At 43.6% G+C, this 71260-nt stretch overlaps 3 protein-coding genes and 1 non-coding gene across 7 annotated transcripts in view; 1 reads left to right on the top strand and 3 right to left on the bottom strand.

Annotated features, from left to right (window-relative positions):
• Positions 1-21839: 21839 nt before the first annotated feature.
• Positions 21840-47361, bottom strand: LOC124010243. The gene is made up of 11 exons (XM_046322696.1): positions 47233-47361; positions 34423-34500; positions 32291-32373; positions 32037-32206; positions 31853-31934; positions 31676-31781; positions 31106-31472; positions 30869-31007; positions 30535-30646; positions 22271-22346; positions 21840-22159 (listed from the first exon to the last, which is right to left on the bottom strand). The coding sequence occupies exons 3-11, from the start codon at positions 32364-32366 to the stop codon at positions 22070-22072; spliced, it is 1218 nt and encodes a 405-aa protein (XP_046178652.1). The 5' UTR covers positions 32367-32373; positions 34423-34500; positions 47233-47361; the 3' UTR covers positions 21840-22069.
• Positions 39334-39405, bottom strand: trnae-cuc. The gene has a single exon. It is a non-coding gene; the product is annotated as a tRNA-Glu (tRNA).
• Positions 47362-48025: 664 nt separating the features above from the next.
• On the bottom strand, positions 48026-52570 carry LOC124009944 (ciliogenesis associated TTC17 interacting protein). 2 transcript variants are annotated; one of them, XM_046322199.1, is made up of 10 exons: positions 52451-52570; positions 52163-52261; positions 51858-52043; positions 51664-51719; positions 51323-51409; positions 51015-51182; positions 50708-50832; positions 50325-50401; positions 48878-48966; positions 48026-48557 (listed from the first exon to the last, which is right to left on the bottom strand). In XM_046322199.1, exons 2-10 carry the CDS (start codon positions 52239-52241, stop codon positions 48369-48371), a joined length of 1056 nt encoding a protein of 351 aa, XP_046178155.1. In that variant the 5' UTR covers positions 52242-52261; positions 52451-52570; the 3' UTR covers positions 48026-48368. The 2 variants fall into 2 exon arrangements, with proteins under 2 accessions (XP_046178155.1, XP_046178156.1); XM_046322200.1 differs by having other exon boundaries at positions 50708-50829.
• A 9180-nt stretch (positions 52571-61750) lies between these two features.
• The window catches only part of LOC124009609 (protein lifeguard 3-like), an 11919-nt gene continuing 2409 nt past the window's right edge, over positions 61751-71260 (top strand). Inside the window, exons 1-11 of one of the 3 annotated variants that reach the window (XM_046321557.1) lie at positions 61751-61991; positions 66320-66600; positions 66791-66858; positions 66943-67007; positions 67096-67149; positions 67281-67331; positions 67442-67481; positions 68869-68906; positions 68992-69079; positions 69288-69383; positions 71069-71122. In XM_046321557.1, coding sequence (XP_046177513.1) covers positions 66543-66600; positions 66791-66858; positions 66943-67007; positions 67096-67149; positions 67281-67331; positions 67442-67481; positions 68869-68906; positions 68992-69079; positions 69288-69383; positions 71069-71122 — 612 coding nt within the window. In that variant the 5' untranslated portion in view covers positions 61751-61991; positions 66320-66542. Of the gene's footprint in view, positions 61992-66251; positions 66601-66790; positions 66859-66942; positions 67008-67095; positions 67150-67280; positions 67332-67441; positions 67482-68868; positions 68907-68991; positions 69080-69287; positions 69384-71068; positions 71123-71260 lie in introns of all 3 variants that reach the window. The other 2 variants (XM_046321556.1, XM_046321555.1) reach the window with 2 other exon arrangements.

The following is a 71260-nucleotide window of genomic DNA, read 5'->3' as shown; positions in this document are numbered from 1 at the left end:
AGTGGGGTCCATGTCCCGAGCCGGAGCCGCCACCGTGGACAGACGCCCACCCGGACCCTCCCCTATGGGTTTAGGTGTGCGGCCGGGAGTCCGCACCTTGGGGGGGAGGGGTTCTGTCACGCCTTGGTCTTAGTATTTTGTGTTTTCTTTATTTATTTGGTCAGGCCAGGGTGTGACATGGGTTTATTTTGTGGTGTGTTTTTGTATTGGGGTTTTAGTAGGTTTTGGGATTGTGGCTGAGTAGGGTTGTCTAGGAAAGTCTATGGTTGCCTGAGGCGGTTCTTAATCAGAGGCAGGTGATTTCGTTGTCTCTGATTGGGAACCATATTTAGGCAGCCATATTCTTTGAGTGTTTCATGGGTGATTGTTCCTGTCTTTGTGTTTGTTGTCACAAGATAGGCTGTATAGGTTTTCACGTTCCGTTTGTTGTTTTGTATATTAGGTTATTTCATGTATAGTTCATTTTTTCATTAAAGAATATGAGTAACCACCACGCTGCATTTTGGTCCGATCCTTGCTACACCTCTTCGTCAGAGAGGTAGATAGAAGAAAGCCGTTACAGACGTGCACGCACTACGCCTGCTAGCTGGCTCCTGTGTAACACTGGAGCAAGCCAGCAGGCGTACAATAGCCAACTCCAAAGCTGATTGGTTGACACTAAATTTTAATTTACATTCACTTTAAGCTACAAGCGCCCACACTTGATTCTGAAGGCCTGAGGGCAGATTTTAGACCCCTGGCAACACATGATGGCTGAATATGATTGGATAAAAGATCTAACATAAAGACCAGCCCTCCAAATCTCAACCTGGGGCTGGAAGCAATGCAACCAAGAGGAACGCTATGAAATGAAGATTGTAACTCTTACTCTGGGGAATAATTTAATACATATTTGTGGGAAAAATATTTTAAAAATATATATATTCTGATGTTTAGGCCAGCAGAGAAAGCCTTGCTGGCCCTGACGGCCCACCACTGTGTATTTGGCACACGTGACAAATAAACTTTGATTTGATTTTGATTCGATTTGATTACTATTTGCACCATCGGAGCACTGTAAAACGTTAGGTGTCAAGCTGCTGGAAACAACTTCCTTCCCCATCTTCACATTTCCTCTCCCAGAGTTTGATCTTCTTCATAAATGTCACGCCCTGGTCGAAGTATTTTGTGTTTATCTTTATGTATTGGGTCAGGCCAGGGTGTGGCATGGGTTTTTGTATGTGGGTGTGTATATATTGGGATTGTAGCTAGTGGGGTGATCTAGCAAAGTCTATGGCTGTCTGGAGTGGTTCTCAATCAGAGGCAGGTGTTTATCGTTGTCTCTGATTGGGAACCATATTTAGGCAGCCATATTCTTTGAGTTTGGTGGGTGATTGTCCTTGTCTCTGTGTTAGTTTACACTAGTATAGGCTGTTTCGGTTTTCGTTACGTTCTTTGTTTTGTAGTGTTTGTATTTTAGATTCATGTTACGGTTTGTTCATTAAACATGGATCGCAATCTACACGCTGCGTTTTGGTCCGACTCTCCTTCACCACATGAACACCGTTACAATAAATCCACACACTTTGTCGTACATGTTTAGAATGTGAGTGTCTTTACCTTGCAGAGTTCGATTCAGGTTGTTCAGTTTGCTGCACACATCAGCACGATAGGCAAGGCGTGCTCCTCAGTCTGTCCTCGAATACAACCACAAGGGGGTGTGAGTGCTCAGACAAAATCCCTTTCTTCATTTACTTTCTCTCTGGATAGCAAACGGATGTCGGTGTTAAGCAGCAGCTGCTGGTGCTCAGTACCACTGTCTACCCACAGCCTTTCAAACAGTCGGTGATTCAAAGGCCTGGACATGATTAAGCTAATAATTTTCACTGCATCATTCAAAACATCATGTAACTCAGGACTCATTATCTTGCTGGCCAAGGCCTCTCTGTGAATGATAAAGTGGGATTTCTCTTCTTTATGTGGGTAAGTAATCATTTCACTCTCCCAGGCATTGATGCAACACAATCCATGCACACATGAACACAGGATTAGTTCTCCCCCGTTAGCTTCTTGCAGAACAAAATGTGCTCATTCATTCCGAAATGTCTCTGTATCGAACAAACACAATCAACTGGGCTTCCCTACTGACATCAGTTGGTTTGTCCAATTATTATAATTCTTTCACCAATTGATTAACAATATCCATGCCCATGTCATAGATCCTACGGCCCACCATGGTATTTGACAATGGTACAGTCTTCAGTGCATCAGCTACTGTCTTATCATTCATAGTTTCTGTGAGGAAAACAGCAGCAGGCACTGTAGTTCGCGAAGCAATGGAAAACTTGCACTTGGCGCAAGCAGAGGATCAAACATTGAGCCGACGTGCGGGTGGGCAGAGGCTAGTAAAGTCAAAAAGTAGGCCTATAAATATAAAATAACTACATAATTCACACGAGTGACCTCAGTAAATGTTTCCTGCCAATTAAAATGTTATTAAATATAATTAAAAATAGATATATTTTCCCCAATATTTTTGTTATGCATTTTTGTACCCCTAGGGGTACGCTTACCCCCCGGTTGGGAAACTGCTTTAACTTCATGCTGTGTGTGATTTCGGTCTTTCCATCTGCCCTATGCAGTGGTGTAGTGGTGCTTGGAGAAGTGGGTATACTTTTTTAATTTTGCCAAAAAAAATCTAAATGGCCAGCCCCTCAAAGGAAAGGCAACCTGTGTGAAAAATCCTGTTTTCCTGTTTTTTTCTCTCAAAATCACTTGTTTTATAAATAGAAAAAATACAAAAATGTGATGGTATAAGTCCACAACAGTGCTTAAACCACATCAATCTGATTGAGTGGGCCTGTCAGGACCTGGCTCCCCAATGGGTGGGCCTCTGTACACCCGGGCCAGTCCTTGCGCATCACAAATAGCCTACTAACCAACACTCGGACTAAACTTTTGAAATACCTGGTTTGCATACCTATTGTTGCCTTAGTTAGCATTTACCGTTAGATATCATACGTTGAATCGTCTTTCCTACCCTACCGGCTACCGATGTCATTCTTTTGTGAGCTGCTCCATGCTAAAACCATTTGAGAGCTGCACACTCTTGCTGCCTGCAGATTATATTCAGCTGAAACTAGGCTGTGTGCGGAGCGCACATTAATATATTTCATGTGCTTTCTACATAATTGATAAGTCGTATAAACAAACAAAAAAATATTGTTGCATGTCAGCAAAGCCACTACACAACACCAAACAATACATTAATTGCACTATAACAGTGTTAAACAGAGCCCATAAACTGTCATGGCCTACATAAAGCTGTCCCAACACCTTACCATTATGTTAAAACTGCCAGCTTCAAGTCAGCTGATTCTAGCCTCCCGTTCTGGTTAGATCTAGTCTGGCAGTTTAATCTCCCATTCAGAGGACCCCAACTTTTGTTAGTGTCTTATTAGTCAAGGTCACACCAAATACTTATTACCACATCAACTTCAGCCTGTCAGTGGCCTTGATTCCTGGAACTTCAGTTTCAGTTAGTCTATGGCCCCAGCACGCTGTGTGGTCAAAAACCTGCTTTCCCCACCCTGATGAGCACTGCTACAGTTTTCCCCTCCTGCTGAACTTTTCCTCCAGTGGACTGAATCCCTGTATGTCTGATGTTTAATTATGCGGGCATCTGAACCTAAGTGCCTTGATATCTGTGTCATATTATTTGGATCTAAGTTTTGTTGGGTATTATGTATAATTACCGTGTGTTGAGCTTGTTAGCTAGCCTGCCCTCCCGCCAGCGTTAGCACTACAGCATTAGCATTGGAATGCATAAGCCATTTAGCATGACTGTTAGCGATTAGCCATTTATTAGCATCGCTCATTTATGGTGATAGGCTATTTTCTATTTTACATATATCACGTATGCTCATTATAATTATATTATGTATACATTTCCGCATTACGTTGATGTTAATTTGACCACATTTTCCTGAGTTTGATGTGTCGAAGTCCAAAAGGCTGTTTAGTCTATTTCCCAGTGGTGGAAAAAATACCCAATGGTCATATTTGAGTAAAAGTAAAGACCCCTTAAAGAACATGACTCAAGTAAAAGTGAAAGTCACCCAGAAAAACATACTTGAATAAAAGTCTAAAAGTATTTGGTTTTAAATATACTTAAGTATCAAAAATACATGTAATTGCTAAAATATACCTATCAAAAGTAAAAGTATAAATCATTTCAAATGTCTTATATTAAGAAAACCAGACGGCACCATTTTCTTGTTTTTAAGATGTACGGATAACCAGGGGCACACTCCAACAAACAAAGCATTTGCTTTAGTGAGTCTGCCAGATCAGAGCCAGTAGGGATGACCAGGGATGTTCTCTTGATAAGTGCAGGAATTGGACCTTGTTCCTGCCCTGCTAAGCATAAAAAAATTGAACGAGTACTTTTGGATGTCAGGGAAAATGTATGGAGTAAAAAGTACATTATTTTCTTTAGGAAATCAGTGGAGTAAAAGTTGTGAAAAAAGTTGTGAAAAATATAAATAGTAAAGTATGGGGGTAAAAGTACCCCCAAAAATGACATTAGCAGTATTTTAAAGTAAGTATTGAGCACCACTGCTATATGTGACTAGGCCTTATGTCTGCTGTAGTGTATAGCCCTTGCTGTTATATACTTACCTGTGCTAGCTTATACAGCAATGTCATTCATATTATAGCAGTGCTATTGTCATGTTTTGTCTTAGATTGTCTTGTCATTTTGCTTTTCCCTCTTCGTTTTCCCCCTGCTGGTCTTTTTAGGTTCGTTCTCCTCTTTTTCTCTCTCCCTTCCTCTCTCTCTTCTCTCTATCGTTCCGTTCCTGCTCCCAGCTGTTCCTATTCCCCTAATCAATCATTTAGTCTTCTCACACCTGTTCCTTATCTTTTCCCCTGATTAGAGTCCCTATTTCTTCCCTTGTTTTCCGTTCCTGTCCTGTCGGATCCTTGTCTATTGTTCACCGTGCTGTGTCTGTGTTTCGCCCTGTCGTGTCGTGTTTCCCTCAGATGCTGCGTGGAGAGCAGGTGTCTGAGTCTGCTAGGTTCAAGTGCCTTCCTGAGGCAACCTGCAGTTCTTGATCGAGTCTCCAGTCTGTTCTCGTCATTACGAGTGGAATTATGTCTTATGTTTGTAGAATTACTTTACTGGATTAAAGACTCTGTTTTCGCCAAGTCGCTTTTGGGTCCTCATTCACCTGCATGACAGAAGGATCCGACCAAAGAATGGACCCAGCGACTACAGACGTTCGTAACACTGCCGTCGAGATCCAAGGAGCCATGCTCGGCAGACACGAGCAGGAATTGTCTGCTGCTCGCCATGCCGTGGAGAACCTGGCCGCTCAGGTTTCCGACCTCTCTGGACAGTTCCAGAGTCTTCGTCTCGTGCCACCTGTTACTTCCTGGCCTGCCGAGCCTCCGGAACCTAGGGTTAATAACCCACCTTGCTACTCCGGGCAGCCCACGGAGTGCCGCTCCTTTCTCACCCAGTGTGATATTGTGTTCTCTCTCCAACCCAACACATACTCTAGCGAGAGAGCTCGGGTTGCTTACGTCATTTCACTCCTTACTGGCCGGGCTCGAGAGTGGGGCACAGCTATCTGGGAGGCAAGGGCTGATTGTTCAAACAATTACCAGAACTTTAAAGAGGAGATGATTCGGGTTTTTGACCGTTCAGTTTTTGGTAGGGAGGCTTCTAGGGCCCTGGCTTCCCTATGCCAAGGTGATCGATCCATAACGGATTACTCTATAGAGTTTCGCACTCTTGCTGCCTCTAGTGACTGGAACGAGCCGGCGCTGCTCGCTCGTTTTCTGGAGGGACTCCACGCAGTGGTCAAAGATGAGATTCTCTCTCAGGAGGTTCCTTCCAGTGTGGACTCTTTGATTGCTCTCGCCATCCGCATAGAACGACGGGTAGATCTTCGTCACCAAGCTCGTGGAAGAGAGCTCGCGTCAACGGTGTTTCCCTGCTCCGCATCGCAACCATCTCCCTCCTCTGGCTCAGAGACTGAGCCCATGCAGCTGGGAGGTATTCGCATCTCGACTAAGGAGAGGGAACGGAGGATCACCAACCGCCTGTGCCTCTATTGCGGATTTGATGGACATTTTGTCAATTCATGTCCAGTAAAGGCCAGAGCTCATCAGTAAGCGGAGGGCTACTGGTGAGCGCTACTACTCAGGTCTCTTCATCTAGATCCTGTACTACTATGTCGGTCCATCTACGCTGGACCGGTTCGGGTGCTACATGCAGTGCCTTGATTGACTCGGGGCTGAGGGTTGTTTCATGGACGAAGCATGGGCTCGGAAACATGACATTCCTTTCAGACAGTTAGACAAGCCTACGCCCATGTTTGCCTTAGATGGTAGTCATCTTCCCAGTATCAGATTTGAGACACTACCTTTAACTCTCACAGTATCTGGTAACCACAGTGAGACTATTTCTTTTTTGATTTTTCGTTCACCTTTTACACCTGTTGTTTTGGGTCATCCCTGGCTAGTATGTCATAATCCTTCTATTAATTGGTCTAGTAATTCTATCCTATCCTGGAACGTTTCTTGTCATGTGAAGTGTTTAATGTCTGCCATCCCTCCCATTTCTTCTGTCCCCACTACTCAGGAGGAACCTGGCGATTTGACAGGAGTGCCGGAGGAATATCATGATCTGCGCACGGTCTTCAGTCGGTCCCGAGCCAACTCCCTTCCTCCTCACCGGTCGTATGATTGTAGTATTGATCTCCTTCCGGGGACCACTCCTCCTCGGGGTAGACTATACTCTCTGTCGGCTCCCGAACGTAAGGCTCTCGAGGATTATTTATCTGTGTCTCTTGACGCCGGTACCATAGTGCCTTCTTCCTCTCCGGCCGGGGCGGGGTTCTTTTGTTAAGAAAAAGGACGGTACTCTGCGCCCCTGCGTGGATTATCGAGGGCTGAATGACATAACGGTTAAGAATCGTTATCCGCTTCCCCTTATGTCATCAGCCTTCGAGATTCTGCAGGGAGCCAGGTGCTTTACTAAGTTGGACCTTCGTAACGCTTACCATCTCGTGCGCATCAGAGAGGGGGACGAGTGGAAAACGGCGTTTAACACTCCGTTAGGGCATTTTGAGTACCGGGTTCTGCCGTTTGGTCTCGCCAATGCGCCAGCTGTTTTTCAGGCATTAGTTAATGATGTTCTGAGAGACATGCTGAACATCTTTGTTTTTGTCTATCTTGACGATATCCTGATTTTTTCACCGTCACTCGAGATTCATGTTCAGCACGTTCGACGTGTTCTACAGCGCCTTTTAGAGAATTGTCTCTACGTGAAGGCTGAGAAGTGCTCTTTTCATGTCTCCTCCGTTACTTTTCTCGGTTCCGTTATTTCCGCTGAAGGCATTCAGATGGATTCCGCTAAGGTCCAAGCTGTCAGTGATTGGCCCGTTCCAAGGTCACGTGTCGAGTTGCAGCGCTTTTTAGGTTTCGCTAATTTCTATCGGCGTTTCATTCGTAATTTCGGTCAAGTTGCTGCCCCTCTCACAGCTCTTACTTCTGTCAAGACGTGTTTTAAGTGGTCCGGTTCCGCCCAGGGAGCTTTTGATCTTCTAAAAGAACGTTTTACGTCCGCTCCTATCCTCGTTACTCCTGACGTCACTAGACAATTCATTGTCGAGGTTGACGCTTCGGAGGTAGGCGTGGGAGCCATTCTATCCCAGCGCTTCCAGTCTGACGATAAGGTTCATCCTTGCGCTTATTTTTCTCATCGCCTGTCGCCATCTGAACGCAACTATGATGTGGGTAACCGCGAACTGCTCGCCATCCGCTTAGCCCTAGGCGAATGGCGACAGTGGTTGGAGGGGGCGACCGTTCCTTTTGTCGTTTGGACAGACCATAAGAACCTTGAGTACATCCGTTCTGCCAAACGACTTAATGCCCGTCAAGCTCGTTGGGCGTTGTTTTTCGCTCGTTTCGAGTTTGTGATTTCTTACCGTCCGGGTAGCAAAAACACCAAGCCTGATGCCTTATCCCGTCTGTTTAGTTCTTCTGTGGCTTCTACTGATCCCGAGGGGATTCTTCCTTATGGGCGTGTTGTCGGGTTGACAGTCTGGGGAATTGAAAGACAGGTTAAGCAAGCACTCACGCACACTGCGTCGCCGCGCGCTTGTCCTAGTAACCTCCTTTTCGTTCCTGTTTCCACTCGTCTGGCTGTTCTTCAGTGGGCTCACTCTGCCAAGTTAGCTGGTCATCCCGGTGTTCGAGGCACTCTTGCGTCTATTCGCCAGCGCTTTTGGTGGCCGACTCAGGAGCGTGACACGCGCCGTTTCGTGGCCGCTTGTTCGGACTGCGCGCAGACTAAGTCGGGTAACTCTCCTCCTGCCGGTCGTCTCAGACCGCTCCCCATTCCTTCTCGACCATGGTCTCACATCGCCCTAGACTTCATTACCGGTCTGCCTTTGTCTGCGGGGAAGACTGTGATTCTTACGGTTGTCGATAGGTTCTCTAAGGCGGCACATTTCATTCCCCTCGCTAAACTTCCTTCTGCTAAGGAGACGGCACAAATCATCATCGAGAATGTGTTCAGAATTCATGGCCTCCCGTTAGACGCCGTTTCAGACAGAGGCCCGCAATTCACGTCACAGTTTTGGAGGAGGGAGTTCTGTCGTTTGATTGGTGCATCCGTCAGTCTCTCTTCCGGGTTTCATCCCCAGTCTAACGGTCAAGCAGAGAGGGCCAATCAGACGATTGGTCGCATACTACGCAGCCTTTCTTTCAGAAACCCTGCGTCTTGGGCAGAACAGCTCCCCTGGGCAGAATACGCTCACAACTCGCTTCCTTCGTCTGCTACCGGGTTATCTCCGTTTCAGAGTAGTCTGGGTTACCAGCCTCCTCTGTTCTCTTCTCAGCTTGCCGAGTCCAGCGTTCCCTCCGCTCAAGCGTTTGTCCAACGTTGTGAGCGCACCTGGAGGAGGGTGAGGTCTGCACTTTGCCGTTACAGGGCACAGACTGTGAGAGCCGCCAATAAACGCAGGATTAAGAGTCCAAGGTATTGTTGCGGCCAGAGAGTGTGGCTTTCCACTCGCAACCTTCCTCTTACGACAGCTTCTCGTAAGTTGACTCCGCGGTTCATTGGTCCGTTCCGTGTCTCCCAGGTCATCAATCCTGTCGCTGTGCGACTGCTTCTTCCGCGACATCTTCGTCGCGTCCATCCTGTCTTCCATGTCTCCTGTGTCAAGCCCTTTCTTCGCACCCCCGTTCGTCTTCCCTCCCCCTCCCGTCCTTGTCGAGAGCGCACCTATTTACAAGGTACGTAGGATCATGGACATGCGTTCTCGGGGACGGGGTCACCAATACTTAGTGGATTGGGAGGGTTACGGTCCTGAGGAGAGGAGTTGGGTTCCGTCTCGGGACGTGCTGGACCGTTCACTCATTGATGATTTCCTCCGTTGCCGCCAGGATTCCTCCTCGAGTGCGCCAGGAGGCGCTCGGTGAGTGGGGGGGTACTGTCATGTTTTGTCTTAGATTGTCTTGTCATTTTGCTTTTCCCTCTTCGTTTTCCCCTGCTGGTCTTTTAGGTTCGTTCTCCTCTTTTTCTCTCTCCCTTCCTCTCTCTCTTCTCTCTATCGTTCCGTTCCTGCTCCCAGCTGTTCCTATTCCCCTAATCAATCATTTAGTCTTCCCACACCTGTTCCTTATCTTTTCCCCTGATTAGAGTCCCTATTTCTTCCCTTGTTTTCCGTTCCTGTCCTGTCGGATCCTTGTCTATTGTTCACCGTGCTGTGTCTGTGTTTCGCCCTGTCGTGTCGTGTTTCCCTCAGATGCTGCGTGGAGAGCAGGTGTCTGAGTCTGCTAGGTTCAAGTGCCTTCCCGAGGCAACCTGCAGTTCTTGATCGAGTCTCCAGTCTGTTCTCGTCATTACGAGTAGAATTACTTTACTGGATTAAAGACTCTGTTTTCGCCAAGTCGCTTTTGGGTCCTCATTCACCTGCATGACAGCTATAGCCTAACTTTTCTTTCTCCTCTTTCCTTTCAGAACCATAGTTAATGTCAGCTCTCACTGGTGTCGTGACTTGACTTTAATCTGAAAACGGTTATTTATTTAATTACCTAAATATGTTTAATTGTTACCTGATTAAATTAATCATGTAACAATTACCTAATTATGATCTGGGGCACCACGGGAATGGTCCTTTAAAGAGTTACCATCTCCCGAATTAAACTCTGAAGGTCTTTACCTTCTTTACCTATCACATCTATAAACAGTCAACTTATTCATCATAACCTCGTATCATATCATCATTCTGAACAGCTGTAACCTCCTTGCTTCTGCAAAGACCTGAGCCTTACTTATGATTCAGTGCTACACAAATTGGTTTAATTATTTATTTTCTAGCTAATTAAATGGTAACATTGGATAAACATAGTTTCACGTCTACTCCCGCTCCCCCTCTCCTGCACTCGACGTCGCCGGATTACTGATCACTGGCTCTGACAACCATCATTACGCACACCTGGCTCCATCGTTACGCACACCTGTGCCTCATTATGAGACTTACCTGGACTCCATCACTTCACTGATTACCTCCCCTATATCTGTCACTCCCTTTGGTTCATTCCCCAGGCAGTATTAGTTAGGTGTTTCATGTCCAGACGCTACTCTCGTTTTGTATCATTCTATGTTTATTGTATTATTAAACTCACCCCCTGCCCTTGCTTCTTGACTCCCAACATTTCCGTTATGCATACACACTTAATGCGTTTAAAACAGGTCCCTAGCGGACTGACAACAATATTGCTGCTTGTTACAAAATACATGGAGAGGGCGAGAGAGGGACAGAGACATTAACATTGGTACATTTAGAAAATACTCTCAATTACAGTAATCCTATACTTTGCAAACGAACTGCCGCCCGCTTGTCGTGTATCGCTCTTGAAACCAGGCCGCCTTGGAGAGGGGGTTGGGCTTTTTCATGGCATGCTTGTAAGGCTCTGATTGTCCAAAAATGGTTCCAACAAGTCTTCTACTGTTATTCTCTGCAGTTGTCTGGTATCCAGTGACTTGTCATGTAGTCCCGAACAGAACTACAGAACTTATTCTCCTTCCATTCGCTCTGGAAGATGCTTCTTTGAAGATAGGCTAGCCAGCCGTGTCGATGGTTCCCAGTGGGGTGTTGAGAGTAGCGTAATACAATGGTTTGAATAGAATAGTAGAATGGTCCCACTTAAATTCACTTTCAAAGATACTTTACTTAGGACAGCTAATCAGCCGTACCAGTGATTTTCCGGGAGGTGAGTTTATCGAGTCTCTACCTCGTGTTGAGATTTTAAACGTAAAGCTGCAGCTCTACAGCTCTCTGGTCTAATATGTTAGTTCTTAACCCATCATTTTATATATATATAGTTTGTTCAAAAGGATGGTTCTGTGAGGCTGACACGCACTCGGACCTCACTCAGGGGCGTAGCTTGTCACTGTGCAACGTTTATAAACAATTATCTCGTATGGTTCCTAAAATCATGTCCCTCACAAAAGCATGTTAATAATTGTTCATATTTCATTTCAACATTTTTAATGACATCACAAAATAACAAACTAAATGACATTAGTGTTCTATAGATTGCCTCTGAGCATTCCCCATGTTCTATGTTAGAAATATTGTTCCAGAATTCACTTTAGAGCGTGTTAGAGTTTCAGCTGGAAGAGGTCTGTTGAAACAAAATACATTCCTCTGGTGAACATTGGAGAGGGAGAGCTGAATATTCTGTCCTTGTTTTACAACAGGACATGAGTTGTTAACCTCCACCAGTTCCCTTCCTCCTCACCCTCTGTGGATGAGAGGGGGTCTGGTTGAAGTCATTAATTGCAAACCTTATCTATTTGGAGCCTCACAGGACAGTCATGACACTGGACCTAATTCTCAGTTATCTGAACCATGAGTGGTCAGATGTGTGTGCGATGTGTGTGTGAATATGGTGTGTCTTCTTCCATTAAACTCCTCTTAACCTGGACATCCACCTTATTCTTGTTCTAACCTGACATCACTACAGGCCTTAAGCCAGCACCTAATGTTTCTTATTATATTCATGGTCCTTTGATTCTCTACAACCCTTCCCCTACATTTCACACTGCTACACCTGGCTATCAGCGGAGCTTTGTCTGGAAGCGAAACAGTTCATTCAGCCTCATTTACTGCCTTTAAAAAACATACCTGATATGCTGACTTGCTTAATTTAAACAAATGTGGTTTCTACTGACAATTGAGATGTACAAACTATGGCATAAAGGGACAACGAACAAATAAGAGGCAATTCACCACCAGGTCAGAAGAGTATGCTAACTTATGAGGGGAAAGTATGAGGCACATGGGCTGCAAACAGCTAACTACATAACATACACTTAATGTATGTTTATTAACTACACTTAATTTATTTATTAACTACACTTAATATTTATTTATTAACTACAATATACTTATCTCCCTGGCATAATACATCATTTATGCAGCAGCGTACAATACATTTTTGGACTCACCTTGTTGTGCTTTGCTCACTTGAACAAAAGTGGTGCGGCGGTCCTTCGTGGGGCAAATTTTGGCATCAAACTTTGTCATCAAAGTCTGTCATTCTCTGGATTTATGATGCTTTCAAGACAGCTAGGAACTCAGAGAAAAAACAAGGTTGAATCATGACGTCAGTGATCTTCAGGTCGGAGCTCTAGAAAGAGGCCAGAGTGCCTGACTTGGAATTACAAGTTGGATGACCGTTCAAATTGTATTTTTTCTGAGTTCCCAGTTGTCTTGAAGTCACTGAAGTCTGAGATTTCCTAATTCTGAGATTACAGTTGATTTGAAAGCGGCAGAAGTCATGCTTGATTGACAGGATGGCCAATGTTGAATGTTTATCCTTTTAAGCCTTAAGCCAGCACCTAATTGCAAAGATGGGGAGAGGTCTAGCCGTAATAAAGAGATGCTCTGCTTTTTTGACAGCACACTCCAAAAAGCAAGTTCTGCAGGCTCTAGTTTTGTCTAATCTTGATTATTGTCCAGTAGTGTGGTCCAGTGCTGCAAGGAAAGACCTAGTTATAATGCAGCTGGCCCAGAACAGAGCGGCACGTTCTGCTCTTAATTGTAATCAGAGGGCTGATATAAATGCTATGCATGCCAGTCTCTCTTGACTAAGAGTTGGGGAGAGACTGACTGCATCACTTCTTCTTTTTATAAGAAACATTCATGTATTGAAATCCCAAATTGTTTGCATAGTCAACTTATACCTCCGACACACACACTTATCCCACCAGACATGCCAACAGGGGTCTTTTCATAGTCTCCAAATCCAGAACAAATTCAAGAAAACTTACAGCATTATATAGAGCCCTTATTGCATGGAACTTCCTTCCATCTAATATGGCTCAAACAGCAAACTTGGTTTCCAAAAACAGATAGAGCGACACCTCGCGGCACAACGCCTCTCCCCTATTTGACCTAGATAGTGTGTGTATGCATTGATATGTAGGGTGCGTGTGTCTTTTTAAAAATGTAGTTCTGTTCTTGAGCTGTTCTTGTCTAATGCTGTTCAGTCTTACTGTATATCATTCTGTTTTATGTTTCATGTTTAGTGTGGACCCCAGGAAGAGTAGCTGCTGCTTTTGCAACAGCTAATGGGGATCCTAATAAAATACCAAATACCAAATAAGCTTGGAAAAGCGACCCTTAAACCCACTCCACTGAATAGCAGGGTAGTGATTGCTTTGCAATGCTTGCAGTTAGCCACTGATTCCTTTCAAACCACTCATCGTTGAATTTACAATTTCCAACTTCTTGTGTAATGTTTATGTCCAATGACTGATGAGCACTTTGACCGATGAGCACTATATACGTTTTATCTATCATTTCTCTTCACAATTTCTCTTCCCATGACAAGGATTGAAAAGGATTTGCCTGTAGATTGCTAACTAGATTCATGATCATGACTGCTAGCTTACTAGCTAAGATTTAGAAAGTATGATGTTGACATGATCCATCCAATCAAAGCTATGGTAGATATAACATGATTTGACATCATTTTTTCTGTGGCCAATGACCTTGAGCCTTATTGGATGGGCACTTCTAATGTAACTCTATGGCAGCACCCAAGGGGCTTGAATTTTGCCGTGACGTAGTGTCCCCATGAGTAACAAGAGAACTTTACCAACTCCTACACAGTATTTTCCGCTGGCTGCCCCACCACAGAAAGCACTGAACTAAGTGGAAACATCTGCATTTTGGAGCTGCCTCACTCAAGAAAGAAAATAAATACCATGTTTGTATGAAGCTTTATTAACTCATTCATTTTTTTCAAACTGATATGTGACACATATTAATGACAAAATAACATGCAAAACAGGCACACCCCCTGCTAAACAGGTGGGACTGAAGAACTGCCCTTAATGACGGGTCGCCACTGCCTCCACTACACCACTTTGATACGCATCAATAGGATTAAGTGAGTATAGGCAAATACCCACTGAAAAAATACCTGCATATACTCCACTACACCACCTATAGGTCTTCTAGGTCCTATAGGTTCACCACTGTACTAACCTGTCACACACTGAAGACCTATAGGTTCACCACTGTATTAACCTGTTACACACTGAAAGCCTATAGGTTCACCACTGTATTAACCTGTTACACACTGAAAGTATAGGTTCACCACTGTACCAACCTGTCACACACTGAAGGCCTATAGGTTCACCACTGAAGACCTATAGGTTCACCACTGTACTAACCTGTTACACACTGAAGGCCTATAGGTTCACCACTGTATTAACCTGTCACACACTGAAGACCTATAGGTTCACCACTTTATTAACCTGTTACACACTGAAGACCTATAGGTTCACCACTTTATTAACCTGTTACACACTGAAGACCTATAGGTTCACCACTTTATTAACCTGTTACACACTGAAGACCTATAGGTTCACCACTGTACTAACCTGTCACACTGAAGACCTATAGGTTCACCACTGTACTAACCTGTCACACTGAAGACCTATAGGTTCACCACTGTATTAACCTGTTACATACTGAAGACCTATAGGTTCACCACTGTATTAACCTGTCACACTGAAGACCTATAGGTTCACCACTGTATTAACCTGTCACACACTGAAGACCTATAGGTTCACCACTGTATTAACCTGTTACATACTGAAGACCTATAGGTTCACCACTGTATTAACCTGTCACACTGAAGACCTATAGGTTCACCACTGTATTAACCTGACTAGGTTCACCACTGTATTAAAGGCCTATAGGTTCACCACTGTATTAACCTGACACACTGAAGGCCTATAGGTTCACCACTGTATTAACCTGTCACACACTGAAGGCCTATAGGTTCACCACTGTATTAACCTGTCACACACTGAAGGCCTATAGGTTCACCACTGCGTAAACATGTCTATAATAGATAAAGGTTGTTAAGATAATGTTTCAAGAAAGGAGTGTATATGTTTGAGTGTTTTTACTCCGCTGGTCTAGGGAAGAAATGATGAGTCTTCACTGTCTGAGACCGAGTCACGACCAAGTACGAATGTAGCTGACACCAAGACAAGACCAATATGTGGTCTCAAGACTGGACTGGTCTCGGTCTTGAGAACTACAACACTGGTAGAAGCTTAGCACATTACAACAATTAATTGAGTAGACACTAATAAGCATGTAAGAACAATGCATGTCAATAAGTAGCATCCACTCTTGAAAGGATTGGATAGATATTAACAAATGGTAATGGGGGAACAAAATGGCGCCATAGAGAGAACACGGTGTTTCAGCGAGCTCTCGTGGCATTCGTAAATTTATATTCTTACATTAATCTCCTAGCTTGAAAAAGTGGTAGAATTGGCTAAATAAGTTACCATATAATGAGTCTTGACGACTATTTCGCAAAAATCTCCGACAACATGCCCAATAGAACTACTAAGAAGTCGACCAAAACCACCACCCCTGTGGATGTGCACGTGGAGCTAGCTAACGTTAGCGAAGCTAACACCATTGCGGACCCAGGCACAATGGACCTGATAATTCAAAAGATGACTGATAACATTACTAAAGTGATCGATGCTAAGATAAGAACGGTCTTGGAAGTAATAGCAAGCCATTCAGCTGAAATACAGAGCGTTGTGAAACATGTTGTTGAGGTGGAAGGAAGAATTGCTGCAGTGGAAACTTCAACTACATCTATGGACGCTAAGATAAAAGCACTTGAGAAGCAGGTGCGCGAAATGGCGGAGCACATTGACGACTTGGATAATCGAGGACGCAGATGCAATATTCGTGTTGTGGGACTCCCGGAAAATTCTGAAGGGACACGTTCAGTAAAATTATTCGAGGAATGGATCCCTGGCTACCTACAAATGGACACTATGTCACGCCCTGGTCATTGTATCTTGTGTTTTTGTTATATGTTTGGGTAGGCCAGGGTGTGACATGGGTTTATATGTTGTATTTCGTATTAGGGTTTGTATTAATTGGGAGTGTGTATTATTAGGGGTGTGTCTAGTTAGGCTTGGCTGCCTGAGGCGATTCCTAATTGGAGTCAGCTGATTCTAGTTGTCTCGGATTGGGAACCGTATTTAGGTAGCCTGAGTGCGCGTTGTATTTCGTGGGTGATTGTACCTGTCTTTGTGTTAGTCACCAGATAGGCTACGAACGACATTACACACTAAGGCTGGTCGTGTGAAGCTGGACAGAGCCCATCGCTCTCAAGCACCGATACCGGGCCCCAATCAGCGCCCACGGCCGGTGGTTATAAAGTTCCACAACTTCACCGACAAGCAGCGCGTCATGGATGCGGCTAGAAACATCGGTTCTGTTGGTAGTCAACATAAAGGTCCAAAGGTCTCATTCTTCAATGATTACTCCACAGCGGTTGTACGAAGACGCAAAGCGTTTGATGAGGCGAAGGCTCGACTCAGGAGAATGAAGATGGACTACGCACTGTTGTACCCGGCCACATTGAAGATTATGGTCAACGGGTCACCTAAAAAGCTCTACACACCTGAAGAGGCTGCTGCGTTTATTGACTCTCTCGGGTAAATAACTCTAAGCTGCGCCTCCACAGCATTGAATAACTTTGCTTATTTTTTTTTAATCTGATCATGAAACAGTGGTGTGAGTCCTCACGTACCCCGGCTCAGAAATATTCGTATCTTTATTATTTTTCTTGCTAAAGTAATAGCCGCTATAGCTCAGGCTGAGATATGTGTGAATCCATATTGGTGCCCAGGCTTGGTTTTAGGTGGAAGAGCCTCAATCTTCTTCTATTGATTTTATTTTCCATATATATAAAGGATGAGGCTATTGAGCGGCAATGCGGACTTAAAAGTCTACATTGGAGAGTTGAAATCCCTGTATGTTAGCTAGTGGGAAAACCCCTTTTGGATTTTTACATGTTTAATTTTTGGGTTCAGTATAGTTCGAGTTCAGGGTTCATATTTTTTGTTTATGCTCAGTGAGATGGAGGAGAGTTCAACACATGGAAAAAGGTACCACCCCACTTTTACAGTAGGATCCAGTCTGAATATTGAATGGTCAAGATGCAATGGCAGATAACAGACTGCGTGTATGCACGTGGAACATTAGAGGGAGCCATAACCCCATTAAGAGGAAGAAAGTATTGTCTTTTTTGAAAAAAGAAAATATTGATATTGCCCTGTTACAAGAACCCCATTTGGATGATAAGGAGCACCTGAAATTACAACAAGGAGGGTTTGGTCAAGTGTTTTTCTCATCATTTACATCCAGAAGTAGAGGTGTAGCAATTCTGGTGAAAAAAAACTTACCACTTAAGGTCTTGAATTGTGTGAAAGATAAATTTGGTCGCTTTGTTATAATTAATGGTACTTTACAAGGGCAGAACATTTCCATAATGAATATTTACTTCCCCCCTGCTCACCCCCCTGATTTCCTCACTAAAGCATTTCTAGACTTTTCAGAATTAAACTCAGTCACTGCAGTGGTTGGAGAACTTTAACTGCTTGTTGAACCCCCTTATTGATAAGTCTCCCAGTGGTATAGCTTCACTCTCTCCTCAAGCTAAGTCACTTAAAGTTATTTGTGATGATCTGGGGTATGCGGATGTCTGGAGAGCTTTCCATCCCTCCAACAGAGAGTTCACTTTTTTCTCTGCACCTCATGGATGTCAGACTAGAATAGACTATTTTTTATGCCCAGGACGTCTTTGCAGTCTGTTTTATCTGCTAGGATAGGAAGCATAGTCATATCTGATCATGGAGGTGATCCTGGACATAAAACTCAACGGGGCATTCAATCGGTCAAGACATTGGAGGTTGAACACAACCATTCTTAAAGACCATACATTCACATCATATTTTATAACAGAGTTTAAAGCATTTTTCTCTATTAACTCTCAATCAACAGATAACCCCTCGCTCCTTTGGGAGACCTGTAAAGCGTATGCCAGGGGTCTGATTATGTCATACACAGCTACTAAGAGACGGAAAAAGTGGGAAAAGCAAAAAATGTTAGAGGATGAATTAGGAACTAAAGAGAAGGACTACATTAAAACGCCCACTCCTGCCCTATTAAAGGAAATATCAGTCATTAGATCAACGTTAGACTCTCTCCTAACACAGGACGCTGAAAAGAAAATTAGATTTGTCAGGCAAAAGCTATATGAACATGGCGATAAGCCAGGAAAGTACTTGGCATACCTAGCTAAAAAGAGGGCTGACTCTCAGTCAATTGCTACTATTAATGATTCTGATGGTAATCATTTATATGAAAATAAATTGATAAGTGACTCATTTAAGAAATTTTATACAAACCTTTATGCCTCAGAACTGCCAAAGGATGCACCCAAATTAATGGAGAACTTCTTTGGTAAGATTGAGCTCCCTACTATCTCCGAAGAACAGAGGTCCCTCCTCATTGCCCCTATTACCAAGGAAGAGATAATGTTCGCAATTAAGAATCTGCAAAATGGTAAGGCCCCAGGACCAGATGGGTTTTGTAGTGACTTCTATAAAGAGTTCCATGGCCTGATCCTTGAGCCATTGCGTGATATGTTTAACCACTCATTTTCAAATGACCAACTCCCTCAAACGCTGAGAGAAGCCAACATTTCACTTATTCTCAAAAAGGGAAAATGTCCAGAGTCTTGTTCCTCGTTCAGACCAATTTGGTGGTCCTTCTGTAGCTCAGTTGGTAGAGCATGGCGCTTGTAACGCCAGGGTAGTGGGTTCGATTCCCGGGATCACCCATACATAGAATGTATGCACACATGACTGTAAGTCGCTTTGGATAAAAGCGTCTGCTAAATGGCATATATTATTGTATTATAATTTTCCTTCTGAATGTGGATAGAAAATTGCTTTCTAAAATTCTAGCCACAAGATTAGAGGACTCATTGCCACTAATTGTGAAAGGAGACCAAACTGGCTTCATTAGGGGCCGTAAGTCATGCAACAACGTCAGGCGGCTTCTTAATGTAATTCAAGCCTACCAACAAAGTGCTGTGGATGGTCTTGTGCTCTCCCTAGATGCTGAGAAAGCATTTGATCGTGTGGAGTGGTCTTACCTATTATTTGCTCTAAATAAATTTGGTCTGGGGGACAACTTTATAAAATGGGTGAAAGTTTTATATGATGATCCTCAGGCTGCTGTCCTTACTAATGGGCTACGGTCAAATAGCTTCCCTATACACAGAGGTACCAGACAGGGCTGTCCTTTATCCCCCCTCCTCTTTGCACTCGTTATGGAACCACTGGCCGAGGCCATCAGGGTAACGCCTGCTATACAGGGGCTGCTCATTGGTGATGTTCACCATAAAATAAGCTTGTATGCTGATGATGTCCTGATATTCATCTCTAGTCCCGAGACTTCAATTACACCTCTTATTAATATTATTGAATTATTCAGCGGATTCTCAGGCTACAAGATTAACCTTACTAAGTCAGAGGCTATGCCACTTGGTAGCCTGCATTCTGTACCTAATACTTCTCCCCCCTTCCCTTTTAAATGGTCTCCCTCAGGTTTCATGTATCTGGGTATATTTGTAACTCCTAAATTCCAGCTAATGTACAAAGCCAATTTTGTTCCTTTGTTTGATACAATAAGACAGGATCTGGAGCACTGGAACTCTCTCCCCATTTTTTGGTTGGGTAGAATATCCCTCTTGAAAATGAACATTTTACCTAGACTACTTTACCCAATCCAAATGATCCCAGTATTACTCTCCAATAAGGTAATAAAGGATGTAAATGGATGGCTAAGTTCCTTTATATGGAGTAAGCGCAAGCCAAGACTTAAGATGGCAATATTGCAGCTGCCAAGTTCTATGGGCGGCTTGGACCTGCCCAATATCAAGTTCTATCAATGGTGTTCCCACCTTTGTTATATTTCTGACTGGATCACAAATGATGACTCCTCTATTTGGTTAGACATTGAGACTTCTCTTTCAAAATACCCCTTACAGGATCTTTTATTTTTCAGAAGTTTCAAGTCTGTAGAAGAACACTGCAATAATCCAGTTACACTTAACACACTCAAAGTATGGAGGTCAGTTCAACGCTTCCTGGGAAGGTCCAAACTAACCTCTGCTCTTACCCCAATTCTTAACAACCCAGATTTCAGCCCAGGATTGCTGGATGCTGGCTTTAACTTATTGTTTAATAAGGGCATACGCAGGCTAAACGACTTATTTGCTGATAAGATTTTGTTGTCATTTGAGCAGATGGTCGAGAAATATCGACTCCCAAAGCAGGACTTTTTCCGCTTCCTACAAGTAAGACATTATATTCTGGAGAGCACCACCTTAATTGGTAACCCTGATGTGTCTGTCATTGAAAGAATGCTTTTTTTCCCACAAAGGAAGATGTCTGTTTTATGATACTTTAAGGTCCTTTTCTGCTGTCAACACACAGAGGGTGAAACAAGTGTGGGAGAAGGAATTGTCTGTTACTATTGACGAAGAGATGTGGGAGGACATTTGGAGATATGCAAAAACAATATCTATATGTAATCGTACTAGAGCAATCCAATTAAGAATAATACACAGATTGCATATATCCCCAAATCGCAGACATGCTTTTAGCCCCACTTCCTCTTCCCCTCAGTGTCTTAAATGCAAAACTGATACAGGCACCCTAACACATTGTTTATGGTCATGTACCAAAATACAAAGATACTGGTCTGGTGTCCTGCAAGAAATTGAAAAGATCCTAGGAGTTGATCTAGAATTGGACCCAGTTTCTTTACTGTTAGGTCTCCCTAGTAGGCATGTTACTTCTGTCTGTAAAAGGAGGCTTTACAACATCCTTACCTTTGCAGCGAGGAAAAACATCCTTTTACAGTGGATTAGTATATAAGGATCCTTCTATTAAAGACTGGCATAAGATACTATTTGAATGGGTGCCTCTGGAATATCTGACATGTACATTGCATTCTAAAACAGACCAGTTCTACAAAGTATGGGAACCTTATCTAAATTATCTAGAACCTGAGGTATCAACTATTATGCTGCAAGGATTCTCTTAGAATGGCGGGGATCTATGTATTTCAGAACTACACTGTACGTTCCATGTGTGGAACCTAACCTCTTGGTTTAAACTGAGCTTTTTTGTTTACTTTCTGTTTGTAAGTTTGTTTAAAATGTATGTATTGAGAGACGCAATGATGGTGATGGGGTGAGAGAGGCACAGAGCGGGAAGAGGAAAATGGTGTACGTATGTATGGGTGTGTATAGGTGGGTGCGTGCGTGTATGTATGCATAGGTGTGTGTATATGCATGGGTATATGTATATGTGTGTATGTATGTGTATGTATGTATGTATGTATGTATGTATGTATGTGTATATATATGCACGTAGATATGGGTAAGTGGGGGCTGTTTTTCTTTTTGTTCTGTGTGCTTTGTCTCTGTTGTATCTCTTAATATGGGTGAAAATTGTGAAATTTCAATAAAAATACTGTTACAAAAACAAATGGTAATGACTGCATCTGCTCAGGGGATCCTCCTCACAGATCGGCCCTTACACAGTCTAGGGGATTAGGATGATTGGGCTTTAAACAGGCCATCTTGTTTAACTGGCCAAATTCACAGGTGTTTCCTTAGCTTCCTCCACCACTGTGATCTCCTCAACAAATTTGGGCTGCAGGCCCTGAGGGACAAACTGTACAAACCGAAGGGAGAAAAGTTTTGTTTTAGCTCCACGAGAGGGGTTATGATATGATAGTAAACATAACAAATGTTTCGTCGCTGTGTGTGTGTTTGTTTTTTTCACCTGAAACTGGTCGTCTCTCTCCAAGAGGTGTTTAATCTTCAGTGGGGGACCAGGGATGTGGGGAAACAGACGTTCCCTGAAAACACAGACACGGTCGCACACACACACACACCACAGTCAGTCAGCAGCCAGGGAATAACACCACTAATACCATAGCCACAGCCGGCCCACTCATTAGACAGGATTAGGTTGCCGCCTATGGCAGCAGGGTGACGAGTGCAGCATTTTTGGAGCTAAACTGACAAAGACACACCTAAAACCACAACAACAACACTTAAAACCTCACATAAGTCTGCCCGAAAATGACAATTTCTCTCAACCAGTGGCATATGGGCTTTTTAAGTGAGCGCTGATGCCGCCCTGTGATAAGCGGTGCCCACTTTGTCAAAGGCAGGGACGCAAAATGTTTAGATTGTCCATTCCCCGCGTGCCTCTCCAGGGTGCTGTTGGAGACACAAATCGGTGCGGGTCTTTACCAACGTCAAAACAATTATCTAACGTAAATAATTTCGCAGATATGGGATATGGTAGAAAGAGTATGTGGCCTTTTCTGTAGCCTACAGGCTGGAGATAAAATGTATGACAATGTAATGCGACGGACACTTTTTACATCATGCAGGTTTCTCAGATTAAAATAACCTAACCTAAATGGCACTCAATCAAAGAAAATAACGTGCTGTCATGTTAACAAACAACAGATCCTTAAAATAGGACAGGTCAAAGTACAATGGACTGCATGGAATGGACAATCACAACTGTTGTCCAGGTGTTTCACCCCAGTGTCATGATCAGTGGTTTCAAGTGTGTATCCGTAACTTTTTGACAAGCTGATCATAGCGAAAAAATACAATACTTATGCATTTCCCACTGTGTAAATACATTGCAAATAGGCTCACGATAACTCTGATAAAGTTGGGTAGCTGATATTCAGAGCACAAATAGCCAAATTGATTAGTCACAGGAATCAGGACTAATAAAGCCAATGCAACAGCCTGTTTTACAAACTGGGCCTACCACGTTTATGGGCATTCATAAAATTCCATTTGGGCTGATATGGTAGGCTACACCCCAGTAAGAACGAGCCAAATTCTTTTGGATGTCTTATTTTGGTCCTGTCCAGATGTCTTTTTTACAAATAGTAGGCTTACCACAGATGGGCATTCATAAAATAATATTTCAGGCAACACTGTAGGTGTCACGCCCTGGTCGAAGTATTTTGTGTTTTTCTTCATGTATTTGGTCAGGCCAGGGTGTGACATGGGTTTTTGTATGTGGGGTGTGTAGCTTAGTGGGGTGTGTAGCTTAGTGGGGTGTGTAGCTTAGTGGGGTGTGTAGCTTAGTGGGGTGTTCTAAGTCTATGGCTGTCTGAAGTGGTTCTCAATCAGAGGCAGGTGTTTATCGTTGTCTCTGATTGGGAACCATATTTAGGCAGCCATATTCTTTGGTTGTATTGTGGGTGATTGTCCTGAGTGTCTTGATGTCCTTGTTCGATGTTAGTTGACACATGTATAGGCTGTTTTCGGTTTTCGTTTCGTTTATTGTTTTGTAGTGTTCGTGTTTAGTCGTGTTTACGTTTGTTTAAATAAACATGGATCGCAATCGACACGCTGCAGTTTGGTCCGACTCTCCTTCACCATATGAAAACCGTGACAGAATCACCCACCACAAATGGACCAAGCAGCGTGTCAACAGGCAGGAGCCACAGGAGAGGCAACAGAGGCAGCAGCAACAGGAGCAGCAGCAGCTGCAGTGGGAGAGGCTGCACTACCTGGAGAAATGGACTTGGGAGGAGATTCTAGACGGGATAGGACCCTGGGAACAGCCTGGAGATTATTGTCGCCCCAAAGCCGAGCTGGAGGCAGCAAAAGCAGAGAGGCGGCATTATGAGGAGCTAGCACGGCAGAGCGGATGGAAGCCCGAGAGTCAGACCCAAACATTTCTTGGGGGGGGCTCACAGGGAGTAGGGCTACGCCAGGTAGGAGACCTGAGCCAACTTCCTGTGGGTACCGGGGGGCTAGAGAGACCAGGCAGGCACCGTGTTATGCAGTGGTGCGCACGGTGTCCCCAGTGCGGGTGCATAGCCCGGTGCGGTATATTCCTACTCCTCGTATCGGCCGGACTAGAGTGGGCATCGAGCCAGGTAAGGTTGGGCAGGCTCGGTGCTCAAGAGCTCCAGTGCGCCTGCACGGCCCGGTCTATCCAGTACCACCTCCACACCCCAGCCCTCCGGTAGCAGCTCCCCGCACCAGGCTTCCTGTGCGTGTCCTCGCTCCAGTACCACCAGTGCCAGCACCACGCATCCGGCCTACAGTGCGCCTCGCCTCTCCTGCGCTGCCGGAGCCTCCCGCCTGTTCAGCGCTATCAGAGCCTTTCTCCTCTCCTGCGCTGCCGGAGTCTCCCGCCTGTCCGGCGCTGCTGCCGGAGTCTCCTGCGCTGTCGGAGCCTTTCTCCTCTCCTGCGCTACCGGAGTCTCCTGTCTGTTCGGAGCAGTCAGAGCTGTCAGCCTGCATGGAGCAGTCAGAGCTGTCAGTCTGCAAGGAGCTGCCAGTCTGCATGAAGCAGCCAGAGCTGTCAGTCTGCATGAAGCAGTCAGAGCTGCCAGCCTGCATGGAGCAGTCAGAGCTGTCAGTCTGCATGAAGCAGCCAAAGCTGTCAGTCTGCAAGGAGCTGCCAGTCTGCAAGGAGCTGCCAGTCTGCAAGGAGCTGTCAGTCTGCAAGGAGCTGCCAGTCTGCAAGGAGCTGCCAGTCTGCAAGGAGCTGCCAGTCTGCAAGGAGCTGTCAGTCTGCATGAAGCAGCCAGAGCTATCAGTCTGCAAGGAGCTGTCAGTCTGCAAGGAGCTGTCAGTCTGCAAGGAGCTGTCAGTCTGCAAGGAGCTGCCAGTCTGCAAGGAGCTGTCAGTCTGCAAGGAGCTGTCAGTCTGCAAGGAGCTGCCAGTCTGCAAGGAGCTGTCAATCTGCAAGGAGCTGTCAATCTGCAAGGAGCTGTCAGTCTGTAAGGAGCTGTCAGCCTGCATAGAGCAGCCAGAGCTGCCAGTCAGCGTGGAGCAGCCAGAGCCGCCAGTCAGCGTGGAGCAGCCAGAGCCGACAGTCAGCAAGGAGCAGCCAGCGCCACCAGTCTGCCCAGCGCCACCAGTCTGCCCAGCGCCGCCAGTATGCCCAGCGCCGCCAGTATGCCCAGCGCCGCCAGTCTGCCCAGTGCCACCAGTGCCGCCAGTCTGCCCAGCGCCGCCCGTGCCACCAGTCTGCCCAGTGCCGCCAGAACTGCCAGTCGGCCAGGATCCGCCAGTCTGCCAGGATCCGCCAGTCTGCCAGGATCCGCCAGGATCCGCCAGTCTGCCAGGATCCGCCAGTCTGCCAGGATCCGCCAGTCTGCCAGGATCCGCCAGATCCGCCAGTCGGCCAGGATCCGCCAGTCTGCCAGGATCCGCCAGTCAGCCAGGATCCGCCAGTCAGCCAGGATCCGCCAGTCAGCCAGGATCCGCCGGAACTGCAAGTCGGCCAGGATCTGCCAGTCTGCCAGAATTCGCCAGTCTGCCAGGATCCGCCAGAACTGCCAGTCAGCCAGGATCCGCCAGTCAGCCAGGATCCGCCAGTCAGCCAGGATCCGCCAGTCAGCCAGGATCCGCCAGTCAGCCAGGATCTGCCAGTCAGCCAGGATCCGCCAGATCCGCCAGTCAGCCAGGATCCGCCAGTCAGCCAGGATCCGCCAGTCAGCCAGGATCTGCCGGAACCACCAGCCAGCCAGGATCTGGTAGATCCATCAACCTGCCTGAGCTTCCTCTCACTCCTGAGCTTCCTCTCACTCCTGAGCTGTCAGTCTGCAAGGAGCTGCCAGTCTGTAAGGAGCTGCCAGTCTGCAAGGAGCTGCCAGTCTGCAAGGAGCTGTCAGTCTGTAAGGAGCTGTCAGCCTGCATAGAGCAGCCAGAGCCGCCAGTCAGCGTGGAGCAGCCAGAGCCGCCAGTCAGCGTGGAGCAGCCAGAGCCGACAGTCAGCATGGAGCAGCCAGATCTTTCAGTCTGCCCAGCGCCGCCAGTATGCCCAGCGCCGCCAGTCTGCCCAGCGCCACCAGTGCCGCCAGTCTGCCCAGTGCCGCCAGAACTGCCAGTCGGCCAGAACTGCCAGTCGGCCAGGATCCGCCAGTCTGCCAGGATCCGCCAGTCTGCCAGGATCCGCCAGTCTGCCAGGATCCGCCAGTCGGCCAGGATCCGCCAGTCGGCCAGGATCCGCCAGTCGGCCAGGATCCGCCAGTCGGCCAGGATCCGCCAGTCTGCCAGGATCCGCCGGAACTGCCAGGATCCGCCAGTCAGCCAGGATCCGCCGGAACTGCCAGTCGGCCAGGATCCGCCAGTCGGCCAGGATCTGCCAGTCTGCCAGAATTCGCCAGTCTGCCAGGATCCGCCAGAACTGCCAGTCAGCCAGGATCCGCCAGTCAGCCAGGATCCGCCAGTCAGCCAGGATCCGCCAGTCAGACAGGATCCGCCAGTCAGCCAGGATCTGCCAGTCAGCCAGGATCTGCCAGTCAGCCAGGATCTGCCAGATCCGCCAGTCAGCCAGGATCCGCCAGTCAGCCAGGATCCGCCAGTCAGCCAGGATCTGCCGGAACCACCAGCCAGCCAGGATCTGGTAGATCCATCAACCTGCCTGAGCTTCCTCTCACTCCTGAGCTTCCTCTCACTCCTGAGCTGTCAGTCTGCAAGGAGCTGCCAGTCTGTAAGGAGCTGCCAGTCTGCAAGGAGCTGCCAGTCTGCAAGGAGCTGCCAGTCTGCAAGGAGCTGTCAATCTGCAAGGAGCTGTCAGTCTGTAAGGAGCTGTCAGCCTGCATAGAGCAGCCAGAGCCGCCAGTCAGCGTGGAGCAGCCAGAGCCGCCAGTCAGCGTGGAGCAGCCAGAGCCGACAGTCAGCATGGAGCAGCCAGATCTTTCAGTCTGCCCAGCGCCACCAGTCTGCCCAGCGCCGCCAGTCTGCCCAGCGCCACCAGTGCCGCCAGTCTGCCCAGTGCAGTCGCCAGAACTGCCAGTCCGCCAGTCTGCCAGGATCCGCCAGATCCGCCAGTCTGCCAGGATCCGCCAGTCTGCCAGGATCCGCCAGATCCGCCAGTCTGCCAGGATCCGCCAGTCTGCCAGGATCCGCCAGTCGGCCAGGATCCTGCCAGGATCCGCCAGTCTGCCAGGATCCGCCAGATCCGCGGAACAGTCAGGATCCGCCAGGCCAGGATCCAGTCCAGTCGCCGGCCAGGATCAGAACGCCAGTCGGCCAGGATCCGCCAGTCTGCCAGGATCCGCCAGTCAGCCAGGATCCGCCAGTCAGCCAGGATCTGCCAGTCAGCCAGGATCCGCCAGTCAGCCAGGATCTGCCGGAACCACCAGACAGCCAGGATCTGGTAGATCCATCAACCTGCCTGAGCTTCCTCTCACTCCTGAGCTTCCTCTCACTCCTGAGCTTCCTCTCACTCCTGAGCTTCCTCTCACTCCCGAGCTTTCCCTCAGTCCCGAGCTGCCTCTGTCCCGAGCTGCCCTTCAGTCCCGATCTGCTCCTCAGTCCAGTGGGGTTCTGGGTGAGGACTACTAGGCCATGGTCGGCGGCGAGGGTGGACAATCCAGGGACGCGAGGAGAAGGGACTGAGACATTGACTGAGTGGGGTCCACGTCCCGCGCCGGACCCTCCCTATTGTTTTGAGGTGCGTTCGGGAGTCCGCACCTTAGGGGGGGTTCTGTCACGCCCTGGTCGAAGTATTTTGTGTTTTTCTTCATGTATTTGGTCAGGCCAGGGTGTGACATGGGTTTTTGTATGTGGTGTGTAGCTTAGTGGGGTTGTAGCTTAGTGGGTTTGGTCCGACTCTCCTTCACCATATGAAAACCGTGACAGTAGGCTACACCTCAATAAGCACAGACCAATGCCAACGGTTCAGATTGGTTCAGATTTGGTGTGCTCCAGACAGGCCTTGATTACAACGTCCACGGACATTGAAATCAATCAGATTTAGTCTGTTCTGGACTAGTCTTGATTTTGCCTAAACATAGACGTCTATAAATGACATATTTTCAACTTTCATTCAGAACCAAAAATGCACCTGATTTCAACATCCGGAAGATACATATTTTGAAAGTCTGGAAAATATATATATTTTCAATATCTGGAAAGTAAGCATTTTCAACGTTAATTCAGAACCAAAAATTAACCTGATTTCAATGTCCGGAAAATATGTATTTTCAACATGTCATTTTTTTGTGGTGGAGGTACTGTGCCAGTTACTGTGCATTCACTGAATCATTTATGTTTTTCCCCTTTCTCTCTTTTTTCTAAGAATAAAAGGTGTTTTCCGCCTTTCGTTTGAAGGAAGTACAGTTTCAGAGTGAAAATGTGTGTGGTCTGTGGTCAGAGACTAAAACTAAACACATCAGTACTTATTCTATAAATACTTATTCTATTAATCTTTTCTCTTTGTTTCTCTTTCTCTGTCTGTCTGTTTCTCTCTGTCTGTCTGTCTGTCTGTCTGTTTTCTCTGTCTCTCTGTCTGTCTGTCTGTCTGTCTGTCTGTCTGTCTGTCTGTCTGTCTGTCTGTCTGTCTGTCTGTCTGTCTGTCTGTCTGTCTGTCTGTCTGTCTGTCTGTCTGTCTGTCTGTCTGTCTGTCTGTCTGTCTGTTTTTCTCTCTCTCGGTCTGTCTATCTGTCTGTTTCTCTCTCTGTCTGTCTGTCTGTCTGTCTGTCTGTCTGTCTGTCTGTCTGTCTGTCTGTCTGTCTGTCTGTCTGTCTGTCTGTCTGTCTGTCTGTCTGTCTGTCTGTCTGTCTGTTTCTCTCTCTCTCTCTCGGTCTGTCTGTCTGTCTGTCTGTCTGTCTGTCTGTCTGTCTGTCTGTCTGTCTGTCTGTCTGTCTGTCTGTCTGTCTGTCTGTCTCTGTCTCTCGGTCTGTCTGTCTGTCTGTCTGTCTGTCTGTCTGTCTGTTTCTCTCTCTCTCGGTCTGTCTGTCTGTCTGTCTGTCTGTTTCTCTCTCTCTCGGTCTGTCTGTCTGTCTGTCCGTGTCTGTCTGTCTGTCTGTCTGTCTGTCTGTCTGTCTGTCTGTCTGTCTGTCTGTCTGTCTGTCTGTTTCTCTCTCTCTCGGTCTGTCTGTCTGTCTGTTTCTCTCTCTCTCGGTCTGTCTGTCTGTCTGTCTGTTTCTCACTCTCTCGGTCTGTCTGTCTGTCTGTTTCTCTCTCTCTCTCTCGGTCTGTCTGTCTGTCTGTTTCTCTCTCTCTCGGTCTGTCTGTCTGTCTGTCTGTCTGTCTGTCTGTCTGTCTGTCTGTCTGTCTGTCTGTCTGCCTGTCTGTTTCTCTCTCTCTCGGTCTGTCTGTCTGTCTGTTTCTCACTCTCTCGGTCTGTCTGTCTGTCTGTTTCTCTCTCTCTCTGTCGGTCTGTCTGTCTGTCTGTCTGTCTGTCTGTCTGTCTGTCTGTCTGTCTGTCTGTCTGTCTGTCTGTCTGTCTGTCTGTCTGTCTGTCTGTCTGTCTGTTTCTCTCTCTCTCGGTCTGTCTGTCTGTCTGTTTCTCTCTCTCTCGGTCTGTCTGTCTGTCTGTCTGTCTGTCTGTCTGTCTGTCTGTCTGTCTGTCTGTCTGTCTGTCTGTCTGTCCGTCCGTCTGTCTGTTTCTCTCTCTCTCTCGGTCTGTCTGTCTGTCCATCTGTCTGTTTCTCTCTCTCTCTCGGTCTGTCTGTCTGTCCATCTGTCTGTTTCTGTTTCTCTCTCTGTCTGTCTGTTTCTCTCTCTCTCGGTCTGTCTGTCTGTCTGTCTGTCTGTCTGTCTGTCTGTCTGTGTTTCTCTCTCTGTCTGTCTGTTTCTCTCTCTCTCGGTCTGTCTGTCTGTCTGTCTGTCTGTCTGTCTGTCTGTCTGTCTGTCTGTCTGTCTGTCTGTCTGTCTGTCTGTCTGTCTGTCTGTCTGTCTGTCTGTCTGTCTGTCTGTCTGTCTGTCTGTCTGTCTGTCTGTCTGTCTGTCTGTCTCTGTTTCTCTCTCTGTCTGTCTGTTTCTCTTTTTTCTCTCTCTCTGTCTGTCTGTTTCTCTTTTCTCTCTTTTGTAAATGTATCTGTGTTTCTCTGTTCTCTCCCCTCAATTTCCTTCTCTCTCCATCTCTCACTTCCTCTCTCAATTTCTGTATCTTTCTCACTCCTTCTGTCAATTTCTCAGTGTTTCACCTTCGGTCTCTCCCTTTCTCTCTCTCTCTCCAGTTCCTGCTCTCTTCATCTCTCCATTTCTCTCTCTCTCCCTCCGTCTGAATAAAATTCCATGAATCCAACAGAATACCTCTGGAGTCGAATCAGCAGCAGCAGAGACAGGAGGATCATGGGTATTCCCAGAGCGATGCCAACGACCACCAGAGAGTTCAGCTGATTGGGAAATTCAAACGGGGCCACCTCTGACACACACACACACACACACACACACACAATGGTGTAAACATAACAAGCAGATGGAAAAGGACAGTGAAATGTGTTTTTTAGCACTGTAAAGCATTCAGTGGTTCTCACATATTTTATTATTTTGATATTTTCTATGTTACTGGCATTGTTTTTGCTTCAGTTAGCAATTTGAGTTTGACATGCAGATATGATTACAATATTGATGACTGCAGACTCACTGGTGGTGTTGCTCCAGCTGCTCCAGTGTTGAGATCCTCTGCAGGTTTTACTCTTCCTCACCCTCATCTTCACATCGTGTGAATGTGTGGGGTCTAAGTTGGTCTCATTGTATGTCAGTCCATCCTTAAAGTCCCTCACCTTAAAATACACATATACACACAGCCTCTTAACAAATAGGTCCACTGCTAAACACACACACACACAACTGTCTCTCTCTCTTTCTCTGGTAGAATTACCTCGTCATTGATCTGTAGCTGGTAGTGGAAGCAGCTGGCTCTGTTGCGTGACCGGCTGGATGGGAGACCCCACTGCACCAGCAGAACCCCCTCTCTGACCCAGGCTGGGTTGATGTCGGGGGGCGGGCGCAGCACATCAATATCTTTGATCTGGTATTTATGGGTGTAGATGCCCCACACGTCAGAGCATGACACGTTGAAAGTCAGGATCACCGAGGTGGCGCTGTTGTCCACACTGCCTTGGCACCCAGCAGACACATTTCCAACCACACGGTCAGCCTTTCCAGTCCCTCCCTGGGCTCCTTGGCCTCCTATGGCCTCAGTGACACAGTCCACACTGGAGATTCTCTCAGTTTTCTTACACACACTGATATTCAAACATACACATACACACACCCACACACAGCAGCGCTTAAAGCAAACACCTTGATTGAGGGTTGGTGTCATGTACTAAAATGAGATTATACAGTAAAATGGTAATTACACAGTAATAACCTGTGAATTGACAAGATTGTACTATTATTATTGTTAATACTTTTTATTTTCTTGGATATTGTTGGAAGGGCTTACAAGACAGAGGTGTAGAATTGGCTGTCGTTAGGGAGACCATGGAAATTCCAGGAGCAGTTGAGTTGATTGGTAGGGTAGATAAGACAGTGGGCCTGTTCACCTAGAGCTACAGACAGGATTCAGTGTGTGTGTATGCGTGTGCACCTGTGTGAGTGTGTCTTTGTGCATGTGTCTTACTGTCTGATAGGTTGCAAGTGTTTTTGTAGTCCTCTCCCTGAACCAGCTGCATAACACCATGAGAATCCCTCTGGTACACCCTCTGAGAGAGAGAAAGAGCGAAAGAGAGAAAGAGAAGAAGAGGAGAGAATCTGTAAATCTGAACTGTGTTAAGACAGGCCTCAGATTATCGTAAGGCTCTCACCTTATCCAACTCGTCATCCTGACAGGGGTCTAAGGGAAGTGGTTCTTGTTCTTCTTCTATGCTCTGATGTGTGTGTGTATCAGGGCTTTGGGTCTCAACTGGTCCTAAAGTAACTGTCTCAGCCGTCGGGTCTGTGCTCCTAGAGAACCTTGGCTCAGTCGTTTGAGATACTGTCATACACAGACACAGAACTCAGTTAGGCAGGGTAAACACATTGAAGATTGATATTGATCAAACACACTTTCATCACTCACCTCTCTCTGTACTCCCAAGGGAAAGCGGTGCCACAGCACAGACCCAGAGCAGTGTGAACACCAGACATTGCACCATTGCAAGCCTGGGAGAGAAACACACAGATACTGTATAACACCATGGTAGAAACATGACCACTTCAGCAGTTTCACTTAGACCTGATGAACTTATATGGTCATAGAGTTCGTTTTTTTTATTGGTTTGGTTCTATTTTCACAAGTGTGAGGTGAATTTTCACAACTTATTGTGCAAAACCCCAAACTGGTAACACTTGTAACGCAGCAAGTCTCATATTCCATTTTTTTTCCTGTGAATTCATTTGTTTTGTAGACCTCTTTCATCACACAACCATTGATCCAAAATATAAGTTTACTGTGAAATACCATTGAAAACGTTGATTTAATCACCAAAACACAACATAATGATATCTTCTCAATGTACTTGTTTTAACAGCCAATTAATCCAATAGCAAAAAAAGTCACGATACATGTTTCAAAATATCCCTTTGAATGCAATATGCTACAGTGCATTAAATGACAATACATTACACTGTTTTCACATTAGGCAATATACTTGCACTTCCCATTACAATTGACTGAACATAACATTTCCATCCTTGCAAAGGTGTGATTATTGAAGACATTTTTCACAATCATTGATGCAAAAAAATAAATGTATTGTTCAGATATAATTCCATCATATGTTTATTTAATTTGATTACAGTACACCTAATGTTTAGCAGGCAGTAGTTTCCATTAAGCCTATCTTGAGCTTTTGGCCATAGGTTCTCATCGACATTGCATTAAATGTCCTCATTATTCACACACCTGGTGGAAAACTTTTGGAGGAGGGTGGTATGCTAATGAGGATGGAAATCATACATCTTGTAACCATGTATTGTTTTTGAAAGTATTTTATTGTAATCTTGTATTGTATTTTACAGTATTCTATTGTACTTATGCATTGTAGTGGTCTTGTATGTGGCTCAGTTCATAAGAGCATGGCACTAGCAACACCAGAGTTGTAAACTTGATTCCCACTTGGGTCACATATGAAAATGTGTGTCACTTTGTATAAAAGCGTCTGCTATGTGAATGGGACATACTACGTTATTACAGTACTGTATCAATAAGACTCCCAGCAACTTCCTTTTGGATGCAGGTTTACTGTATAGGGGATACATTTGTTACATACAGTATATTATTTTCAATATCAGATTATTATTTTTATATATTTTTACTGTGAAGTAAAGTCATAATCATAATAATACATTACAGTATATATCATACTTAATATGCTTCTACTTTAGACATACATTTTCATTATGTAGTTATCAAAATCTTTAGTAGGAAAACCAGTTTAAAATCTATAGTTTTAACAAATCGTTAAGTGATTATCAATTAAGAGCAGTGAGATTAAGTAACAGTGAAATGTACGTAGCAAATGAGACAAGAATCATATTAAAATGAATGTGAGCGTTGCAATGTGAAACATATTTCTAGATAAAACACTGATTCATTTTGGAGAAAAGGTGAATGTATGATTTTGTGTGTTGTACTTAGTCAATTAAAAATGTGCTTAGAGTTTTGAATTTTGTACCAAGAGTTGTGAAAATGTATCACATTATTGTGAAAATTGCACCAAAGCAATTGAATTTTTTTTTAACTGTCCTTATACATCACGGATAGGCAACAACTCAAGACACATTAGGACTTCAAAATTCAACAGAGGGCCAGATATTTAGTATTTTTTGTTCTACATACTTTCCATCAGGTTTTAGACATTCTAATGTAGCCTGGAGTAGTTTTTTGAATCATGTCATTCCCTGGGCGTTATAGCTGCTGTAGAGGTTTTCTGAGGTATACATCTTGGACCAGCTTAACAACATCAAATCCTCACAATATCCATTAGGTGGGTACCTACCAGACTGATCTTGGATCAGTGTCTAGGGGTAACTGTATTATATACTCATGGGTTTAAGATAGTTGAGAAACACAAATACTAAATTGGCCCCTTCACATTGGACACGTCAAAACTTCAAAGCACAAAAAAAAAATTGTCTTAAATTTTAATAAAGCGGTAGGAAAGAGGTTAAACATTTTGGTCTCATTATATCAGGATAAAAGTAACATACCTCTTGAGTTTCGCTGAATATACTCCTTGGTTTGGTCTTGATGCCGTTAAGTGTCAGAAGAAAGTGTGTTGACACACACTGTGACGGCATGGGGAGGTAAAAGTGACACTAATCATTACTGGAAGTCTGACACACAGGAAACTACAGCAGCCACTCAGGGCCTTTCTTCCTCTCATTGAAGAAGGCCAAGCCTACTAACTGCTCTGATATGATAGGAAAGGGGAAGGGCATGCCTAGTCAGTTGCACAACTGAATGCATTGAACCAAAGTGTGTCTTCTGCATTTAACCCAACCCTCGACCTATGGAATTCATACTTTTTTCACCAAGATCCATAATGTAGCCTACGTAGCCCTTTGCTTTCACCTATCCAGCTATATCAGGTCAGTGGCTAATGGCTTCTTCAAGGAAGGGAGGAAGAACGATGCAAAATTACCTTAGGGGAATTCAGCCAGGTGGATCTGATCTCAGATATGATCAATAGCAATGCTTGTTTTAAATTCAATACAAGTAGGGTGATGTGCCTATTTATTGGGCTGACAGGAGAAAATCTAAACTATTGGTACTAAACTATTTTTACTAAGTCATTGTTCTTGTAGTACTATATCCTGTTCCTTTTTTCTTGTAGTACTGTTATTAGTACTGTTATTAGTACTGTTATTAGCACTTTTATTTGAGTGAATTCAGAAAAAGTGGGACACTTTTTGCATTTCTTTCTTCTGTATCCTCAACAGACATCTATCCAATATACAGTGCCTTCGGAAAGTATTCAGACCCCTTCCCTTTATCCACATTTTGTTACGTTACAGCCTTATTCCACAACTGATTAAATATAACTTGTTTTCTCAGCAATCTACACATAATACCCCACACTTGGCAAAGCGAAACAGGTTTTTAGACATTTTTGCAAATGTAATAAAAATTTAAAACAGAAAGACCTTATTTACATAAATCACAGACAGTGTCACCAGCAAAACACCCCCACACCATAAGAATCTGATTTTTTTTTAAATGTCACTACATGATTCCATGTGTGTTATTTTATAGTGTTGATATATTCACTATTATTCTACAATGTAGAAAATAGTCAAATAAAGAAAATCCCTTGAATGAGTAGATGTTCTAAAACTTTTGACCAGTAGTGTATATCAGGTACCACAGTTGACAGTGCATGTCAGAATAAAAACCAAGCCATGAGGTCGAAGGAATTGTCCGTAGAGCTCCGAGGCAGGATTGTCTCGAGTCACAGATCTGGGGAAGGGTACCAAAAAATGTCTGCAGCATTGAAGGTCCCAAAGAATGCATTGGCCTCCATCATTCTTAAATGGAAGAGGTTTGGAACCATCATGACTCTTCCTAGAGCTGGCCGCCTGGCCAAACTGAGCAAATCGGGGGAGAAGGGCCTTTGTCAGGGAGGTGACCAAGAGTTTGCCAAAAGGCACCTAAAGGACTCTCAGACCATGAGAAACAAGATTCTCTGGTCTGATGAAACCAAGATTGAACTATTTGGCTTGAATGCCAAGCATCACGTCTGGAGGAAACCTGGCACCAACACTATGATGAAGCATGGTGGTGGCAGCATCATGCTGTGGGGATGTTTTTCAATAGCAGAGACAGGGAGACTAGTCAGGATCGAGGCAAAGATGAACGGACAAAGTACAGAGAGATCCTTGATGAAAATCTGCTCCAGAGCGCTCAGGACCTCAGACTGGGGGCGAAGGTTCACCTCCAACAGGGCTACGACCCTAAGCACACAGCCAAGACAATGCAGGAGTGGCTTCAGGACAAGTGTCTGAATGGCCTTGAGTGGCCCAGCCAGAGTCCAGACTTGAACCCGATCAAACATCCCTGGAGAGACCTGAAAATAGCTGTGCAGCAACGCTCCCCATTATCCAACCTGACAGAGCTCGAGAGGATCTGCAGAGAGGAATGGGAGAAACTCCCAAATACAGGTGTGCCAAGGATGTAGCATCACACCCAAGAAGACTTGAGGCTGTAATCACTGCCAAAGGTGCTTCCACAAAGTGCTGAGTAACGGGTCTGAATACTTATGTAAATGTAATGTTTTTTTTACCTGTTTTTGCTTTGTCATTATGGGGTATTGTGTGTAGATTGATGGGGAGGGGGGACAATTTAAGCAATTTTAGAATAAGGCAGAAATTTGGAAAAATTTGGAAAAAGTCAAAGGGTCTGAATACTTTCCGAATGCACTTTATTAGCCCAACACATGATACATTTTTTTCTGAAATACTCATCACACAATCACACAAAATGTAATTGAATTGTTATTGGGGTACAATTAAGCCGGTAATAATGGTGTCCCAGTCTACCAAATGCGAATTGAAAATATGTTGTTGCCTCATTGTATACAAATGGGTGTGTCAAGCAGATTGTAATATATCAACATTAAATGTTTTTGTTGTGTGATTAGGAAACATCTTGAGAATTTCAGAAATGTGTCATGTGTTGGCCTAATATGTTGGATATATGTTGAAAGAGTTTACAGATTACATAAATGTAGAAAGTGTCCCACTCATTTGGTTTGTCTCCATAGGCAAACCCTTTTTGATACTAGAATTAATATTATCTCCTGTATATGGTTTACCTGAGGACCCTCTATGAATGCTTGTGCCTAGAATCAGCTATGAAGAGTTTTACCAATAACCATTTTATCATGGTTATTTTAGTTCGACTACAAAGACTACCTCAATGATCTAAACTAGAACAATCATCTCAGTAACGGGTCCAATAAGTAATTAGTGCATTTACCAACAGATTGGTTTAGTTGAAAAAATATGTTATTTATCTTTGTGTCGCATAAAATGTATCAACCAATCAATGTACATGCAAAAACAGATATTAAAACAATTCTAAAAATCCCCCTGCAGTAGAGCATGCTGGGAAATACTGTATGATACACAGTTGAAGTCGGAAGTTTACATACACTTAGGTTGGAGTCATTAAAATGTGTTTTTCAACCACTCCACATATCTCTTGTTAACAAACTATAGTTTTGGTAAGTCGGTTAGGACATCTACTTTTTGCATGACACAAGTAATTTTTCCAAAAATTGTTTACAGACAGACTATTTCACTTATAATTCACCTCATCACAATTCCAGTGGGTCAGAAGTTTACATAGACTAAGTTGACTGTGCCTTTAAACAGCTTGAAAAATTCCAGAATAATTATGTCATGGCTTTAGAAGCGTCTGATAGGCTAATTGACATAATCTGAGTCAATTGGGGGTGTACCTGTGGATGTATTTCAAGGCCGACCTTCAAACTCAGTGCCTCTTTGCTTGACATCATGGGAAAATCAAAATAAACCAACCAATAACTTTTTGAGACCTCCACAAGTCTTGTTCATCCTTGGGAGCAATTTCCAAACGCCTGAAGGTACCATGTTCATCTGTACAAACAATAGTATGCAAGAATAAACACCATGGGACTATGAGGCCGTCATACTGCTCAGGAAAGAGACTCATTCTGTCTCCGAGAGATGAACGTACTTTGGTGCGAAAAGTGCAAATCAATCCCAGAACAACAGCAAAGGACCTTGTGAAGATGTTGGAGGAAACAGGTACAAAAGTATCTATATCCATAGTAAAACCAGTCCTACCAGTCCATAACCTGAAAGGCCACTCAGCAAGGAAGAAGCCACTGCTCCAAAACCGCCATAAAAAAAGCCAGACTATGGTTTGCAACTGCACATGGGGACAAAGATTGTACTTTTTGAAGAAATGTCCCCTGGTCTGATGAAACAAAAATAGAACTGTTTGGCCATTATGACCATCGTTATGTTTGGAGGAAAAGGGGGAGGCTTGCAAGCCGAGGAACACCATCCCAACCGTGAAGCACAGCGGTGGCAGCATCATGTTGTGGGGGTGCTTTGCTGCAGGAGGGACTGGTGTACTTCACAAAATAGATGGCATCATGAAAATTAAAATGATGTGGATATATTGAAGCAACATCTCAAGATATCAGTCAGGAAGTTGAAGCTTGGTCACAAATGGGTCTTCCAAATGGACAATGACCCCAAGCATACTTCCAAAGTTGTGGCAAAATGGCTTAAGGACAACAAAGTCAAGGTATTGGAGTGACCATCACAAAGCCCTGACCTCAATCCCATAGAAAATGTGTAGGCAGAACTGCAAATGCGTGTGCAAGCAAGGAGGCCTACAAACCTGACTCAGTTACACCAGCTCTGTCAGGAGGAATGGGCCACAATTCACCCAACGTATTATGGGAAGCTTGTGGAAGGCTACCGGAAACATTTGACCCAAGTTAAACAATTTAAAGGCAATGCTACCAAGTACTAATTGAGTGTATGTAAACTTCTGACCTGCTGGGAATGTGATGAAAGAAATGAAAGCTGAAATAAATCATTCTCTCTACTATTATTCTGACATTTCACGTTATTAAAATAAAGTGGTGATCCTAACTGACCTAAGGCAGGGAATATTTACTAGGATTAAATGTCAGGAATTGTGAAAAACTGAGTTTAAATGTATTTGGCTAAGGTGTGTGTAAACTTCCGACTTCAACTCTATAGTTCTATGTAGCAGCCCTCTTGTCTTCTAAAAAACCCTTATTGCTTTCCAAAGAATCATCAAAGAACCCTTTCTTCCAAAAACAGTTCTTAGGATGTTGAAGGTTCTAGGTAGAACCCTGTTCTTCTGCAATTAACTATTTTTTTCTAAGCGTAAACCCTATGCTATGCTATAACATGCTGAAAAATACTGAAAAAAAATATTTGTAAAAAAGGGGTGCAACCAAACCTTCTAAACATATCCATCAGCTTTCCACAACGTTGAGGAATGCAAGCTTACGTGTTGTTTAATTATTACATGCAGGCAAATATTGTACCTTTGATTGAGTGAGCAGGCTAGTGGATAAAATAGAAAAAAATATGTTCCCTGACCGGGAATCGAACCCGGGCCGCGGCGGTGAGAGCGCCGAATCCTAACCACTAGACCACCAGGGAATCTATACATGCAATCTACAGTACGTATTTTGTTGGTCATCAATTCTATGTCAAATTCTAAGGAGCTATAAAATATTTGGCTTTTGCGATGGGGACAGGAGCGCGCGGCGACCACTGAATTGTATAATCAACCCAGTCAGCGAGCTTTTAGTAAGTCGTTCTTCGCTATTACGTCGTCACCGTAAAGATTATTTGTTGACTTCCGCAAACCTTGCTTGTGTCAATTTTCGAAAATAGCTAACGTTATCTATCTAGGCTGCTACCCATGCTTGCACGCGCTAACGTTACTTAATACTGTACGTTTTACACTAACGTTAGCTATCTAAACGTATTATTATTGTTCATTTTGTTATGTTACAAGCTACATAGCTTACTAGATAGTCTTCGTTGTTGAACTGTGGATTTGAGGAAAGCTTGTTTCATTGTTACCAAAGAGACCTAGTTATGTGTTGCCTTCTCTTTGTTTGTGACATTGTATTCGAGAGGTCATAATGAAGTGTGAGGCGAAAATCCCCTGGAGGGAGTCTGAATAATTGCAAATGGCGTCCCATAGACTAGAATGTAGTGTCTTGGAATCTCAATCGTCCTCAAATAGGCTATCTATAACTTGTATTAGTCATTGCCTTTGGAACTTGTCCCATTCTTTGTATTTTTAAAACGTCGATGGAACAGGGCAGGTTTTATTAATGCAGTTATGAAGTGCGCATACGACTAAGGTTAACCCAACTGGCCGGCTGATGGCGCTATTATGCCACCTACTACGGAGTCCATGGACTGCAATGGCATAGCTCAAACTTCATCTGACAGTTCTACTAGGGAAGAGCCAGAGACAGCGAGACACCTTGACAAGACCCCTACCTCAGATGACCAGTCAATCCATTAACTTTGTAATGGCTGTATCTCATGATGTTGTTTTTCTAAATGACTAATATTTTTTGTGTGCTTTGAAGCGATTTGAGATACGTTGAAGAAATGATTATTATTAATTTGACATTGTTTGTCATCTGCGTCCAACTGGAGTCATTGCACTCTAGCAGGCGGTGGAAAATTGTGTTTTCGACTCAATATTAAAGCTAGCTAACGATGAAGTCTACATCCTTGCAGCCTGAATGGATGTTTTATACTGAACAAAAAAAATATGAACAAAATATGCAACAATTTCAAAGATTTTGCTGAGTTACAGTTCATATAAGGAAATCAGTCAATTGAAATAAATTAATTAGGCCCTAATCTATGATTTTCACATGACTGGGCAGGAGCGCTGGGAATGAGTTGTTCCCCACAAGAGGCTTTATTGCAGACAGAAATACCCCTCAGCACCCCATCCCCCCCTTCCCTCAGACGAGGTGAAGAAGCCGGATGTGGAGGTCCTGGGGTGGCGTGGTTACACGTGGTCTGCGGTTGTGAGGCCCTGTTGGACGTACTGCCAAATTCTCTAAAACGATGTTGGAGGTGGTTTATGGTAGAGAAATTAACATTTTATTCTCTGGCAACAGCTCTGGTGGATATTCCTGCAGTCATCATGACAATTGCACACTACCTCAACTTGAGACATCTGTGGCATTGTATTGTATGACAAATCTGCACATTCTAGAGTGGCCTTTTATTGTCCCCAGCACAAGGGGCACCTGTGTAATGATCATGCTGTTTAATCAGCTTCTTGCCTATGCCGTTCTGTACCATCACTCATTCATATATCTTTATGTACATATTCTTTATACCTTTACACTTGTAGTCATTTTGGAATTGTTAGGTTATATAACTCGTTGGTTATTACTGCAGAACTAGAAGCACAAGCATTTCACTACACTCGCATTAATATCTGCTAACCATGTGTATGTGACAAATAAAATGTGATTTGATTTGATATGATATGCAAAACCTGTCAAGTGGATTCATTATCTTGACAAAGGCTAAGATGCTCACTAACAGGGACGTAAACAAATTTGTGCACAACATTTGAGAGAAATAAGATTTTGTGCAAATGGAACATTTCTGGGATTGTTTAATTCAGCTCATGAAACGTGGGACCAACACTTTACATGTTGCGTTTATATTTTTGTTCAGTGTATGTACGAGCCGGTATGACACGAGCGTATAGCCGGCTGCATAGACTCCAGTTGGAAGCAGACAGAGAGGAAGAGACAAAGCGAGAAGGATAACTGAGAGGAAGAGACAAAGCGAGAAGGATAACTGGGCCCAAAATCTTGTCTTCTCCAGCAGGTGGCTTTAAAAAAAAAAAATCACTCACCAAGCGAGGACTTTTGTGTGGAGGTCGATGAGTGTCTAATTTGGTTAACAAAAAAAATGTATGGCTTATTTGCTACGTGTGGCTTATTTGACTGAATATATGTTTCGTAATGATTAGGTTATATCAGTAGGACACGTGACATCACTGCAACAGGAAGAAAAAACAACTTTATTTCGGAGTTGTGCCTGGTCGTCACTATTTACCACAGCCACAAAGTCCTAAACGCTGCCTATTTCTAAATTGTATATTCTTAAAATGTGATTTTAAACCTAACTACACTGCTAACATTATGCCTAACCTTGCTAACATTATGCCTAACCCTAACTTTAAATGAAGACCAAAAAGCACATTTTTGTTTTATAATTTTTTACGATGTAGCCCATTTTGACTGTACGTGGTTGTACGAAGTCAATCACACTTCTGTGAAATCAAACTGTCCACTTAGGAAGCAACACTGATTGACAATAAATTTCACATGCTGTTGTGCAAATGGAAAAGACAACAGGTGGAAATTATAGGCATTTAGCAAGACACCCCCAATAAAGGAGTGGTTCTGCAGGTGGGGACCAGAGACCACTTCTCAGTTCCTATGCTTCCTGGCTGATGTTTTGGTCACTTTTGAATGCTGGCGGTGCTTTCACTCTAGTGGTAGCATGAGACGGAGTCTACAACCCACACAACTGGCTCAGGTAGTGCAGCTCATCCAGGATGGCACATCATTGCGACATGTGGCAAGAAGGTTTGCTGTGTCTGTCAGCGTAGTGTCCAGAGCATGGAGGCGCTACCAGGAGACAGGCCAGTACATCGGGAGACGTGGAGGAGGCCGTAGGAAGGCAACAACCCAGCAGCAGGACCGCTACCTCCGCCTTTGTGCAAGGAGGAGCACTGCCAGAGCCCTGCAAAATGACCTCCAGCAGGCCACAAATGTGCATGTGTCTGCTCAAACAGTCAGAAACAGACTCCATGAGGGTGGTATGAGGGCCCGACGTCCACAGGTGGGGGTTGTGCTTACAGCCCAACACCGTGCAGGACGTTTGGCATTTGCCAGAGAACACCAAGATTGGCAAATTCGCCACTGGCGCCCTGTGCTCTTCACAGATGAAAGCAGGTTCGCAATGAGCACATGTGGCAGACGTGACAGTCTGGAGACACCGTGGAGAACGTTCTGCTGCCTGTAACATTCTCCAGCATGACCGGTTTGGCGGTGGGTCAGTCATGGTGTGGGGTGGCATTTCTTTGGGGGGCCGCACAGCCCTCCATGTGCTCGCCAGAGGTAGCCTGACTGCCATTAGGTACCAAGATGAGATCCTCAGACCCCTTGTGAGACCATATGCTGGTGTGGTTGGCCCTGGGTTCCTCCTAATGCAAGACAATGCTAGACCTCATGTGGCTGGAGTGTGTCAGCAGTTCCTGCAAGAGGAAGGCTCCATGTCTCGCTCCATCCACCAACGCCGCGTTGCACCACAGACTGTCCAGGAGTTGGCGGATGCTTTAGTCCAGGTCTGGGAGGAGATCCCTCAGGAGACCATCCGCCACCTCATCAGGAGCATGCCCAGGCGTTGTAGGTAGGTCATACAGGCACGTGGAGACCATTTACTACTGTGCCTCATTTGGACTTGTTTTAAGGACATTACATCAAAGTTGGATCAGCCTGGAGTGTGGTTTTCCACTTTAATTTTGAGTGTGATATGACAGGGTGCTTCCACACAGGCTGTAAATAGGCCTAATCATATGACGCTAGCTACATTCCAATGGTGACATTCTAATTTTATCACTTTTAAAATGATGAGACAGGAACCACCATTACTGTTGGTGTCTTTATTTACCAGTGTGCTATATTTACATGTATGTGATATTTGATATTGTTTAGTTTCATGTAACGTATATAAGGCAGCTGGGAAGATGCACCATTTTCTTTATTGACACAGAATATCACCAGGGATATACCAAAAGTGCAGTGACATTGCTGCAGCTTAGGCTATATTTACTTTCACCAAAATAGCAATGTATTTGAAATGTGAAGATAGAACACTGAATCATCATGTTATGTAATTAAGTGGAGATTCATTGTCATGTATTGTCAGGTTATGTCTTGTTCCTGTTCTTTCTTTTCTCTTCGTTTCCCCCTGCTGGTCGTATTAGGTTACCTTCTCTCCCTCTATCTCTCTCTCTCTATGGTCCCTTTCCTTCTCCCAGCTGTCCCTCATTCTCCTCTAACGACCTCGTTTACTCTCTCACACCTGTTCCCTCTTTTCCCTCTGATTAGGTCTCTATTTCTCTCTCTGTTTCTGCTTCTGTCTTTGTCGGATTCTCGTTTGCTTCGCCCTTGTTCTGTCCTGTCGTAATCTGCCTCTTCATTAGATGCTGCGTTTGATCAGGTGCCTCTGTCCTCTACGGCCCGCGCCTACCCGGAGGGACCTGCAGTCAGTTGCCGCTAGCCCTGCTATTCTCCTCTACTGCTAGAAGGGGACTAGTCAACCGATACATCTGAAGAGGATTTATGTTTTCCCTGTGTTTGAACATTAAAAGACTCTGTTTCTGTTAAACCGCTTTTGGGTCCTCACTCACCTGCATAACATTCATAGCAAGAATAACATTTTATTGGTATCTCAACCCATAGTTTCAAGCTTACTTTATTCCATGATTTTATGTTATCCCATCTGCTTATAACAGAATGTTTTACCATAATGTTTTCTTACCTGCCTTTCCTGTCACATTTAAATATTTTATACATTTAGAAAGGTTTATATTTTACCAACAGTTGGATTGCAGAAGTATTTTATATCATATTCCTCTGAATTATTCAGCAATCCTGTTTAACTTGAAAAAAATGTGAAACATATAATATAAAAGATACACACATATTTTACTGACCTCCTCGGTTTGGAATAGTATTTATGTAGACAAAGTAAAACAAATTGTGTTTTTCGTAATTAATGGATATGACACAGTCTACAGAGAGAGGAATAAAAAAATACTGCATATAGGATTTGCTTTGAACATAATTTGACTAATATCTTCTGTGGGCTCGCTGGCGGTTACTGCAATTCCTAAAATACTTTCACCGAGGTAAAGACAGTTTCAGGTTAGATATTCAACGGATATTCACCTGTGGTTTTCCTAACGTCCACCAACAGCGTTAGGAACTGTCAACATAGTGACAAATCAAATTTTTCAAATTTCAATAGCTCTTTAACCATTACTCCTAACACTTTCAAAACTGGTTGTAGCTAACCCGATGGCATAGACACACATTGCACACCCTTTAGTTTGTCAATTTTCATCTCACATGGTTTTACATAATCTTTTCAAAATGTAGATTTTCAATAGCTCCTTGGTCATATGACCTACTGACCTCAAATAAGTTCAGAATGTCCACTGTCTATACCTTCATATCGCACACTCTGATGTTTGTCTACTTTCATTTCATGCTATTAGACTTAAATCTGTAAGCTTTGCAGGCCTTCATTTTACATGGCTGTCATTAAAAAAAATGTTAAGTCAACAAATGTTCCATCCTCGCAATAACTATCTTTCACATGGACACTGAAAATGTGGGATGGATCAAGGACAGGAGAGGTGTTTGAACAGAGGTGCTTAAAGGAAGGCGCACAGGTAGGCCTCATGAAAAACAATGTTTCATATGCTCTTTTTAATCACAGTAATAGGCAGTGATTTGTCAGTCACAGTGAGCTTGATAACGTGAAATAATCCTTTTCATAGCATCACTTTCATATACTGTACATTAAGACAAATCCTTCTACGTTTTGTATTAGAACGCAGTTTACATAACCTGATAATGTCTTGATATTTGAGTGCATTCACAAGCCACCTGCAAACAATTTACAAAATGCAATATTACATTTGAGGATTTGTTTTTCTGATGAAAATAGTTATTTGATGCATGGCCTACTATTTCTCATAAGAGAATTACAGAGGAGGCTATTTGAATTAACTCTGATTGCAATGTAAAGAATTCTAATAAAAGAAAACAGTGAGAGAAAAGAGGTCATGCCAAGAAAGGTACCGGATCCTGGCAAATGGGTTCAGGAACGAAACAGTCCAAAACTGAGAGGTGCCAAATCCTGTTCCGGCAGGTTCCGTCTCAAATTAAGCACTGGCTGTAGGACTATGACAAGTAGGTACCCTCTTCTGCATGACAGGATGATAAACCTGCACAGTCCACAGATTATATTTTTTTTTTACTTTTACTTTCTTTTAGTTAGTAAAGGCAGATATCTAGTTTAGCCTACTCAAACACCTGGCTCAACCAGAGAGGGATGCTATGCTACCTAGATAGCTATGGCTATCCAACACTGCAACTCTTCCAAGTCAAGGTAAGCTTTTGTTGTTTTAATTTATTGCAACCTGGGCCCGCCGGTGTGACTGCTAAACTTCTTATTAACTGTAAACTGTACTGCATGATTGTAGCGGATGTACTAACGCGTTAGATGTCGTAGCTATGTTGACTTGAAGTTAGCTTATATGGTGACAACAATGTAGGCTGTATGTAGCGGTTACGATATGAAGGTTTGGGTTGGAAAGGTTTTTTCGTCTTGTCAGACAGCTGATATGTTGTGCACTAAAGTCCACAAGCGAAGGGAAAAAGGGTAGAGGAGGAGAGCGCATAAATGCAAGAAGGAATTATCCAACAATCAAAAGGATCATGATGTTTATATGTGCCTGTTATGAAAGTGAACTGTGTTTGTGTATGTTCAGGGGTGTATTCAGTCCGCCAATTCTGTTGAAAAACTTTTCTTAAACGGAAGCAAACGGAACAAAATGGGGAAAACATATCTGAATTTGTCCAACAGAAACTTGTTTGCAGCTGTTGGACTAATGACTACACCATAGTTCAGCTAGATGCAGGCAAGATTGTGCCAAGCGGTATTGAATGTGTCAATGTCTGTCACCTTGATTACTTGCATTTCTTTCGACCTAGGTTGTAAACTTTCATTCATAGGCTAGGTTGTAGCAACTTCATGATGGGTATAGGGAACATTTGATTATTATGTAGTAGCCCAAACATATCCTTACATTGAGCTGGGTGAATGGAATATGATTGACTGTCATCCAATACGCTGCAATATAAATAAGGACATGCTCATTAAAAAAAATATCGTCCTCCTTCATCTTAAACTGCACCAACGGCCACTTTGTCAGAGAAACAAAGCAGCAACATTTCATGTTGACATAGGCAACATACACCGCACCGGGAAAGCGCAGACTTGGAAAGTACGGTGTCTGTGAGATACTTATATAATGTCGAAATACTCGTTTCCGCAATAAAAATGTGAGTCGTTGTCCCAAAGGCGGTAAGGCAGGCGGCAAATTTAGGCCCAAAATAAACCTCTAAAAACGCATTGGGATTATTTTGAACATATCTTGTCGAGTGAAACCTCTCGCTTCGCCTCTTCCTCTCTGTCTGTACTCTTAGTGACAAACATCGTAATTCGCAAAGAATGTTTACAGCATGTTTAATGAAATATACGTGTCATTCAACAGTAATACAGCCGTTGACTGTTGTCATGAGAAGCGACATAAAATAACGTTTTAAAAGAGCGGACAAAACTCACCTTGGTTCGATTTCTACAAATGTACTAACCACCACGTAGTCAGTAGATGAGACACTGACAGAACATACTTAATAAGAAAACCGCGGAGCCTATTCATACAACTGTCTCAATATACCGTATGTAGGCTATATATTTTGGGGGGCGAAATATCGCTGCCACGCCCTCCTTGGACGGGCTGTCCTGTTTTCTTTCGGTTTGAAGATTGGAGTATCAGTATGTCATTATAATGCACACTCATTAGTTCTACAGTAACATGACCCATTGAATAAACCGTACTCTCAAATTGTCATCTCTCTTCCGGGTACAGAGAATATAGGGCCTTTTTATATTAAATGTAATTAACCCAACGCACATTTTGCTTAAATAAAACATTAAGCTTTATTGAAATTTACAATGACAATACACACACACAGCTGAAAATTAGCTCCTGGAATTCCTTATCTATGTCCCAATAATTTACAAGTGCTCCCTTTCCTCATATTATTTCCTTCATAACCACTGCTCTGCCTTATTGCAAAAATCAAAGACGGAGGGCCTCCCAGCAGTCTAAGGCTTTGCATTGCAGTGCTAGCTGTGTCACTACAGATCCTGGTTCGATTCCTGGCTGCGACCGGGAGACCCGTGAAGCTGTGCACAATCGCGTCACCATCACGCTTTATTGACTCCTGTGGCGGGTCGGGCGCATGTATGTTGACACGGTCGCCAGGTGTACGTGGTTTCCTCCGACACATTGGTGCGGCTGGCTTCCAGGTTAAGCGGGCATTGTGTCAAGAAGCAGTACGGCTTTGCGGGGTTGTGTTTCGGAGGACACATGGCTCTCGACATTCGCCTCTCCCGAGTCTGTACAGGTGTTGCAGTGATGGGACAAGACTGTAACTACCAATTGGGGGGAAAAAGGGGCAAAAAAAAAGAAAAAAAGATGAAAGACAGAACCTATTAAAGAGAACTGGGCTGAATCTTAAAAGAGGCTTCTTCTCTTCATTCCCTTTCCTCCATCTGAACTGACATAAAATAATTGGACAAGTGAATTCAAATCTCTAGTAGGCACGGCAAGCCTACATCACAGTGCTTTCACCTATCCCATACGTGTCTCAGATCAGTGGAGAGGAAGCTATTTATACTGTTGAGACGCATCCTCAGGGTGAGGAGGTGTTGAAGGTGCTCCCCGGGGGTTGGAGGGAGGCGAATGGGGAGAAGTATTCGCGGGCAAACACAAATACGTCGCTCGGTTTCCGTAGTAACAAAAACTGCAGGAAGTCAGCCATCATAGTGCGGAGCTCCGGGTGCTGCCGCAGGTACGAGGCATGCTCCGCCTTCAACTCCTCCTGTAACACACACACACACGTCAGGTCATGTTGGAAACTTAGGGGTCAGTGGTTTAAGAATAAGGGGCTTGGGCAGTGTTTCCCTAGCTCAGTCCTGGTGACCCCAAAGGGTGCATATTTTGTTTTGCCCTAGCACTACACAGCTGATTCAAATAATCAAAGCCTGGTGCTGAGTTAATTATTTAAATCAGATGTGTAGTGTTACGGGAAAAAACTAAATGTGCACCCCTTGGGGTCCCCAGGACCGAGTCTGGGAAACGCTGGGCTAGGGTGAGAGTAGGGGTGAGGGATAGGGGGGTAGGAAAATACTAATATGTCACCTTTCTGTCCAGGAACATGGAGTGCATCTGCATGTCCTCCTCCCAGACCAGAGACCTCTTCTCAAACACAGGCTTATCATCCCTCACCTCTGAGACACAACACAGATATACAAACACATGTAAATAGGGGAACAATGATTTCTTGCACAAAAGATTCAATTTTGACAAAATGCAATTATTAAAAGTCATGTATTTGAATGTAATCGCCTTGGTTTTATATTATTTATTTTTTTCATTGTATTCACAGGAATGTCCCTATATTGTCCCTGTATTGATGTGTACTGTTGTTATTATTGTTGAAATAAATTTTAAAAAGTTGCAATTTAAATGTAAAAATAATTCTATTTAAATAGGGGAACACTCCTAATACTGTGTTGGTATGTTGTATCTTGGACGACTCTCTTCTCTGTATACATCAATGAGGTCGCTCTTGCTGCTGGTGAGTCTCTGATCCACCTCTACACAGACGACACCATTCTGTATACTTCTGGCCCTTCTTTGGACACTGTGTTAACAACCCTCCAGGCAAGCTTTAATGCCATACAACTCTCCTTCCGTGGCCTCCAATTGCTCTAAAATACAAGTAAAACTAAATGCATGCTCTTCAACCGATCGCTACCTGCACCTACCCGCCTGTCCAACATCACTACTCTGGACGGCTCTGACTTAGAATACGTGGACAACTACAAATACTTAGGTGTCTGGTTAGACTGTAAACTCTCCTTCCAGACCCATATCAAACATCTTCAATCCAAAGTTAAATCTAGAATTGGCTTCCTATTTCGCAACAAAGCATCCTTCACTCATGCTGCCAAACATACCCTTGTAAAACTGACCATCCTACCAATCCTCTACTTTGGCGATGTCATTTACAAAATAGCCTCCAATACCCTACTCAACAAATTGGATGCAGTCTATCACAGTGCAATCCGTTTTGTCACCAAAGCCCCATAAACTACCCACCATTGCGACCTGTACGCTCTCGTTGGCTGGCCCTCGCTTCATACTCGTCGCCAAACCCACTGGCTCCATGTCATCTACAAGACCCTGCTAGGTAAAGTCCCCCCTTATCTCAGCTCGCTGGTCACCATAGCATCTCCCACCTGTAGCACACGCTCCAGCAGGTATATATCTCTAGTCACCCCCAAAACCAATTCTTTCTTTGGCCGCCTCTCCTTCCAGTTCTCTGCTGCCAATGACTGGAACGAACTACAAAAATCTCTGAAACTGGAAACACTTAACTCCCTCACTAGCTTTAAGCACCAACTGTCAGAGCAGCTCACAGATTACTGCACCTGTACATAGCCCATCTATACTTTAGACCAAACAACTACCTCTTTCCCAACTGTATTTAATTTATGTATTAATTTAGCTCTTTTCCACCCCATTATTTAAAAAGAAAAAAAAGAAAAAATGTGTGCATATGTGTGTTTTGGTGTTTATGTACCTGTGTGTGTTTGGAGCGGGAGTAGCAAGAGCCTCATGGTCACAGGAGAGCCCACCTGCACTCGGCTAGCCAGATGCCTAAACAGGTGCAGGATATGACATCACACAAGTAGAAAGTGATGAGAGAGGCGGTCAGAGACGGAAGAGGAAGCGACACAACCCACTCCCTCTTTTTTTGTGTTTCAATGGAAGTCAATGAACTAAGTAGACCAGACCCAGCTGCTATCACATTGGAGTCTATGGGAGAGTCACTCCCCTAAGTAGACAGGAACTGACAATTATTTTCAATAGTAAATGGCCTGAGTGAACTATTTTTTATTTATCCACCATCTTTGGGGTGGTGCCCTGTATCTCGTTGGTCTGGTGGAAGTGATGTCATCTTACCCGTCAGGCAGGAAGTAGCAGTGCCACATGGCTGGGATGTCCTCCACCGAGTCGACCGCCCTCTCCACCCCAAACACCTCCACCACCTCCTCTCCCGCCGTCTGCTGCCTGCACCCCAGCTCCTTCTGACCACAAATAGACCACTCATTAACCAAAAACTGTGGACATTACGAGGTCGAATCAAACAAAAATGAGAACACAAAAAAAGTTATAGTACTGTAAACAAACTCATGCACACTTTCCAAAAAGAAGAAACTAAATTCTACTGTATAAGTAGGCTCACACACACATTCACGGACACACTCACATATGTGGAGGTGGATATGTGTGTGTCCTGGTCGAAGGAGAGGAAGGTCATGTTTTCCGGGACATTCTTCCTCAGAGCGAATACCCTCAGCAGCAGCAGGTTAGAGCCCTCGGACACGAACCCCTTCACAGAGGACAGAGGGTACGACAAGGTCTGCCTCCTAATCTCCTACACACACCCACCCACACACACACACAACAGGTTAGACATATCAGATAGAAATCCTTCTCAAAGAGCACAATGGAAAACACACTCTCTGCTCTCCTACCTCACACATACATTCACCTCCTCCCCCTTTTCTCTCTCACCTCTCCCACAGTGGTGATTTTGTTCACCACCAGCTGTCCATCATGCTGGACCATGTGACACTTCCTGTCCAATCGGTGGTCCTGAAGCTGAGAGCAGAGAATTAGCCTATGTGGAGTCGCCAGAAAATGCTCACGTATTGGTTTTCAGGGATACTGTATTGCTTTCCATGAAAAACTGAAGTGTGAACTCTGCTCAGGCTGATTACTACGCCTGCCACGTTAGGTTAGCTGAGAATTGGTGGGAATGTTATATTGTAGCGTTTTATATTTTAGTCTCATAAGGTTTTGTAAAATGGTCTAGATGGGTCTAGCCTGTGTAGACCGGTTTCAGGCAGTTTTACCTTGATGTACTCGTGGTGGTTTTGCTCCAGGGTCTCCAGGTTCAAAGAAACGTAGGCTGATTGGAAATAGAGACAGAGATAGTAATCACAGACTGAGAAAGACCAACACTCACACTATCCCCATCTCACACTTTCCCTCCCCTCTGTGTCCTGCCTCCCTTTCCCTATCTCCTCCCTCCTCCCCCCTGTCTTACCAGTGATGGCTGTACCACAGGGAGTGTTGTCAATAGCTCCATGGCTGTGTGCATGCAGCAGCAGGCAAGGCTGCTCCCTGCAAATGGTCCTCTCCACAGTCACCTTAAACTCTCCCAGCTCTCTGCCCCCCTCGGACACTGTCACCAGAGAGTCTTCAAACAGACACCGCTGCATCTCCGCAGCCTCTAAACACACACATTCACACACACACAATGAAAACAAGCTACAGCTAGGAGCAGGGCTACGATGAAAGAGGAACTTGAGAGTGCAGGTGCCAACACTCAGCTAGCTCTACTTAACTCACGTATGCTGGACAGAAAGGCGATGGCCTCGCTCGATGCTTTTAACTCCACGGCTTCCTCCGTCGTAGCAGTCTCCTCCATATCAGACTTTCAGTTTGGAGCTTCAGATACACGAAATCATTCATATGGGCAGTTTGCAAAAGCAGCTTACTACAACAGCAATAACAACAACACCACAGACTAGAGTTGGCAAACTAATACTGAGCTTGCTGGCTGAAGTTCATGTGATTGCAAATCATTCTATAAAGAAAATGTTGATAGAATCATTCAGAGAGCTCGCATGTTGTTACCTTATTTAGCTAGAAGTCTGGCAGAAGGTTAAACCAATCTTTTTTTTCCGCTGTTGCCGTCTGTCTGTCTCAAGAGCATTAAAAAAATTCACAATATGGGTTGTCATGGCAACAACACCTGACAGTCGAAGAACCATAAAGATCTTGTAAACGCGCAGAAAAATGGTTCTTGCGTAGGGATGACCAGGGATGTTCTCTTGACAAGTGCGTGAATTGGAAAATGTTCCTGTCCTGTTAAGCATTCAACCAAAAGTAATTGTTGGTGTCAGGGAAAATGTATGAAGTAAAAAATTCATTATTTTCTTTACGAGTCTAGTAGAGTAAAATTTGTCAAAAATATTAATATTAAAGTTAAGTACAGCTACCCCAAAAAACAACTAAAATTGGACTTTAAAGTATTTTTAATGACTTCACAATAGTGGTTTTGATGAATAAACAAGTTGTGGGTGTGTCGAACGTGCTCCATGGCTAAATATGTGGTTGCTTCAAGTTGTGTATTTACGGTATTTTATGTATTGCCTTGGAATCAAACTATTAGTTATAGTTTGTTAAACAGCTTACAGAAACAAAATCACAAAATGTAAACCTATCCCATCTTTGTTAGATATGTTAACATGAACCTGTTTGCAGTCCACATTATTCTATAATTGCATGGCTTCAATGTGGAAATGTTGAAGTTAACTGACTTGTTAAAAATAAAGTTGAAATAAAATCAAAAATATACATAGCGTTCGCACTGATATAACGTTAGTGGCTAGGCCTACTGTAAATTGCATTATGGCTGATCATGGACATGCCAAATGTCAATAAGCAATATTAAATTCATTATTGATAAAGCCTTAAAAAAAGAGCGAATAATTCTAATCAAATTCTAAACAAAACGTGCCACTGACGTTCTCACCATAAAACCAGGACAATTAATCATTCTAATTTTTTATACGAAAAACAAGCAATCTGTTCGTTTTTTTTCAACAACAGTAAATACATATCAAATGTACTGATATCATAAAATCAAAAAAAGACTACGCATTGCTGTTGAACCAGCCTTCGCTATAGTATACCTAAGGTCAGGGTAGCCTACGAAATGAGGCGACACATGTTTTTAAAAAACAGGTCTTCACTCCCAGAGTACCTGGGGCCCTGGTCTGAGACCCTGGTCGTGCTGTCGTTAGGACTGCAGCTGCAGCTGGCGTTCAACCTTGTTCCTGAACCCTGCTGGTCAAGTTCACCCAGGTAGTCACTGTGCTAGGTGCTTTGTCACTGTTGATCAGGGCTGTGCAGATTCATGTGAGACAATAGTCATGTATTTGCAACAAGAACAGTGAGTGTTGTGTTGGGACTGTATATCCTTATTTTGCAAATGTGAACGTTTAGCTGATCTGGAGTGGACTACATTTGTATTCGCTAGGATGACTAAGATCCATCATTATCAATGACTACCACCTAATGACTACCACCCACACCCAATCTACCACCACAAACACTCCTCAATCTATTGTACATGGAACAACAACGTGTTCTATGTATTTATGATTAATATTACATTTGGTCAATAACAGCTTCTACACATAATAGGAACATGCTTGACTGAAAAAAATCTTTAAACATTTCTTCAGACTTAATGGAGGTTACAGGGGTGATGCTGTTTCCCATCAGATTTCATAATATGCAAATATGTCAAAGCTATTAATTAGAAAGATGGTGCTGTTCAGAATGACACGTTTAGGACTGTTGAGGTCACAGGAGGTTGATGGTACCTTAATTTGGTAACGGCTAGAGCGGTACAGTTGGAATGGTATCAAATACATCAAACACGTGGTTTCCTTGTGTTTGATGCCATTCCATTCGCTCCGTTCCAGCCATTATTATGAGGCGTCCTCCCCTCAGCAGCCTTCACTGGTTGCTGTTCACAGGACTCTCCTACTGCTATATTGAACGAGCACCATGGATGAAGAGAGGAAAACAGACAGCCTCTCTTTACCACACCTTCACCAAGTCATCCAATGTTGGCTTCATGAATAATTGTTGCATCTTCTAAAATAAATATAGAAACATTCTGAGACATATTTAACACAGATTCAACCACAAAGACCAGGGAGGTTTTCCAATGCCTCGCAAAGAAGGGCACCTATTGGTAGACAGTTAAAAATAAAAATGGAAGACACTGAATATCCCTTTGATTATGGTGAAGTTATTAATTACACTTTGTATCATTACACCCAGTCACTACAAATATACAGGCGTGCTTCCTAACTTGCCGGAGAGGAAGGAAACCGCTCACAGATTTCACAATGGGGCCAATGGTGACTTTAAAACAGTTAGAGTTTAATGGCTGTGATAGGAGAAAACTGAGGATGGATCAACAACATTGAAGTTACTCCACAATACTAACTTAAATGACAGAGTGAAAAGAAGGAAGCCTATATAGAAGTAAAAATATTCCAAAACATGCATCCTGTTTGCAATAAGGCATTAAAGTAAAACTACAAACAGTTTATGTCCTGAATAAAAAGTGTTATGTATCTAACAATTATTATTTAACATTTTGAAGACAGTCTTATCCAGAGTGACTTACAGGAGCAATTAGGGTTCAGTGTCTTGCTCAAGGCCACATCGACAGATTTTTCACCTAGTCGGCTCAAGGATTTGAACCAACAACCTTTCAGGTTACTGGCCCAACGCTCTTAACCACTAGTCTACCTGAGTACCACGCTTTATATTTTCAAGCATGGTCATGTTATGGTTATGCTTGGCATCAGCAAGGGCTGGGGAGTTTTATTTTTCTAAAATGTTTCACAAATATTATAATTTTTCTTCCACTTTGAGGGTACATAGTATTTTGTGTAGATCATTGACAACAAATGACAATGAAATCCATTATAATCTCATTTTGTAGCACAACAAAATTTAGAAAAAGTCAAGGGCTGTGAATCATTTTTGAAGGCACTGTAAGGGCATTGAAGTGGTAAACACAATGGTATAAAAAGGAAAAAAGCATTAAAGAGGAGAAAATAACCAGAGTACCCCTGAAGTACCCCCTCATGTGCATTTTACCAGTAGGCCTATAGTGTCATGAGTCTTCTCAAGTACCCCCTGTGGATAGGGGGGTCCTAGTACCAGTGGTTGAGAACCACTGTCTTACAGCATGTGACTTTGCAACACGCAGGTGTTTAATCTCCACTCTGGAATAAGTTTAACAGTTTGACACCACACAGGCATAATCACTGGAAGTACTAAAAAATACATTTTTTTCCAAAAAGTACTATACTGGGCCTTTAATAGTCCTGTATTATATGAGCACCATGATCATGGTGAAGTAGAGGATGGTAGTGGCTTGTGATCTACAGCTTAGAGAAGAAGTAGTGCACGTCGTAGACAAACAGGTAGATTGCCATGAAGAGACTGGTCAGTGAGTCCAATATAAAGCACTCTTTATGTTTGGCTCAATACATTTTTTTGACACTGTAAGTGAGTTCTAATCGCTTGGATCAATGAGCATCATTTAGAATGTTTTCATAATATAAAAATAGATTTACTGTAGACACAAAGACTTCACACTTGGTAGTTAAACCTACCGACACAGACAATCTGGCAAACTAGAAATGTTGAAAATCAGTTTTTACAAATATTACATGATGCTTTTACATACAAAGATAGAGAGAGCACAGTATGCCATTATTGTGATAACCAGATCCAGGTACAGTGCATTCGGAAAGTACTCAGACCCCTTCACTTTTTCCACATTTTTATATACGTTACAGCCTTGTTAAAAAATGTAGAAACAATCTATAAACAATAACCGATAATGACAAAGTAAAAACTTTTTTAAATGTATTTAAAATTAAGAACTTGAAAATCACATCAGACTTCACTCAGTACTTTGTTGAAGCACCTTTGGCAACGATTACGGCCTTGAGTCTTCTTGGGTATGATGCTACAAGCTTGGCACACCTGTATTTGGAGAGTTTCTCCCATTCTTCTCTGCAGATCCTTTCAAGCTCTGTCAGGTTGGATGGGGAGCATTGCTGCACAGCTATTTCCAGAGATGTTTAATTGGGTTCAAGTCCGGGCTCTGGCTCATTCAGAGACTTGTCCTGAACCCACTCCTGTGTTGTCTTTGCTATGTGCTTAGGGTTGTTGTCTTGTTGGAAGGTGAACCTTCACCCTAGTCTGAAGTCCTGAGCAGGTTTTCATCAAGGATCTCTCTGTATTTTGCTCTGTTCATCTTTCCCTCAATCGTGACTAGACTCCCAGTCCCTGCTGCTGAAAAACATCCCCACAGCATGATTCTATTTTTTAATTAACCTTTATTTAACTAGGCAAGTCAATTAACAGCAAATTCTTACTTACAATCATGACCTACCCGGCGAAACCCAGGCGACACTTGACTAATTGTGCACTGCCCTATGGGATTCCCATTCACACCCAGATGTGATTCAGCCTGGATTTGAATCAGGAACTGTAGTGACACCTTTTGCACTGAGATGCAGTGCCTTAGACCTCTGCGCCACTCGAGAGCCCAATGCTGCCACCACCATGCTTCATCCTGGGGATGGCATTGGCCAGGTGATGAGCCTGGTTTCCTCCAGACGTGACACTTGGCATTCTTCACAACTGTCTTGGTGTGTTTGGACCATGATAGATAGTTGATGATGTGGACACCAAGGAACTTGAAATTCTCGACCCGCTCCACTACAGCCCCGTTGATGTAGTCCACGATCAGCTCCTTTGTCTTGCTCCCATTGAGGGAAAGGTTGTTATCGTGGCTGCCTCATCATTGTCGGTGATCAGGCCTACCACTATTGTGTCGTCAGCCATCTTAATGATGGCGTTCGAGTCGTGTTTGGCCACACAGTCGTGGGTGAACAGGGAGTACAGAAGAGGACTAGGTACACACCCCTGAGGGGCCCTAGTGTTGAGGATCAGCATGGCAGACGTGTTGTTGCCTACCCTTATCACCTGGGGGCAGCCCGTCAGGAAGTCCAGGATCTAGTTGCAGAGGGAGGTGTTTAGTTCCAGGGTCCTTAGCCTAGTGATGAGCTTCATGGGCACTATGGTGTTGAACGCTGAGCTGTAGTCAATGAACAGCATTCTCACATAGGTGTTCCTTTTGTCCAGGTGGGAAAGCGCAGTGTGGAGTGCGATTGAGATTGCATCATCTGTGGATCTGTTGGGACTGTATGCAAATTGGAGTGGGTATCTGGGAGGATGCTGTTGATGTGAGCCATGACCAGCCTTTGAAAGCACTTCATGGCTACCGACCTGAGTGCTACGGGGCAGTAATCATTTAGGCAGGTTACCTTTGCTTCATTGGGAAAAGGGACTATGGTGGTCTGCTTGAAACAAGTAGGTATTACAAACTTGGTCAGGGAGAGGTTGAAAATGTCAGTGAAGATACTTGCTAGTTGGTCCGCGCATGTTTTGAGTACATGTTCTGGTAATCTGTCTGGCCCGCGGCTTTGTGAATGTTGACCTGTTTAAAGGTCTTGTGTAACGGATGTGAAACGCCTAGCTTATTTAGCGGTTCGCGCTAAATAGCGTTTCAATCGGTGACGTCACTTGCTCTGAGACCTTGAAGTAGTAGTTCCCCTTGCTCTGCAAGGGCCGTGGCTTTTGTGGAGTGATGGGTAACGATGCTTCTTGGGTGTCAGTTGTTGATGTGTGCAGAGGGTCCTTGGTTTGCGCCCGGGTATGGGCGAGGGGACGGTCTAAAGTTATACTGTTACACTTGCTCACATCGGCGACAGAGAGCGTTATCACACAGTCATCCATAACAGCTGGTACTCTTGTGCATGCTTCAGTGTTGCTTGCCTCGAAGCACGCATAAAAGGTATTTACCTCGTCTGGTAGGCTCGCGTCACTGGGCAGCACGCATCTGGGTTTCCCTTTGTGGTCCGTAATAGTTTTCAAGCCCTGCCACATCCGACGAGCGTCAGAGCCGGTGTAGTAGGATTCAATTGTAATCCTTTGCCTGGTTGATGGTTCGTCTAAGGGCATAGCGGGATTACTTATAGGCGTCCGGATTTGTGTCCCACTCCTTCAAAGCGGCAGCTCTAGCCTTTAGCTCGATGCGGATGTTGCCTGTAATCCATGGCTTCTGGTTGGGATATGTTCGTACGGTTACTGTGGAGACGGCGTCGTCAATGCACTTACTGATGAAGCCGATGACTGAGGTGGTATACTCCTCAATGCCATTGGATGAATCCCGGAACATATTCCAGTCTGTGCTAGCAAAACAGTCCAGTAGTGTAGCAGCCACGTCATCTGACCACTTCTGTATTGAGCGAGTCACTGGTACTTCCAGTTTTAATTTTTGCTTGTAAGCAGGAATCAGGAGGAGATAATTATGGTCAGATTTGCCAAATGGAGAATGGGGGAGAGCTTTGTATGCATTTCTGTGTGTGGAGAAAATGTGGTCTAGAGTTTATTTTCCTCTGGTTGCACGTGACATGCTGGTAAAAAAATATTTAAGTTTGTCTGCATTAAAGTCCCCAGAGACTAGATGCACCACTTCTGGATGAGCATTTTCTTGTTTGCTTATGGCCTTATAGAACTAGGCAAGTCAGTTAAGAACAAATTCTTATTTTCAAAAACAGCCTAGGAAGAGTGGGTTAACTGCCTTGTTCAGGTGCAGAATGACAGATTTTTACCTTGTCAGCTCAGTGATTTGATCTTGCAACCTTTCGGATACTAGTCCAATGCTCTAATCACTAGGCTACCTGCCCCCACATAGCGGTTGTTGTCAGTGCCAGGTTGGCCTGTGGTTGTAAATAGACAGCTACGAATAATATAGATGAGAACTCTCTTGGTAGATAGTGTGGTCTACAGCTTATCATAAGGTACTCTACCTCAGGCGAGTAATACCTCGATACTTCTTTAATATTAGACAACGCGCACCAGCTGTTATTGACAAAAAGGCACACACCCCCACCCCTCGTCTTAGCTTCTGTTCTGCCAGTGCATTGAATATCCCTCCAGTTCTATATTATTTTTGTCGTTGTTCAGCCACGACTAGGTGAAACACAAGATATTACAACTCTTATTGTCCCGTTGGTAGGATAATCGTAATTGTAGGTCATCCATTTTAAAAATGGAATGTAACACAGATCCAGATAATGTGCATGTGGTGGTTTCAAGTAATAATGTTACCACAGATAGCTAGCTTTATCCATTATTTTCCTGAAAATGTCTGATATTATAGCTAGCTAATTGTTGTTCTAGCTAGCTCACCCAAAGCAGACTTTTGTCCTCCTCGCTGTTCTGCAGATGCATGACTATATGGTCATGATGTTGTGGCTGTAACATTTAACGGACACTAAATCAAATCAAATTGTATTGGTCACATACACATGTTTAGCAGATGTTATTGCGAGTGTAGCAAAATGCTTGTGCTTCTAGTTCCGACAGTGGAGCAATATCTAACAAGTAATATCTAACAATTTCACAACAAATACCTAATACACACAAATCTAAGTAAAGGAAGGGAATAAGAATATATAAATATATTGATGAGCAATTTCAGAGCGACACTAGAACAACTAGCTAGCTATATCATACAGATATTTTCGCAAAAAGCAGCTCATATAGCAAGTCAATAAAAGGAATATCACTGCATTAGTTCATCATTGACAGCTAGCTAGCTCATCAAGATAGGATCTGAGCTATCTGAATGTTTTATCTCTGTAACATTAGCAGTTAGTGCTCATCTCGTGTGGGCATTGCATCAGCCAGATGAAGCAACTGCACATCTAATCTTCTTCCCCATCCTCTCTTGTCTTGATTCTACAGGTAGCTAATCTGTTTTCCTCAAAACATTATTAGCAAGCTAGCTAACGTTAGCCGAGATCTCAGCTTGTTAACTAAGAAAGTTAATGTATTTGTAAGTCGCTCTGGATAAGAGTGTCTGCTAAATGACTTAAATGTAAATGTAATGTATATATGTATCATTTTTTAAATTCCTATTTTTCAGGGGGTGCTGCAGCACCCTCAGCACTCCTATTTCCAGCGGCTGTGACCACAGCCTGTCGTTTCCAATGGGAACAAATTTATCGTAGTGGGCAAAACAAGCAAGGAAGTGGGCAGAGCCAAGCACAAGCTAGCGAAAGCCTATTGACGCGTTCTAGCATTTATTTGCATATTTCCGTTAGGGAACGCCTACTACGTGAAGTGCGGGTCTGCAATAACTCAATTCGCCAATAATGCAATTTTTTGAAACTTTGGCAAAGGGTAAAGTCTACAAAAGGAAATCCATTCTGTTAATAACGGATTCTAGATTTGCATACAGAAAACTGTATTGAGATCAAATGATTCATTGATGCGACATTTTGCAGAATTTCTGACAAAAATCCATCTCGCTCCATCTTTAAAAAATATATATATATTTCACCTTTATTTAACCAGGTAGGCTAGTTGAGAACAAGTTCTCATTTGCAACTGCGACCTGGCCAAGATAAAGCATAGCAGTGTGAACAGACAACACAGAGTTACACATGGAGTAAACTAACAAGTCAATAACACTGTAGAAAAAAAGGGGAGTCTATATACATTGTGTGCAAAAGGCATGAGGAGGTAGGCGAATAATTTACAATTTTGCAGATTAACACTGGAGTGATAAATGATCAGATGGTCATGTACATGTAGAGATATTGGTGTGCAAAAGAGCAGAAAAGTACATAAATAAAAACAAGTATGGGGATGAGGTAGGTGAAAATGGGTGGGCTATTTACCGATAGACTATGTACAGCTGCAGCGATCGGTTAGCTGCTCAGATAGCTGATGTTTGAAGTTGGTGAGGGACGTAAAAGTCTCCAACTTCAGCGATTTTTGCAATTCGTTCCAGTCACAGGAACGAAAGGCGGCCAAATGAGGTGTTGGCTTTCAACCAGATGCGTCACATGTATACATCCAGTGAAATATCTGTCTCATTGTTCTATGGTAAAGGATTTGCATTCATTTTTAAATTGAGTTGCCCGCTTGAAAATCTTGTTTAATTTATTCACATATCAAGTTACACGTTTGCAAGTGTTGCATTTATTCACACATCACGTTACGTGGTTGCATTTATTCTAAAAATAAATGACACGTTAGAAAATATTTTGTGCGACTATAAAGCTGATTATACAGGTGCAACTCATATTTTACATGTACAAATCTTAATTTACATGGTAGCACACTTATGTCTTTATTTTACCTCCATGAGTTTCATTGACTCCACCCACTAACAAGTAACAACTCTTCTAAAATTCCAGGAAATGTTCTACGGCTCGAGCTAACATCTGTCTGCCTGCTGCGGGAGGAAACAAGGAGGGGTCAGAAAGAGAGAAAAGGGACCATAGAGAGAGAGAGAGAGAGAGAGAGAGAGAGAGAGAGAAGCTAACAGTTTCAAAACTCGACGGAATTAGAGTTTCAAACTTCAATAATTAGTTCATCTGTCGTTTAGAGATTGGGTGGTTATATCCGTGTTATAAGACTGGTCGCCTTTATCGTTTTTTTGTCTTGTTGTCATTGTTTGCGTTCTTGTTTTTCCTGGATTCATTGCGTGGTGAGTCAAACTATTTTTATACTTCCGGCACACCATACACTCACGGTGATCGTTTTAAAGAAAAACGCATATGAACTGACTATGAGCTGAAGTTGACAGTCCTTGGGTTACACCTGCATATGCCTATTGTACACGTTACCTTGTGAAGCGGTTGTCTAAACCACCATTGAGCGAGAGGAGTTGGCCATTCTAACTTTTGCCTGCGACTTAACTTAAACACGCGTGTGTGTGTGTTTGCGTGTGTTGGCTATGGCCAAACATGGATACATTGGTAGGGCTGTTCGGACACGGGCCTTAGGTCAGTGGGCTACTTGGGTACTTGGGTTAGAAACCTACCCAACCAGTTAATGTTACACAACCACATTATCACTTCAAACTCTCCCATGACTTACGGCTGAAGAAGTTACACAGTGCTTAGTCATAAGCCTGTGTGTCCCTACACACCCAACACACACGCAGGGACTGTTTTATGGGCGGCAAGCAGCTGAAGCATTTTTTCCAGCTGATATTTTTTCACCGTTGCTTAGTACTGGATATGTGATGTAATGGCATGTTGTAAGGTGGAGGCCGACACCCAAACTATCCCTGTTTTTTATTTATTTTAATTTTACCATTATTTAACCAGGTAGGCCAGTTCAGAACATTCTCTCATTTGCAACTGCGACCTGGCCAAGATAAAGCATAGCAATTCTACACATACAACAACACAGAGTTACACATGGAATAAACAAAACATAGTCAATAATACAGTAGAACAAAAGAAAACAAAAAGTCTATATACAGTGAGTGCCAATTAGGTAAGATAAGGGAGTTAAGGCAGTAAATAGGCCATGGTGGCAAAGTTTATTTTTTATTTGTATTTATTTTACCTTTATTTAACCAGGTAGGCAAATTCAGAACAAGTTCTCATGTACAATTACAACCTGGCCAAGATAAAGCAAAGCAGTTCCACACATACAACACATAGTTACACATGGAGTAAAACAAAGATACAGTCAATAATACAGTAGAAAAATAACATACAACAACACATAGTTACACATGGAGTAAAACAAACATACAGTCAATAATACAGTAGAAAAATAAGTCTATATACAATGTGAGCAAATGAGGTGAGATAAAGGAGGTAAAGGCAAAAAAAAGGCCATGGTGGCAAAGTAAATACAATATAGCAAGTCAAATACTGGAATGGTAGATTTTCAGTGGAAGAATGTACAAAGTAGAGAGAAATAATGGATGTGCAAAGGAGAAAAATAAATAAATACAGTAGGGGAAGAGGTAGTAGTTTGGGCTAAATTATAGATGGGCTATGTACAGGTACAGTAATCTGTGAGCTGCTCTGACAGCTAGGGCTTAAATCTAGTGAGGGAGATAAGTGTTTCCGGTTTCAGAGATTTTTGTAGTTCGTTCTGCCAAAGGAAAAATTGGTTTTGAGGGTGACCAGAGAGATATACCTGCTGGAGCATGTGCTACAGGTGGGTGCTGCTATGGTGACCAGCGAGCTGAGATACGGGGGGACTTTACCTAGCAGGGTCTTGTAGATGACCTGGAGCCATTGGGTTTGGCGACGAGTATGAAGCGAGGGCCAGCCAACGAGAGTGTTCTGGTCGCAGTGGTGGGTAGTATATGGGGCTTTGGTGACAAAACGGATGGCACTGTGATCTGTGAGCTGCTCTGACAGCTGGCGCTTAAAGCTAGTGAGGGAGATATGAGTCTCCAGCTTTGTGGAAGTTTAGAGGCTTAATCCCAACCTGAGGGAACTCCCATAATGATCACTCCCAAGTTAAATTGTGTATATAAACTCTACTCTGTAAACTCTCTCTCTCTGTCGTTAAGCTCTGTAGTGTTCAGTGTATGTGATAGTGGTTATTAGAAATTTAAATGTCTGTCAGGGTCATGGTGGTGTTGTGCTGCAGTGTGTGTGTGAACCACAGATATACCGTACCAGTCCAAAGTTTGTAAACACCTACTCATTAAAGGGTTTTTCTTTATTTTCACTATTTTCTACATTGTAGAATAATAGTGAAGACATCAAAACTATGAAATAACACATTTGGCATCATGTATTAACCAAAAAAGTGTTAAACAAATCCAAATATATTTTATATTCTTCAAAGTAGCCACCCGTTGCCTTGATGAAAGCTTTGCACACTCTTGACATTTTCTCAACCAGCTTCACCTGGAATGCTTTTCCAACAGTCTTGAAGGAGTTCCCACATATGCTGAGCACTTGTTGGCTGCTTTTCCTTCACTCTGTGGTCCAACTCATCCCAAACCATCTCAATTGGGTTTTCGGTCGGGTGATTGCAGAGGCCAGGTCATCTGATGCACCACTCCATCACTCTCCTTCTTGGTCAAATAGCCCTTACACAGCCTGGAGGTGGGTTTTGGGTCATTGTCCTGTTGAAAAACAAATGAGAGTCCCACTAAGCACAAACCAGATTGGATGGCGTATCGCTGCAGAATGCTGTTGTAGCCATGCTGGTTAAGTTTGCCTTGATTTCTAAATAAATCACTGACAGTGTCATCACAAAAGCACCATCACACCTTCTCCATGCTTCATGGTGGGAACCACACATGCAAATATAATCCGTTCACCTACTCTGTGTCTCACAAAGACACGCGATTGGACCCAAAAATCAAAGATTTGGACTCATCAGACCAAGGGACAGATTTCCTCCGGTCTAATGTCCATTGCTCGTGTTTCTTGGCCCGAGCAAGTCTCTTATTATTGGTGTCCTTTAGTAGTGGTTTCTTTGCAGCAATTTGACCATGAAGGCCTGATCCACACAGTCTCCTCAGAACAGTTGATGTTGAGATGTGTCTGTTACTTGAACTCTGTGTAGCATTTATTTGGGCTGCAATTTCTGAGGCTGGTAAATCTAATTAACTTATCCTCTGCAGCAAAGGTAACCCTGGGTCTTCCTTTCCTGTGGCGGTCCTCATGAGAGCCAGTTTCATCATAGCACTTGATGGTTTTTGCAACTGCACTTGAAGAAACTTTTAATGTTCTTGAAATTTTCCAGGCTGACTGACCTTCATGTCTTAAAGTAATGATGGACTGTTGTTTCTCTTTGCTTATTTAAGCTGTACTTGCCATAATATGGACTTGGTCTTTTACCAAATAGGGCTATCTTCTGTATACCACCCCTACCTTGTCACAACACAGCTGATTGGCTCAAACGCATTAAGAAGGAAATCAATTCTACAAATGACCTTTTAACAAGACACACCAGTTAATTTAATTGCTTTCCAGATGGCTACCTCATGAAGCTGGTTGAGAGAATGTCAAGAGTGTACAAAACTTTCATCAAGGCAAAGGGTGGCTACTTTGAAGAATCTAAAATATAAAATATATTTTGATTTGTGTAACACTTTTTTGGTTACTACATGATTCCATGTGTTATTTCTAAGTTTTGATGTCTTCAATACAATGCAGAAAATGGTAATAGTGAAGAAAAACCCTTGAATGAGTAGGTGTGTCCAAACTTTTGACTTGTACTGTAAGCAGAATCATATGGAAACACTCCACTTCAACTTAATCTGCCTCTAGAGATACAACTAATATAAACCCCTAAGAGCCCTTGACTACAGGAGCAAAATAGTGTGCCCTTAATAGAGATCTTCACTTGAAAAATGAGAAAAAGCAGCTATAGTACTGTTTATCCATCCTCAGAAGCTGTAGCCAGTAATACTTCCTCAAATTTTTCTGAATTAATTTATCATAACTCAATAAATCTGTCATTCATTTTGATATTTTGCAGAGGAGATCTTTGTCGTGCAATTTGACATCTAAGTTGTTTAGCGTCGTATTTCTCAAATTAAAACATTTGCATGAAAACGAGTCATCTACCGTTGAATGACAACAAACAATTAATTGAAGAATCCCTACTGTTGACGAATGACTGACGAAGGGGCGTCGACTTCGGGTTCCGAACTTCGGCTGACCACGATAATTTTTTTGTGTGTGCACAAGCAGCCCCCAAAAAACTTGCCAAAGATCAAAAGTAATATATTCACATACTGTTCTGAACTGTTTCGGGTGGGTAGAATGAGCCATAACTACTTCTCGCTCTCCCTCCTCCCCTCCTCTCTCTCTTTTCTCATCCTCTCTCTCTCTTTTCTCATTCTCTCTCTCTCTTTTCTCATTCTCTCTCTCTCTTTTCTCATTCTCTCTCTCTTTTCTCATTCTCTCTCTCTTTTCTCATTCTCTTCTCTTTTCTCATTCTCTCTCTCTCTCTCTCTCTCTGTCTCTCTCAGACAGTATGTCTCGGTCTGACTTCCCCCTGGGTTACGATGACTCTCATTCCCCCTCTATGGCCCCCAAGGTGGTAACTACCCCCTCCCCCTGCTTATGGCTTCCCTGCCAATGGAGGTCCCCCATCAGGCCAGCCCTCGTCCTTCTACCCCTCTGGTCCCCATGGACCTCCATACCCCGGCCAGCCTGCCGGGTACCCTGCTGGGCCCTACCCCGGCCAGCCTGCCGGGTACCCTGCTGGGCCCTACCCAGGCCAGCCTCACCCCGGGGGTCCAGGGTACAACAACCAGCCTATGATGCCACCCATACCCCCTATAATCCCCCCTATGATGCCTAGCAGTGCACTGAGCGGTAAGCCTGAACCCTCCTCTCACCTGTCTGGGGCTTACTCTGAAGTGTTCTGTTACTACTGAATAAGCTCCTTCACACAGTTAAAATACATACTTGATACTTTAGGTTCTACTTTAGTAGTTGATTACCAGGCATGTGTTCTGATGTGAAGTGACATGTGACTCTAATGATGTCTCTGCTGATGTCACAGGCGATGGAGAGGGGTTTGCGGCAGGCAGCTTTGACAGTCTGAAAGTGCGACACTCCTTCATACGAAAGGTGAGAACACAGCACGCACGCACACACACAGTTAACACACAAACACACAAGAAGTATATAATATACTCTCCATTTTTCTCTTAGGTGTATATGATCCTGGCATCTCAGCTACTCGTCACTGTCGCAATTGTGTCCGTCTTCACATTTGTGTGAGTGTGTGTGTTACTATGACTGTGTATTAGTGGTTTTGTGTTCCTGCACAAATGTGTGTTTGTATAACTGAGTTTCTCTTTGCAGTGACTCTGTCAAGAAGTTTGTGATCGCAAACCCAGCTGTCTACTGGGCATCATTGTAAGTACTATCCCTTACTACTTACTACCTTACTACTATGGTTTTACAGTACTGTTGGATTAACAGCTGTACTGGCCTATGTTCTTCATGTCCTGTTTGATTGACAGCTGTGTTGACCTATGTCTTTGCAGCGGTGTGTATTTCGTCACTCACATTGTGCTGGTCTGCTGTAAAGGACCCAGGTGAGTCTCTTTCTTAAAGAATTCCTTTGGAAAATGATGACAATATAGCTGACAACAATGTTTTATTGTATTGAAGTGCTGTCCTAATGTGGCCACTCCCCTGTCTGTAGGAGGAAATTCCCATGGAATGTCATCCTGCTGGCCATCTTTGTAAGCAACTATTACTAGTCTGTACAGATCTGTTGAAAACATGTCTAGTTGGAGCTCGTCAGAGCAGTCGGCTGTGAATGTCCTCACTTGCTACTACTTAATGCTGATTGTTAAGGTTCTGACTCACTACAGGCTGTCCAGCAAGAACAAGGCAGATGTGTCCATACGCAGAGTTGTATTTATCTTTGTCACCAACACACATAGTATGAACACACAAACTTTTCAGTGATTTACCTGAAAGGTAAGAACAATTATAAACTGGGTTGTTCAAGCTCTGAATGCTGAAAGCCGTATACCACGGGTATGACAGAACATTTCTTTTTACTCTTTTAATTACATTGGTAACCAGTTTATAATAGCAATAAGGCACCTCGGGTGTTAGTGGTATATGGCCAATATACCACAGCTAAGAGCTGTATCCAGGCACTCCTCGTTGCGTCATGCATAAGAACTGCCTTTAGCTGTGATATATTGGCCATATACCACACCCCCCGTGCCTTATTGCTTAAATAAAAAATGTTGTAAGCTATGCAATAGGAATATCTACACAGGAAAGAATGGCATAGCATCTATACATGGATATTCACATAACAGCACATATTAACAGCAGTGTATATTTAAACATCTTGCAGGAGAGAGAGCGAGAATTCATTACTTAGGCAGGCAAGATTTATGGTCTCCTCTGGACTAGTGGAGATCTTATCTGATCTGTGTCCGGTACCAAATCTTACTGCTCGTACGGGAGCGCTGACGATAATCTCTGAAACCTCTAGAATCTCTCACCATGTCTTAACAGTAGCGTGAACTATAAAGCGCAGCGGTAAAGTGTGCATACAGGCTATAGGAATGAACCATCTTGACACATTAACGTCTACTGCGCAACACTCATGCATTAAACCCAATACAGACACTTGTAAATGACATGAACATGGAGTATCTGAAATAAACTGCACATAAGCTGCAGCAGTTCTATACAACTACAGTTACAGATGTAACAAGGTAATTAGGCCTAAATGTAATTGCTTGCAGTCAATCATCATAACGTATCATTAACCCTCCTGACAATAAACCCCACAACTCACTTCTTAGATGCACGCACAATCTTCCTAAACACAACTTGCGTCTTCATCTTACAACTGAAAACACTGACCTGGAGTGGGAGGGGTCAGAGTCGAAATGTCCATTCGGGCACACTGATTGGTGGAAACCAGGAAGCTGTGATGGACAGCTGAGAAGGGGAGAGTGACTGTGGGGAAAGTGACTGCACAGGCGTGACCTCTTTTTTTTAACCTCTGCACTAGTCTGTCATACTGCTCTATGATGAACTTTATTGGTTGGTGCTGGCCTGCAGTGGTCTATATTGATCTGTGTATTCTGTGTTCTACAGACACTGGCCATGTCCTACATGACGGGCACCATATCCAGGTGAGAGAGACACATACACAAACACACACACACCTGAGCGTGGTAGTAATGTCTGTCTGTCTGTCTGTGTGTCTCTGCTCTGTAGTTACTATGATACTAAGGCAGTGTTTCTGGCTCTGGGCATCACCGTCATTGTGTGTATCATCACCACTGTCTTCTGCTTCCAGACCAAGGTAAGAGACACCTGACGTGTGTGTGTTGTGTGTGTGTGTGTGTGTGTGTGTGTGTGTGTGTGTGTGTGTGTGTGTGTGTGTGTGTGTGTGTGTGTGTGTGTGTGTGTGTGTGTGTGTGTGTGTGTGTGTGTGTGTGTGTGTGTGTGTGTGTGTGTGTGTGTGTGTGTGTGTGCGCAAGTGTTTGAAACTTCATAATGTATCTCTTCAGGTGGACCTCACCTCATGCCCAGGCCTATTCTGTGTCCTGGGGATCGTTGTCATGGTGGCAGGCATCATCACAGCCATTGTGCTCTCCTTCAAATATGTGAGTTGGCATATTACGCACGTGCGCACACAGACACGAACACTCACATGCTAGTGGTGCGCGGGTCAGCTGTTTGTTCACCCGCACCCGCCCTTCAATTGCTCATAACCCTCTTATTTACAATGATGCTCTAGGAACAGTGGGTTAACTGCCTTTTTCAGGGGCATGACGACAGATTGCTACCTTGTCAGCTCGGGGATTCTATCCACCAACCTTTCGGTTGCTGGCCCAACACTCTAACCATTAGGCTACCTGCCGCCCCAAAATATAGAACCGGCACTATAGGCTAGAGTCAAAGACGGCAGGACGATTTATTGACGGGGGTATAAAGGATTTTTTTTTTTTTCTGATTTTAGAAATGTTTCTGCTTTTAATTTAAAACACTTTGGAAGGCTATTTGTTAGTCAACTTGTCTATAATTTGATATATATCTTTTGTCATATGTTGCCCTAGAAGACTAAGTAAACCCTTGCTCAACAGAATAATATCATACATTGATCGAATGAATGCTTCAATGTAGTTGACATAGGTCAAGTTCTCTGTTATCATCTTTCACGGAGCAAAGATGTTTAGGAACTGGGAAAAAATGCTATAACAAAATGATTTTCTGTGCAAAATTCCAGTTTGACCAATGTAAGGAAATAGAAAGCTGTGAAAACGAACCAACATGTTTCTTAAGTTTTCAGTTTGGCTTGGATGCAAATCTTGTGTGTTTGAAATACTATCAGCTTTTATGAGGCTGATAAAGACAGCAACTCTACAGATGATATCTAACTGAGCATTCACATTCTCTCAAGATGCTGAAAGAAAGAAATCATATTTCTTCTCCTGTTCCCAAGTCAAAATGTTGCCTACAGTTTATTTTATTTGACCTTTATTTAACCAGGAAAAGCCCATTGAGACCCATAGTTTATTTTTCAATGGAGATCTGGCCAGTTTGGTGTATAATTTTACTGCAAGACTGTGAGAGGTTATAGACCTACAGTCAGTGTCCTACTTTCAGTTTCCATTTAACCCATCTGAACAGTAGACTACAGTTCCCTTGACGTGCCATAGACCTGTTTGAAGTCCCCGTTTTGTGATTTGTGTAGCACCTCAGAATCATCACATATTACATAGAAAAGCAATGTTTCGGAAGTATTTGGTGAAGTGGCAAGTAACTTCAAATCTTTCCCAAATATGACTTTTCTGGCTCTCCCTTTTCTTTATTTTCTACTGTCCTTTTGCAGCTTTTCTCTTATTGAATTAAACTCGCATTGTACTTTTTTCCTCCATGGATTGACATGAACTTTTTCTGCCCGTTCCCAAAAGCATTTGGTGATTAGCGTGTAGGCACATACATTTGGACCCTAAAGCATAGGCTTATGCACTAATGCCATATAGCCTAAAATAATGAATGAAAAACCTTATTGTAGACAATATAAATAAATTGCACAGGAATGATAGTCATGGATATTTTTAAAGGTATTGTTTTGTCTTTATTCAACCCACCCGCCACCCCCCTTGCCCTTCATATCCACACAATATTTAAATACCCTAAACCTGTCCGCCCCTCGGATATAACCCACGCATCACTAACACACACACACCGTTAGCCATACCTAGTCATGTTTGTTTTCCATGTCTATTGTATTACAGTAGTAATGGTTCGGTGTTTTCTAATGGTGTTGTCTGCTCCTGGCCAGATTCCTTGGCTTCACATGGTGTACGCGGCCGTTGGCGCAATAGTCTACACACTGGTGAGTGCAATACACAAGTAGATGTAGTACAGACAAGAACCACTTTAACTGTATAAATGAGTTTCTTCCTACAACATATATGTATAATATATTGTGCTTTGTAGTGATGTTATTCGGACACATTTTGTAGTTGTCTTG

The sequence above is a fragment of the Oncorhynchus gorbuscha genome, linkage group LG22 (genome assembly GCF_021184085.1).
Source record: "Oncorhynchus gorbuscha isolate QuinsamMale2020 ecotype Even-year linkage group LG22, OgorEven_v1.0, whole genome shotgun sequence".
In the NCBI taxonomy this organism is placed as follows: Eukaryota; Metazoa; Chordata; class Actinopteri; order Salmoniformes; family Salmonidae; genus Oncorhynchus; species Oncorhynchus gorbuscha.
This window is presented reverse-complemented; position numbering and strand designations above follow the sequence as displayed.

Bases quoted from the DNA above. Each gene is read 5' to 3' on its own strand.
- LOC124010243 (XM_046322696.1), bottom strand. From the start codon at position 32,366: ATGGTGCAATGTCTGGTGTTCACACTGCTCTGGGTCTGTGCTGTGGCA. The intron at 31,008-31,105 runs GTAATTCTACCA...GTGTATTTTAAG, and splicing joins AGCTACAGATCAATGACGAG to GTGAGGGACTTTAAGGATGG. The intron at 30,647-30,868 runs GTGAGTCTGCAG...TGTGTGTGTCAG, and splicing joins CAGCTGGAGCAACACCACCA to AGGTGGCCCCGTTTGAATTT.
- LOC124009944 (XM_046322199.1), bottom strand. From the start codon at position 52,241: ATGGAGGAGACTGCTACGACGGAGGAAGCCGTGGAGTTAAAAGCATCG. The intron at 52,044-52,162 runs GTGAGTTAAGTA...GTGTGTGTTTAG, and splicing joins CGCCTTTCTGTCCAGCATAC to AGGCTGCGGAGATGCAGCGG. The intron at 51,720-51,857 runs GTAAGACAGGGG...ATTTCCAATCAG, and splicing joins CTGTGGTACAGCCATCACTG to CCTACGTTTCTTTGAACCTG.